The following is a 51,824-nucleotide window of genomic DNA, read 5'->3' on the forward strand; positions in this document are numbered from 1 at the left end:
GATATCAGAGAAAAGATTCACAACTACTGTAGTCATTTAAATACTCTGCGCAGTATGCTACATAGTCACGTTGGGCCCACTTGTCGGGGCCTCAACGACCAATGTATCCGCACCCCTTGATCTATAAAATGGAGGGCGCCCGCTAGAAGGGGCTCAGGCTGAGCAAAGGCCAAGCCCCGGTAGAGGATAGGTTGATACACAACCAAGAACAATACTTCTCCCAGTGAATGTAGGGTATTACGCTCCAGCGGCCTGAACCACTCTAGATCGTGAGTTCATGTGTGCTTGCCTCTGTCCTAGATTAGCCTAACCGCTTGGCACTTCCCTGAGTCCTCCCTCACCGGGAATAGGTGGGTGCGCTCCGCCACCCGGCCGTGGGTACCCTAAAAATCCCACGACAAATATGAAAACAAAACAAATTAATAGTATTAGATGCCGACAACATAGATTACTGCATCGACGACCTCCTAATAAATCCATAGGACTCGGTCACAACAGAGATCAGAAGCCAACAACTTGCGTGCGGCTGCAAAGCAAGCTAGCTAGCACCAACAAGCCACATGCACACTTACCTACCTACCACCTCACGAACAATGACTGATTGATTTGTCAAAGGTACGGTAACGATAATACTCCACATCATCAATAGTAATCACAAGATGGTAACTGCGGGGCAATTGATAACAACAACCAAGCTCCTTCATTAGCTAATTTGAGTAGGCGGTAATTAATCTACACAAGCACATTCATCATCATACGCACACACACACTCGCAAGTCAACACTCTCTTTTGTATACTGTACCCAGTTACTATCGTTTTTTTCTTCTAATCTTACGCCAAACGTAAATCTATAATCCAAACTCCAAATAGGTCATGTTAATAGTCAAAAGAAATGCATTAACCGAGCTCTACGTATCTGTGGGTACCAATAATCTATTTAACCAATGGATAAAAAAGTAAACTTTGTCTCTCTTATAAAGTGCACACTCAACCTTCTAACAAATTTTAGCATTTAATACCATGATGTTAAAACAAGCAGCCACGTTAGTCAAGAGCGACAAGAGATTAAAACATTAATCTCGAAAAGAAAATAATACACATTGGTGGATTTTACTATAATAATAGTCTATAGTAACTAAAAGAGTTCATGAATAAATTTAGAAATTAAATTAATAAACTTAGTAGTTGACTAAAGAGCTCATAAAAAAATATTAATAAACAAAAAATTAAAGGTTCTTTAGAAGAATAAGGAAATATGGAGTTGTGCTAAGAGCTCATGACGAATAAGGATAATAAATAGATAAATTAAGAAAATAAAAATAGTAGTTTATTGGAAGAGATTTTGTTAATGTTTCTTAAGAATTAATATGGAGTTGTGCTAAGTGCTTAAGAATTAAGAATTAAGAAAATAAATTAAGAATTAAGAGCTCATTCAACTTACTGCATAAATTTTAACATAAAAACATCGTGCCACCATGTTAATGTTGAGGGACAAGAAAATATTGTTTAATGGTAAACCTAAGCATTTTAGGCTCTGCTAAGTTTATTGGGTCTTGCTCCACCCATATCTTTGTATGGTCAGGATTAGTCGGAGAAAACCAGGCTTGAGAAGTTCAGCATCATGAGAGCATGGCCGACATCATAAGTAAATTATTATTCAACCAAGAAATAGTGGAAAGCTCAAGCTCAGTCCGAAAGATACACATAGGACAGGACTAGGTGCGAAGTTTAGACCCCAAATTAGTACGGTATTTTATTGGCTTGACTTAAAAAATTACTCAAGTCTAATCACTGAAAACAAAGGGAAAAATATATATTGTTTTTTAAACATAGATGCAAGTTATAACTGATAAATATATTATAAGAATATATAAAAATAGAAAATGTGAAAAAGATCAAGTTTGTTGCAGTCGTATATGGATTACTGTGACTCAGTTTCTGTATAGAAATTAAAATTCATGATGAATAGAATAGAAGGAACTCTTCATTAGTATGAAAACAAAAGGAAAAATTGATAGGAAATGAGGATCACATGGTATGAGAAGGAGCTAGCATTGAGGAAGGCTTCAACTTCTATGATGTCGTCGCCCACGTGGTTGGCCATCGCTAGAAGAGGCACCACGGATGCCACCTCTAGCTATGGCCAACGCATCCCTCAGCAAGGTTTATCTCTTGATGCCATATCACCTACGCAAAAAGTTGAAGATGCAACGCTGCTATGGCTTACAAGACATGGCTACAAGGCATATGAATAATGCATCTGCCAAACTAAGATTGAACAGAGAAGTCAAATAGAACTAGCCTAGCTAGACATAATAATTTGGTTGAGTGAGTCCGGACTACAGTCACTTGCTGACTACACAGAACCACTAACGTACCCATAGGCCATATCTTCTAACCTTAAAAATAGTTTATGTCATATCTAAAACTCTCTAACATGAATTCACATCACAAGACCAAAAATACAATACATTCAATAAGATAAAGTTCTATATAAATTTTTTACTAAGAGTTCATCATCCACCACAAATATCATGAAAAATGTGATACCTTGGTTTGTGCTATTTGAATAAAAGAATGACAACAAAATAAAAAATCTTTGGACAAATTTATTTTAAAGTAAAAAAGAGTCTAAATGTTAAAACAAAAAAAATAGCTAGCTACCTGCGCTATTTGCGCGGGTCACCTTGCTAGTTCCCTCTATTCTATTGAAAAAAACATAGCCCGCTCACTATGTGTCAGTTCCCTCTAGTGGATTTTGACGGCAATAGCACATAGAAAATTAAAAATTATAAACGATGGTATAGAAAGAATATTTTAATTTGTAATGACATGTAGGGAATGAGCTATATGTTTTTAAATGAGAATATATCAGGTGCAAACTAACTTATTCGTGCAAACTATGTAAACTTCAATCTGGACCAACAGATCAACATCCAAGGGGTATGAGTGTATTACGTAATTTTATAATTAACACATACCCTTGAATTGGATAATCACACTTTCGCAAATCCCCCTTCCACTTCTCTGCGTCCTTTTCTTTTGGATGTTGATCCGATGATCCAAATTGAAGTTTGCATAGTTTGCACAGAGAGATTAGTTTATATCTAATATGTTTTTTTTAATTGGACAGAAAGAGTGGGCTCATACCGTTTACTCCTCGATCAAGGCGACAAAGCTGCCTGCCGCTCGCCAGTAAAGGCGTAGGCGCCCCGGGCCGTCTCTCGCGACTGGTGACTTGGTGAGCTCTCCGGGGACCTCGTCCCGTCTCGCCCAAAAGGGCTGGGGCCTGGGGCGAACCGGCTGCGCTTGGCGCGGCGACCACTGCGTCTCCCCGACCGACCGGGATTGGTAAGCTGTCTGCCTGCCCGCCCCGTCGTCTCGCTGTCGACCCGGTGCGCCGGGAGCGCCTGCCAGTCCGCAGCTTGCACGAGCACGCGTCAAGCACGGGCAGCTGGCAGGAGGACTCTAGCACTGTTCCGATACGCTACGCTTATCTCCAATGGGACCACGCCGGGAGCTAGACAGCTAGTCATGTCATGGTCGCTAGCTAGCCGGAGGGCATCAAATCAGACTTAGGCCTTGTTTAGTTGCGTAAAAATTTGGATGTAAAACACTATAGCACTTTCGTTTGTATTTGATAATTATTGTCCCGTCATGGGTTAACTAGGCTCAAAAGATTCGTCTCGCAAATTACAATCTAACTATGTAATTAGTTATTTTATTTAGCTACATTTAATACTTCATGCATGCGTTGAAACATTCGATGTGATGAGGAATCTTGTAAAGTTTTGGAATTTTGAACGGAACTAAACAGGACCTTAGCTGGCTGGCATGGCATCCAGCACGTTCCTATCCTAGCTCAGGCCTCAGATTCTCGAGCGTGGTGGAACTCTGCTAGCTCTAGCTGGAGTGGCGTAGAACACCAGCGGACAGCGGTAGGCGGCGGTTCGACGATGGATCGAGAACGCTGTTTCCCGTCCGTTTTGCAGTTGGATAAGGCTCGCTTCAGAATGGATAGAGTCAGGAGCCGGGCCTGATTGAAGATGAGCACTCTGGATCTGATCTGCACGCTAAGTTCTCGAACAGTTACTCCACAAACGATCGAGTAAAATTTGTAATGGCATCACTCAATTTTCAAACCAAGAGGATCAAGCCACCTAGCATTTCCAGCTAACAAAAGTTGAGTGACAAGAATAAAAAAATCAATCGATTTTCTTATCCAACATGTGAGGAAAAAATTGACTGAAAATCCAAAACTGCACCAACCGAATAAATATGCCCGTACATCAAAGTTGCATGGCAGGGTGCATGATCAGTTTCGCTCGTTTCAATTCGTCCTTTTAAATTGGGATCGGGCCGTCTTCTTCTGGCCGGGCTTTGCGTCGTGGTATGATGGGTGATTAATCTTATTGGGCCAGTTTGTACCGAAGTTGCTGGGTTCATTCGGCCCGTGGTACAAGTTCAGAGTTCCGGTCGTGCCCGCAAGCGCAAATAGCCTTGAATAAAGCTTCTCAAAAAGATAATAGTGTCGGGTACTACAATTAGGGACACCCTAATTGAGGTACTCGGACCGCTTCAAAACGCAAACACATGTTAAGGCAACTGGGCCCACGAAGACCCACGGCCTCCTTCCAAATCTGGAAGAAAGGAAATGACTCAAAGAAGTCCAGCATGTGGACCATTCGCACCCCTCTCAGGCCCGCCGGACAATCTCCGCCTCGCTCGAGGGTAGCGGATCTACCCTCGAGCGGGTCACTCATCTCCGCCTCGCTCGAGGGCTCCCCTCGGGACCCTCGACCGCGCAACGCATCTCCGCCTCGCTCGAGGCCACCCCTCGGCACAAGGGACGAACGGCCCCGCCGCCCAACCGCTCGCCATACGGAGGCATTGAATTGCCATCACTCTTCCACAGTGCTCAGGACAGGCGGCGTCAGGCCGCCATTCCCACAGTAGCTGTGACAGGAGTCCCATCCATCACCTCCGGTCACTGCTCCGCCATCCCGGACGCTGTGGCGGCACTGTGGAACCTGCGACGCGGGACAAGATAGGCTCGGCACTATTCCCGTCACTATTCTGCCAACTCCGGCCGTTCGGACTCTATCTCACCATACGTATGGCCCAGGCCCCTCGAAGAGGGATGCCCATCACCCGCGGCCGGAGCCCCGGACCCCCCTCGAGGGATCCGGAACCTCCACGTGCCTCCCGGACCTCCTAATGTGCACGCCAGTACTCCGACTAGGGGGTCCGAGACCGCCGCGTGCCCCACCACCGCTGGTGCAAGCAAGACTTTGACCTGCGGGGCCCGCAGAATGCCACCGCTGGAGTACGTCGGACCCTGACCTACAGGGCCCACGAAATGCCGTCACGCCACTTGCAGGGGCTGGCAGAACGCCGGCGCGATCTCCGCAAGACCAAGGACGATATCCAGGACGACTGCCGCGCCCGACACCATGCCCCACAGTGTACTTCCTACAGTATTCGTCCACTGTACCCCGCGATTCGGGGGAAAACAACGACTTACACGCCCCCACTCATGTGCGCCGCCCCTCCTTGTGACTATAAAAGGAGGAGGCGGGCTTCCTCTCGCTCTCTCGCTCGGAGGACGCTCATACACTTCTGGGCCTCAGCTACTGCGGTCACCTACATTCATGATCATCGCCATACCCGACTCCTCTTCTAGCAGAGACCTGGGAGCTTCCCTCCCTCTCTCGCCTCGTTTGTACCCCTACTACAAGCACTCCGGGTGCAAGATAATACAGTGCCCTCGCACACCCCCTTTGCTGGACGTACGGCCCCGCGGCCGGAACCAGGATAAACCGCGTGTTACTGTGTTGTCTCTTGCATCATCATCTGGGATGAGGAAACACGCGGCATTTACTAGTTGGGATCCAGGCCCCCGGGTCGGGACACCAACAAATAGCCTTCGAGTTTTTTTAAAAAAAGAAAATACCCTTGCATAGAAGAAACTAGCAAGGTGGCCCGCGCAAATAGCGCGGGTATCTAACTTTTCTACTAACATTTGGTATCTTTCTAAAGTTGAAAAAATAAATTTTGTTTTGTTGTTTCGAGACCAAGTAAATTCTTAGACCATCAAAGTTATATCAAGGTAAATCAAGGCTAGGGTAACCTCGCAGGATAATCAAGGTCATTAAATCATCATAAAATTCAGTGATATTTATTCCTTTATTTTTTAAAACTAAAGTGATATTTTTTTATAAATTCTCTTATTATTTAAAACTTATTTGTATTTGTTTGTTGTACTCAACGAAGGTCTCATCGGCACGTCTATTTTTATCAACTATTTATAGTCTTTCTAATTTCAATATCTAATCAACCTAAACATTTTTCCATAGATCAATTGATTAGTTCACATAGATCAAAATATTTATAAGCATTTTCAAAAAAGAATATATTAGGATTATAATTTTTCTCATTACTAAACCATCATTCATTTAATGTAATGCCTTACGTAATGCCTATCTAAATAGCATAATACAGACTCGCAACCCTCGTGCGCAAAGCTTCTCCCGTCCATATTGTCTTCCTACCCTTTCTACTATAGCTCACCCAGATCCCATCGCTTCAGGCCCCTTCCTCTCCTCTTCCTTCGTCTCGCCGGTGGAGAAGAGGGAGGTGAGCCGATCCCTTTCTCCTAGTGTATATGTTGGTATATTATCTATAGTCTGTTGTATTCAGACATGCGTTCTGTTGCCGTGCGCTACCACTCCCCTATAGCTGTGACCATTTCCGGTGCCAATGGTGTCCCCATCATCTTCTCCATTGTGGTGGCTGTAGGACGAAACCAAATAAAATTTCCTTCCCTCCTCATCCTCGTCCTCCTCCTTCCTTTTGCTCTGCCCAGCCGCATCTCCTCACCGTTCTCTGTTTTCTCGGTCCCGCATAGTTCTGCTCCGCCAATTCCTCCTCCTTCCTCTTCTCTCTCCAATATTTAGAATTTTTTACTCCAGAGTAATAGATGCAAATAGTTTTGTTTAGACATGTAATTATAATTGAGACATGTGCTATCTATGTTTTTTCTACTATCATATTCTATGGTGTTTTTTACATGACTTAATAGAGAAATGAGTGCCTTTGAGAGAATCATATCTTTTGGGTATTTACTGAAACTATTTAAATATTTACTTTTGACATAAGTATTTCCTTTTTAATTTTTATTGGCGTTACACGATTTTTGTAAGTGTTTTAGTTACAATGCGTGATAAATTATCCCTAGATTTTTACAAAAAGATTTAGGTGTGTTGTTCAATATATACCGCTAAAAGTAATAATATACTTTATTTTCTTTGTCCTTCAATCACCCATTGATATAACCCCATATATGCATGCCCCCATATTAGCTTTGGTATAGCTATAACATGGTCATGGAGATGACCCACACATGATGGTACACGTCTTTTTCTCTAGTTGAACCCTGCCTGTGGCTGCTATAGACTGTATGCATGTGAAACATCAAATGTTTTAGATGCTTTGTTCTAGCTCGCATCGGCACTCTATCGTGATTGCATCATCTTTTCTCTCTCCTAAATGTTTTAATCTCAGTTATCAATTAATCACAATGCTTCTCGTTGTTGCTAGTGGTGGTAGTGATACTATATATACTTTTGTAATAGCAACAGTGTAGTCTGCGTAAGGTAATGCTCAACCTGGTGAATGGGTTGAGATTATGTTGTGGCTGCACCACTATGCTATCATTACCATGCTCTATTTTTTTCATACCCTTGTTATTACTATTGCGCTTTTCAATTCTAGAGAGTCTTATTAGCTCACTGCTTTCTAGATTGAAATTGATTCTTAATAGTGTAATTCTTTTTTATATTCCGATTGTACAATTATTCTCTATGTATATGCTGCGACTAAATTTTTTTCTAACAAAATACTATTTTTTCTCCATGTTGGTAATTACCCAGCCATCTTGTGATCTAACCATGCTGAATTTTTTTTGTATTTCCTTTTGATCATAGTTCCACATAAGCTGCTGCTATTAGGTTGTGCTTCTCTATGGCTGCCTTACTAATGTAGTCATGCCTACAAATTTTTTCACAGTGCACATTGTCCAACTTGGCAATTATTTTCCTCCATTATGTATCCATAATGCAGTAAGCATGCTAATGTCCAGGGTAAATGACCTTTAAATCAAGCTAAGGCAATCAATAGATTTTAACCATGTTTAAGCTTTAATTCCAAAAACTATATACCCTTAGATGTGTCTCCAGGACAACGAAGGTTGTAGTTAAATCCTTTTTATTGTAGGAAGCACGTACGTGCTCTGAGCATTGGTTAAAATCTCAACTCGACTTGACTCTCCTCTTTTCTTACAACTTTCCATCCATACAGTGGGTGCTGATAGTGCATGTGCTTACTTTTTGTTGTTTTGATTCAGCAGCAAGATGAGGCGACTGAATTAAACTATTCAATCATGATAATTGAATCTTGATCACATGATTAAAAAGATTATATGGATAGGTCATATTTTTAGTTAACGTGGGAACCTGGAAATCCAGGTTGATCAAGACACCTATTAAGTTAGGAAAAGAAAGAATATTATTTAAATTTCAATTTTATATGTGTATTTATTAGTTGTATTTGATATAGTCTATTTGAGTAAGTATAGACCCGTTGGATTTTCAAAAAATCCAATAGTGTAACTCTTTTCTTTTTTTGGTAATTTCTAGATCCACTCAGTGAATGTGGTGGCTTCTTATTTTTTTTAATTTTGAATGGGTTAACTTCTAATTTTTTTTATTTTTCTGAATCTAAATTTAGTTATCTACTTATCGTATCCGGTATGGACTCTTTGATCATGTCCTAAATTTTCTTACTTTTTTAAATTTAGAATTATCTATTTACTAATTGTTGGATCAAGTCCTAATTTTTTATTTTTCAAAATCTAAATTTAGCTATCTACTAATTGTATTCGGTAAGTACACTTTGGTATTGTCCTATTCTTTTTAATTTTGAAATTAGTATTCACTGGGTTAAATCATAATTCTCATATTTTTCTAATTTTAAATTTAGCTATATACTAATTGTATACAATGGACAATCTTTATTTTTTTCTTTACTTTTTATTTTTCAAATTATCTATTTACTAATTATGTTTGATATAGACTCTTGAGTTAGTTTAGATCGTTACATCTTAGTAAATCCAACAGTATAAATTCCTCACTTTTTTAGATTAACATTAAAATTTTTAGACCCTCTTGACGAACGCGGTGCATTATTTTTAACACTTTTTTATTAATATAATAGATAGATTATACTATTTTTGAGCTATTTCCTTCCTAATTTGTTTCTTAATCGCTATACAAATTAACTACTAATTTTTTTATTTTATCTAATTGTTAGTCATATTTGATATGTACTCTTTGGTCAAATATTAAAATCTTTATATTATTATAGTTTTACATCATGTAAATAAAAAACTAATAGAGTTCATATTTCTCTTTTTTTAATACAATTGGCAGTTCTTTGTTTCAGAAGAAAAAATAATAAAGTAATTGTTTGGTGTTCCAAGTTGTTCACTTCTACATTGCACAGAAAATCACATACCACAAGCAAACCTAACCTGCACTGATCGAGCTTGAGGTAATAGCTAGTACTCCCACAGATCCGACCCGATCCAACGATCCTACTTTTGGAAGATGTTAATCGGATGGAGGATGAATCTAGCATGAGGCGGGTGCTGCTGCTGCATTGGTCATGACTGATGATACGTGAGGCTGATGGAGCCTGCTGCTGCAGGTCCGGCCGCGGCCACTGCATACGGCTGGCGGCCTGATGTGTTTGTCGAGCGACGAGAGATGCATGCGCGTCAAAGCAGGAGAGAAGTGGACGTCACGCTTGCTTCTGCGCGGCTTTTTATCTTTCGGTGCTAAGCCAAGCTGCGTCTACATAGCATCGTATTGCATATGCGTTATATTTGGTGCGGACTCTTCGGTCACATACTAATTTTTCTTATTTTTTAATTCCAAAAGCTATTTATTAATCGTATTTGATACAGACTCTTGAGTTCTTTTACAATGTTAGATCTTCATAAAATCTGATGGTGCAAATTCTTCTCTTTTTTAGATTAACGTGGGAATTTCTAGACCCTTCCGGCGAACGTGGTGGCTTCTTTTAACACTATTGTATTAAGATAATAGATTGGGACCAATGAAGCGCCTTATTTCAGACAACGTGCAACTTGTGTGTATATGACTATGCTGCTTGAGCATTGTCCAAAATGCGCTTATGACGCCCTAGCATGTAGCTAGGAGTCTTGTTTACTTGTTTAGGTGTTGTTCATGGTAACAAAAACAAGCTACAATTATACAAGCAAGTTTTTGGTTCCTTTGTCTGACAAGTATACTTGAGTGGACAGCGTACTATCCGGTTCCGGACGGAGATGGAGGGGGAGAAGTGTGTGTCTTCCGAGTTATTTTTTTTCTCTACCCAGAATACAAGGAACTGCAAACTGAAACGAAAGGCACGAGCAAACCTATATTAGATAGTTAGAAAGTTGTGCATGGAACTTCACTTTTGTATAAAAACACTCGAAAAACGTAGATTTGCGCCAAACGTGTACGTACAAATGGAGCTAGGTGTTGGCGTGCTGTTTTTTGGGGCAAGTAACCAGGTGCTGGCGTGCTGCTTTGTAGACTATAGAAATTCATTCTCTCTCACTGAGCCAAAGATCTTAACCCCCCCCCCCCCCCTCTCAGATCGTATCAGACACGCAATACACAGGCACTCTGCGTGGGTCATGTAACTTGGAGCCATTCTAGGGGCTGATTGGATACCTGCAGCTCCTGGCCAGGCCCGTTCCTAGCAACCAGGCTCTCGGTAGCCAGGCTAAGGGCATGCAAGAGCTCTGTATTTGGTTTATTGAATCCACGCGTACAGGCTACACATAGCAAGTGATTGGATGCCTGGATGCTTGCATCTCCCATCTCTATCGTGTGCAGCCAAAGTGAGCCCGAGTGCACTGTGCAAGCCAGGCTTTGGAGAAACGCTCAGGGCGTGTTTGATTTCACGCTCCTAGCGAGCCTGGCCGATGAGCCTGGCTGTGGCCAGCCAGAGCCAGGCTCCACCCATTCACGTCTTATGTTTGATTTGTTTTCTCCTGTGAGACATGCTGAGTTGGTATTTGTGTTTGATATGGTACAAAGATGGGTAAAGTAACCTTGCATCTGGCACATGGTGGCCTTACCACCCCTCCCCCTCTTTGGCATTTTATCAAACACTCGGTGGGCGGTGGTGAGGATGGCGAGCACGGTGCCACGGAGCTGCGGCGGCGGGAACGCGCGCTCATGGCGGGCCTCCGCTCGCCGAACGTCGTCCCTGCACGACGGCTCCTACAGCCCGTGCACGTGTAGTCGGCGGAGAGCGGGGAGGCGTCCTCGACCGCCGTGGGGAAAGAAGACGAGAGGGTGTCGGCGTCCTCGACCGCTGCGCGGAGGCGGTGCTCCGGGAACGGGCCCCCACCACAACTCCCTGCGCGGCCAGCACGCCGTGGCCACGTGGGCCGTTCTACACCGGCGACGCCCTGCGGGTGCCCTTCCCGGCCTTGCCGCCGCAGGCCGTCGGCGCTCCTGGCTTCATCGTTTCTGCCGGCCGCGAGCCGATCCAAGAGCACCCACGAGTGCGCAAGGGCTCCTGGCTGTCGCGCTGCCACTCCCTTGCCGCCGGCGAGCCACCCATGGCCGGCGTCTCCGCTCGCCCGCGGGCGGCGGCATGAGGGACGAGGCAACGGGCTCCGACTCCGCGGTTGAGCGTGGGGGAAGAGGGAGGTGAGCGTGGGGAGGTAACCGAAGACGAGCACAAGCGCCGGAACGAGCATGGCTCCAGAAAAACGCTCATCAGGAGCGTGCGGCCAGAGCCAAGAGAGAGAACGTTTTTTTGCATCCACAGGGACAGGCCGGGGAACAGGTAAACGAAATCAAACACGGCGCCCTGCAGCTGACGGGCTCGGGCACACAGTTTTGCCCATATCAAACACACCCTCAATTTCTCCGCACGACGGGAGCCTGGCTGGGAGGCCACTTTTGCACCCGGAGGGCCTGGCCCTGACCCTGATGCAGCCATCCAAACACGCGTGCCTTGCATTCCTGGAGCCTAGACGAAGGGCATGCGGGTAACCAATTAGCCCCCTAATGATCTCTTCCTCTCACCTCCTTTTCTCTTCCATATAACATTTAAGTTCAACATACATGTGCTGACATTGAAAACACCAATTTATTGCCTTAATAGTATTTTAATCACATTACGGTTGTTTCGTGTGGAGCTTCTATGAAATTTCCACGGAAGCTCCAATTCAGCACTCCACCAAACGAGAACGACGATCTCGTAAATCCTAATATCATTACACTCTATTCGGATGACTTATCAGCCAACCAAGCAGCAGTGTTTTTTTCTCACACTAAATCAGTATCAGCCACCAAAACCAACCAACAAACAATATTTTTCTCTTACAACAAATTATCACCGGCCACCGTACAGTACTACTGCAGTTCGTTTCGCACGGGTGAAATCTGCATCCTGTCCCTGGCTCCCTGCCGCCAATGACAGACAAACTGGTCAGTGCACCTGAACCATGGGCCCGTGAGGCGGAGTGCCGCCACGTCACCCCCAAAAATTTGACCTCGCTCCCGCCGCGTCTCGATCGCGGGACCGACGTAACGGCCCCCTTCCTGTCCTTCTCACCTGCCGCCAGCCCTCCCGGAAAACCTTTTCCACACCTGCCTGGGCTTCACGCCACTGTTTTGCTGCCGTTGACCTCCGGGGTGCATGGCACAGGCGCTCGTCCCAGCCGGTGCGGGCCCGGGATGTCATGAAGGCATAGCCTCGGGGGGTCGCGATGGGTAGCAGCGGCCTGCTCCGCGACGTCACGGGCGTACGCGTGGAAAGCGACCGGCGTGGGGCCCGCCCGCCAGCGGCCTGCGCGTTCGGGTCGCGGAGCTCGGCGTGCGCCCCGCTCGCACCGTCACTCGCACGCCACAAATTACGGAAAGGCCCCTGCCGTTGCGGATTAAAACCCCAGAGGCCCCCCGACCGCCGCTGGCCAATGCCGTCCTCGCGCGCACTCCGGCGGCTCGACCTGCGGCGGTCGCCGCCGGTCCGGCAGAGCCCGCAGCCAGCGGCGGCGAAGAAGGGGGAGGCGAGCCCGTGGCCGCCGTCCTCGTCCTCCGCCTCGTCGTCTTCTTCCTCGGCCTCGGCGCCCCCCAGGCACCCCGCCGCCTTGTCGGCGGCTGCGCCGAGGGGCGGATCGGCGGTGCGCGTGTACCCGCTGCGGGACTTCCCGGGCACGGACGCGGCCGCGCTCTGCGGCGCGTTCCGGGACAACGTGCGGTGGCTGCTGAAGCAGTGGGGCTCCGCGCCGGGTTCCGGGTCGGCGTGGCGCGCGCTGCTCTCGGACGAGCGCACGGGCGCCGTAGTCCCCATTATAGCCGTGGAGGAGCTCGCCGCGGCGTCGCCCGCGCCGCTCTGCGACCTCTGCCGCTGCGCCGGTGAGCTGGCTTCGCTTCTCTATGCCTTCATCGCGGATTTGGGGGCAACGAGCGTTTCTTTCGTTGGTGCGAGCTTGAATGCTCGATGGATGCGATGATTAGATTTTAGTTGCGATTTCTTCTCGATTTTGGTTGATTTGATTGATTGGTAGAACTGTTGTTACAAATGCTTGATTTCTGTGCGGTTCGAGGGCTTCGTGATCGCAGGGAAATTCTCGAGGATTTAATCGGTAATATTTTCTTTCAATTCTTTCTGCTAACAGTTCAGAAATGCTCTCCTCAATTCAGCATTCAACTCCTCCCAGTTCTGATTATAACGTTGGGTGGGTAGTAGGAATTTCATTTCTGTTCACATTCTCGCATTAATTGATCCATTCCATGTTGCTTGTTTGAAATTGTTTTGAAATCACTTCCTAAAAAGCAGTGTGCCTGTAATGATGGCGCCCTAGCCTCTTAAAGTTTTTTTCTTCTTCTGGAAAAGATGTTGTTTCGTGCATTGATTTAGTTCCTACTTCTGGAAATGCCAACTCACCATTGGACTAAATCAATGCATGATCTGGACCGCAATTTCAGGCTGGAGCCACCACTGGGTGTCAAAGCGGAAGTACCATTTCATCATTCCTGCAGCAGTCGACTGGGACCAGCCATTCAGAGCTGATGCGTTGCTTGGGCGCAGCGATCACCTCCTACATGGTCTGATCCATAGTAATGGCTTTGGTCACCTTGTCACTCTCCGTTGTTGTGATGGTGGTTCCACTTTTCTTTCTGGCTCCCAGATCATGGATATATGGGATCAACTTTGTGCTGCTCTCCGTGTTAGGTAACAATATACTCTTCCTTCCCTGTTCTGAAATACTCTTCACAGACATTTGTTCCCCAGTAGCATCAATGAAGTACAGGTTAGCTATGTGTGGTCTAAATACACTTTATCAAATCTTGAACTTTGGTAACTTTATGCGTAGTGGGGTTCTTGAGCGGGTCGATAATGTAAAGAGAGGTAGAGGTAGACCTAAACTAACTTGGGATGAGTCGGTTAAGAGAGACCTTTGGATTGGAATATCTCTAAAGAGATAGCTTTGGATAGGAGCACTTGGAGACTAGCTATCAATGTGCCTGAACCATGACCTTTATTTCTTTTGGGTTTCATCTCTAGCCTACCCCAACTTGCTTGGGAAAAAAGGCTATGTTGTTGTTGTTGTTGTTGTAAACACAAAAAAGATAACCCCCCATATCTATCCTCTGAGCTTAGTGAGCTTTCTGTGCAGGGCTGTGTCTGTGGTGGACTTAACCCAGAAGCACTCTGTGGACCTCCGCCTTCTTCTTGGAGTGACAAACGGTGAGACATGGTTCAGTCGCTGGGGATACTGCCTTGCCAAGGGTTGCTTCAATGTGTCTGCATCCACTTATTCTGCTGCACTTGAAGCCCTGGCTGCCCTGCCTGTTGATTATCTCCGCAGCCGTCATGTCCGCCGTGTGGTCAGCATCTACCGCCGCCTCTCCGACAAGCCTCTGGCCACTGTCCGTGAGTTCCTCCGCTGCCTCCTTGATTGGAAACACTGCGAGGCCCCACTTTCGCCACCTTCTGTGAAGACATCCCCACGGCTGACGTTCTTGCTGCCAAAGTCATGTGTCATGAAGAGGCTGAGGCAGCCATGCCAGCGCTTTGAGGATGTTGTTGACCTGCTCCAGTGTCGGTGGTCAAAGAAACGGCTGCTCAATGCTGCAGAGGTCGTTGTTGATAAGCTGCGGGAGCATGCCAATGGCACAAGGATTTCACGACAGGCTGTACGAGATGCTGCCAGGGGCGCCATCGGTGACACTGGTCTGCTTGACTTCGTCATCAAGTCCCTTAATGACACTGTTGTTGGTAACCATATTGTGCGTCGTGTGCCTGACCCTAAGAATCGTGTGCTTCACTTCAGCCTTGAGGAATTTGCTGAGCCTGAGCCTGAGCCACAGCTAGAGCCTGACCTAGAGCCAGAGCCATTGGAGCTTGATTCAGAGCGCACCCCTCATGCGGTCCGATGGCCAAGCACATCAGATGTAGAGCGGGATCTGCGTGCTGTGTGCCGGGCAATGGTGGAGGCACGCAGTGAGGCAGCACAGGCTGTGCTGGACTGCAAGCACTGGGTGAAATGGTGGGGACTCAGGGATGAGTCTGATGACCAGCTAAGGTTCCTTGTTGAGTGGCGACCGCAGCTGCGGGAGGCTACTGAACTTACAAGGCCAATGCCGCCAGGGGATATTGTGGTGGTACCACTGCATGCGTCCATAGGTGAGCTGCTTATTGAGGCAGAGCATGCACTGCAGGAGACATACTGCTTCTTTGTGGGATTCCAGGCTGAGTCACTGGATGGCATTGCTGGGGAGAATTGGGATCCGGTGATGCTTGGTGGAGCAGAGTCCGGTGACACGATCGGCGTGCATGGCCATGGAGCGGACATGGAGACTGGGCTGCGTTGCCAGGGAGGTACGGATGCATGGGATGTCCAGTGTGTTTGTGGTGCACAGGATGATGATGGGGAACGCATGGTGGCATGCGATGCATGCAATGTCTGGCACCACACACGCTGCGTCAGCATTGCGGATGGTGCGCCTGTGCCGCCATTATTTCTCTGCATGTCCTGCGGTGGCGCGCTCATGGCTGCTGGGCCGATCCTGGATGAGGCACTGACGGTACCTAAAGTAAAGTGACAATTCTTTTGCCCCTTTCGTAGTTCTTACATCCTTTGGTTCATATGTTTGACAGTGGTGATCTGACGAGGTAAACCAATTCAGAAACTGTGAGATCCTTTTTGTAAAGTGTGTTGGTATGTAGTTAGTTTAGTACTGATGCAGTAATAGCAGATGCAATCTGTAGAGAATTTGTAGGGGTGAAGATGGGCAGTGGAAAAGGAAGCCCTATCCATGTCGTTAGCAATCCGACTGGAAATTTTGTACCGCATACATTAGAGGCGGTGGTGTTGTAAATAGCTGTTCTGTGATTGCACCTTTCTACTGTCTCTGAATGTTGTCTATGAAGTTAAACGTCTTGATCACTGTGTTTTGATGGTGGCCCTAGTTGGTGGCTAGCATGGTCCTCGGGAAGACGAAAGAAAAGTTCAGTTTCTTCAAGAATTGGTGGCCGTCGTTCACTGTGTTTATAGGCATTCGTTGTTGTGTTTCTGTTTGATTTGTCCTTCGGCTGTGCAATGGTGTTCACAACAGTGCCATTGAGGAGTTCTGAGATGGCGGCGGCACAACCTGTCCGCTTCATTCGTTGTTAGTCCTTGCAACGGTATTAACGACTCTAATTGCTTCAGGCTTGCTTTGAGAAGAGACCTAATTGAATGGTCCGTGCCTTGTCGAGACAAGCATGTGTTGCATTAGAACTTTTGGATGTTGGGGATTTGTGGTGTGGATTCTCCAACGATTTCAAAACCTACAGGTTGTGGTTTGGTTGAGCAGAGCAGTCGAATTGGCACGATCAGCACTCTGTCCGCGGCAACCAGCCAATAATATTTTCCTCTCACATCAAACTAGCATCAGCCAGCCAGCAGTATTTTTCTTTCATAATAAATCAGCACCAGCAACAGTACAGCGAACAGGCAACTGCTTATTTTTACCGTCATATCTTCCGACTGACTGACTGTGTGCTGCCTAACGATGCTTGGCTAACGGCGGTGATGACAACCTCGTCCTAAGTAGAGTAAGGTTTTTAAGGTAAGGTGTGTGTTGGGTGGGTGGGGGGCGGGGGTGAGGGCAGCCATGGCTGAGCACGCGCAAGACGAGGAGGTGGTACCGTCTCGAGAGAACAAGATGTTAGAAATTTAGACAATTTCGGGCACAATTTAATTCCAAAATTAAATGTATAAATTAGCAATATTTCTATGACTTTAAGGAGTAAAATAAAACATGTGAACATGTTTATACTTATCACACAGATAAGCATAAACAATATAAATAACCAAAGTTTCAGGGAATACCCTGAAGCGGGGCCGTTGCCGGAGGCATTGGCTGCGCTGTTACCAACTGGAGTAGACATCTACTCGGTTGGCCTCAGTCGAAGTAGTCGTACTAAATCGGTGCAGGAAGAAGTTCGCAGTGCAGTCCCACGAACGGTCACCAAGATGTAGTCGACGTAGTCGTTCGGCCATCAGAATGTAGTCGACGTAGTCGTTCGGCTCGTCCACCAGGAAGTAGTCGTTCAATCGGGCAAAGCCTTTGTATTTTTGAGCAGTCACGCTAAAGCGTTACCCAAAAACCTGATTGCCCGCCTATCCCGTGCAGGATCTCAAGGCGAGTAAGGTTTCGGAGGCCTGCTCACGCTAATTCTGTGCGCGCAGAAATTAGCGTTGGGGAACTCAGTTGTTGCAACTGGAGAGGGAGAAGAGAGGAGCCGAGTTGCGGAATGGATGAGGGGAATGACACTTCTTATATAATGACTCAGCACCGCACCGCACCGCCCGTCCGGCCGGCCTCGTCTCGGCGAGGCGAGCGAGCGCGCGCGTGTGGTTCACCATCCTCCTCTTACCGGCTTCACAAGTGGTGTACACGAAGTCCACCTTTTAAGTCGGTTGAGATCCTCTTCAATTCCCGGTACGGAATTAAGCATTGATTCCCTAGCATTAATAATGAGCTTTAAATTCTTTTAATGCTTTAGAAGTAATGGGCCAAGCCCATTACTCCAACACAAGAGACAGGAAGAAGACATGGATATAAATTTTTTCTCGAAATGCATGGAAGAATGTAAATAATAATATATTTTGATGACATGTGAAATTATAATTGTACGATTCAAATATCTTAAATAACAACGGCATATTTGAAATCCGGCAAAATTACATCCAAAAATCAACCTCAGTTTTTTTTTGAAAGGTCTTATCAATTCAGATTTGGACTTCTGTGAAAGGAGCACCAGTTACGGCATCACGTTCCCAAATCCCAAGGACCAAAAGGTATATGGAGCCGTAGAGGACCGTATGTGCACGTATTCCGTACGTACCGGTACCGATGCGCCGGACCGTATACGCCCGTCCTCTGGCCACAGCGCATAACACGATCTGGACCTCCACCCTCCGACTCGACGCGCCCCTCTTCCCTCGCCGGACGGACGCCAGCGGCGGCCATCTAGCAGACTAGCATCACAGTTGGGGGCACGCCCCCCCCCCCCCCCCCCCCCCCGATCGCGCCCGCCGGCCATGGTGCACAGCGCGTACGATGCGGTCGAGCTGGTGGCCGGCGTGCCGGGCCGCATCGAGGCCGTCGCCTCTCACGCCGGGAAGCTCCTCGTCGCGGTCTCCGACTCCGAAGGCTTTCTCCGGGGCTCCGATTGCTCCCTGCGCATCTACTCCTCGCCGGCCTCCTCCCCCGAAGGCGGCGGCGAGATCCGGCGGGACGGGCCCTACGCGCTCGAGCGCCACGAGCAGCGGTTCTGGCGGCGCCCGCCCTTGGCCATGGAGGTCAGCGCCAGCCGCGACCTCCTGCTCTCGCTCTCCGAGTGGGTCGCGCTTCACCGCCTCCCTGGGCTCGAGACCGTCGCCGTCGTCTCTAACAAGACAAAGGGTGCCAACGTCTTCGCTTGGGACGACCGGCGGGGCCTCCTTGCCGTCGGTCGACAGAAGCGCCTCACCGTCTTCCGCCTCGACAGTGAGAATTCATTTGCATCGGTTATTTGCTTGTTATGAATCCAGCGATTCTCCATTTTTGCCATGGGGTTCACCATCCGATTGATTTAGGTTTGGTAACACTCGAATTGAGGATTGGGAATGGGAATATTTTGGGATTGTGAAGTGCGAATTCAAATCAACCGTGTTTGGGTTAAGAGGTAAAATTGGCATATAACTGAGTAGCTGCAGTTTTAGTGATGCAACATTGGAGGAATTCAATTGGTGAATCGGTTTAAGTTGGAAGCCCGTAGTGAATAGTGAACTTCACACTGATCGGTCAAATTTTCTCTTTCAAACTGTGTTCCGTCTGTTTTTAAATACATGGCGTTTAGGACAACCTAGTTAGTTCAGCTATATATTTAAAATGGAGGGATTGCATTGTACGGAGTAGTTAGTAACTCCTTTACATTACAACCCATGCCAATTACATTATGTCGGTACCCCAGGACTGGGGTACCCCCTCTTGCTGTGTCTAGGCAAGGATCTTGTAGTTATCCTTAACTACATCCAAACAGCCGGACCCCTGCGGTCCGGAATCCTGTTCTCCCAGCAAGCGGCCTGGGCCGATCCTCAGTTGGGAAAGGTCCGGAGACACCACGTGTCCCGGAAAAGGCAGGAACTCGTGCGCAAGCAGTCGGGGCTCCGGACCTCCCCGAGGAGACCGGACCCCCGCAGGGTCCCGGACCCCTCATGGGGTCCCGGACCCCCTGTATAACAACCGGGCCCCTCGCTAAGGGAAGAGATCGACGCCCCGCGTCGGGGTGGTCCGGGGCCGCCACGTGTCTGCCAGACATGGCCGTTTGGGTTTCCATACCAACGTTCACCCACCATTGCATTTATTGCAGTAGGTGAACGTCTGCATTGATATGACAGAAGCTGAGGCGTTTCATTGACCAGGGGATACTATTGATCGCATATTACCAAGGCAGTGGAGCCGCCGGCGCCGCCCATACTGCGTCTACCAGATGGATACGACGGCTCAGCTTCGCCCATTATGACGCTACATAATAGCCTCAGCAGGCCACGCCGCAAGCTACGCTACTCCAACGGGCGCCTAGTTGACGGGACAAGAAAAGACCCCCCTGAGTCAGGAGAGCAGCAGTAAAGATTCGCTACCACTGTAGCCACAGTCACGTTGGGCCCACCTGTCGGGGCATCAACGCCCTATGTATCCGCTCCCCCTTGATCTATAAAAGGGGGGGACGCCGCTAGAAAACCTCAGGCTGAGCAAGAGCCAAGGCCAGCAGAGGATAGGTTCATACACACAACCAAGAACAATACATCTCACAGTGGACGTAGGGTATTACGCTCCGGCGGCCCGAACCACTCTAAATCGTGTGTTCTTGAGTCCTTATCCCAGCGTAGATTCAGCCTCATCGCCTAGTTCTTCCCCGAGTACTCCCTCACTGGGAATAGGCGGGTGCGTTCCGCCACCCGGCTGTGGGTACCCCTAGAATCCCCACGACACATTACAACCCTGGCATGCTGCTGTTGTGATTCTATATTTTTTTCTTGATATAGCCATACAATAACCAATAGGTATAATATTCTTGTTCCTCCTTATTGATGTGCACATAGTAATCTTGAGCCAACAGAATATATGTTTCATGGAAATCCATCTACTTTTACAACTCTTGTGTGGCAGGCAGTGTTTCTCATTGTATCTGCATTTGAATTTTGAGAAAGCTTCTGACGTACACATTATTTTCTTGAAACTAGTAGTAGGGAAATGGTTTATACAAAAAGTTTTGCTTGGCCTTGTCCCAAGTGCAGGTAGAGAATAATACACATGTCTGCTTACCAGAATTTTGTGAATCAAAATAAAATAAAGGCTGCTTTATTACTGTAACTGTTGGTTTCATAGGTACCTGTTGATGGATTTATGTAAGCTTGTATAACAATTATAAGTTGACAAAGATAATAATTTTTCTAGACCATGAGAATTGTTTATTGCAATAATATCACTCTGAATGGTTCTCTATTAATGTTGTGTCAGGTGGTCGAGAATTTGTTGAAGTGAAGGAATTTGGAGTACCAGATATTTTAAAATCAATGGCCTGGTGTGGTGATAACATATGCCTAGGAATTAGGAGGGAGTATATGATAATAAACAGTATGACCGGGGCACTAACAGATGTGTTTTCTTCTGGGAGGATTGCTCCTCCTTTAGTTGTACCTCTTCCTACTGGGGAGCTGCTACTTGGCAAGGTATAATACTTCATTTTTTCTGATGCTGTGTCTAATATCTATATCATTTCATGAAACTGTCAGATGGCAGATCTTTTTATTATATTTTTTCTTTAAAAAGTTACAGCGTTATATGCTTTGAGTGAAGAATCAAGTAGCTCTTCTAAAAGTGGACTTATTTATCTGGTCGTGTAAATTTTAGTGTGAATGTGAGTGTATTTTGGGAGGGTTTATGATCCTTCCATCACATTTCTCTCTCTCTTCTTAATGAAACAAAATGTAGCTCTCTGTGTTTTTGAGGGAAAAAACAGAATTATTTCCACTTTCTAAGTCAAGGACAGGTGAATCTTATTGTGTGATGTACTGAAATGTTTCTGTCAAAATTGATGGGAAGACCCTTAGCTTGTATACACTTATAAGATTGCCGCTAGTTAGAATCTTTTCCCATGCGATCAGTGCAACCGTGATACTGAATGAAATATTTTTTGTATGAATATCTCTTGAACTCATCAAGATTCTAACACTTTAGCAGCTTCTCAAAAAATTCCTTTGTTCTTTCTTATTTAGTTTTAGCTAATGTGATGTGGTACTTTTTATGTTTATATAGGATAACATTGGGGTATTCGTTGATCAAAATGGCAAACTTATTCAAGACGGCAGAATAATTTGGTCAGACACACCAGCTTCTGTCGTTATACATAGACCATATGCTGTGGCACGCCTGCCAAGGCATGTTGAGGTAAGTGATTTCTATCTATTTATCTAGTATATTTAGTGTTAATAATAATATCATACTAATAAGTTTCATGACGTGATACTATTTCAGATACGGTCTCTTAGGGCACCCAATGCATTGGTTCAGACAGTTGTGCTCCGTGATGTTCAAAAGCTTGTCCAAACTGGCAACTGTATACTTGCTGCGCTATCTAACAATGTTTGTGGTTTGTTGCCTGTTCCTATTGGTGCTCAGGTATTCTACTTCAGCTTATTAATTATGATGAGTGTGGTCGTGCGCATTATTTGGGCCCGTGCCATATTTATAATTTTGTCCATCTCAAGCTAAATACAGTAATGCTTTTATAAGTTATTAAGATCAGGTGCAATATGAGAGACCTTGGTATGTATGACAGATGTAGTATCATGCTTTGTGGTTTTGGTTTTACCTTTCCTCCCATTCCTTTTGAGAATGTTCATGTTGTAATTGCAATTCTATCTATAGAACAAGTTTGTCATGCCACTTATAATAAGTATTTGAGAACCATTGTTTAGATCAATTAATGGCTAATAATGTGTTATATAGTCAAACCTGAGTACTTGACATAGAGATCTTTAGTTGAATATGAGATGAAAGATTGAACAACCACAAGTTAAGTGGGTGATATTTGAGAGAAGCTCAATAGTTGCATATTCCAGTTTTAATCAGCATGATGTTAGAAACTATGGATAATGTGCCCCTTAGACTTTTGATACCCTAGACCTTACATGTAAAGCTTGGCAGCCATGCTCATCATCGATACTGAAAGTGCACTGTTGCACTCATGAAGTTCTAAAGATCCAAAATCTGTTGAAACCTGTTTCTCTTTTGTTACTCAACAAATCATATTTGCTTATATACAAGAGGAATAGTTTACAGCAAAAATTGTCAGAAAAATTACTTTAATTAATCTAACTTCGATATTATTCAAAATAATTGAACTGTTTGTGTGATTAAAAATAAAGACCAACTGCATCATCTATAAAACCATAGCAAGTAGCCAAGTACCAATGTTTATACCCCTTTCCTGGTCATAGGCCATCTCAAATTTTATCTAGTAGACTATTGTGTGTTGAGGCCTTTTACATTTGTAAGGACTGCCTGAAAATTTCATGTAACTGTTAAATTATCTGTCTCAATTGTTTCTGTGGTTATCCGCAGCAATAGTTCTTAAATGTACGCTCTTACATATTTGATCTACAGATAGTGCAATTGACTGCTTCTGGAGAATTTGAGGAGGCACTAGCGTTGTGTAAGCTACTTCCACCAGAGGATTCAAATTTACGAGCTGCAAAGGAAAGCTCAATACACATAAGGTATGCTCAGATTTTCCAGTTGAAAAGAAATGTGACAATAATACTGGTATGGAATCTAGTGGCAGAAGGTATGTTTGAATTGTCCAGTACTCCCTCTGTTCCAAATTATAGGTCGTTTTGGCTTTTCTAAACACATAGATTTTACTATGCATCTGGATATACACTATGTCTAGATACATATAAAAAATGATGTATCAAGAAAAGCCAAAACAACCTATAGTTTGAATGGATGGAGAGAAAGAAAGGCTACAGCAATTCTATGTTTTTGTCACTACAGAATAGGAGTTGTTATGCATGTCTTTTCTCTTTATTCAAGCTGTTCCAAGCACTTCAGAGGATAATACTCTGCATTTTTAATGAATATGCGATCAGCCGACATGTGGAACTCAGCAAATGAATCCATATCTTTGCCTACACACTCCTTATAACATTATTATCTCCCTGGACTGTGTCCCACTCTCCCACAACATGATTTTTCTTTGGGGATGCACATGTTTGTGTAACAAAAACTGTTCTGATAGAGTTGATGCAATCATTTACACCTAGGTAATTATTTTGTTTTAGTATGACTGATATGCAGCATCAGCATGTATATCATGCTAGATAAACGGAAATTCACTGTAGTTTATACAATTATAGAAATTTGACTAATATATTAAGCTTGATGTCCTTAGATTGGAAGTTCTCGTCCTCAGAAGAAAAATATGGCTGAAGCTTCGGTTAACATAAATTCTTTAATTTGTCACTCATGGCAAATATGTATTCGGTTAACATTTGACAATGTTTTCGCTCATGGCGATACATGTTCTGTAGACTATACAACATCAAAGTGAAGAAATTATGAATGATGTTGGAAAATGAAAATGAGGTCTATTTCAAAGGGTTATCTCGTTAATCTCAGTGACCCTTCCACCAATTTTTTATTGGTTCAGTATTGAACCTAGAATTTAAGTATGTGCATGGAGCCTTCTGCATTGATGCTTGAAGCAAATTTAGCATTCTCTTTTTGTTATTCTTTGGTTCTATTGACATAACTAAATGACATCTTATCCTTGTGATTTTGTGAACTAGATATGGACACTTTTTGTTCGATAGTGGGAAGTATGAGGACGCAATGGAACAGTTTTCAAATTCACATGTGGACATTACTTATGTGTTATCTCTGTACCCATCTATTGTTCTGCCACAAACACATATTATAGGTGAACATGACAAGCTTCTGGACATGCCCGAATTAGCAACGGAATCCTCTGACGTGACAGATGAGATGGAATCATACTCGTTACAGCTCCATGAATCAGATGATAAATCTCCATTGGAGGTAAAGAAAATGAGTCACAATGCTCTAGTTGCCCTTGTGAAGTATTTGCAGAAGAAAAGAAGTGGAATAATTGAGAGAGCAACAGCTGAAGTAACAGAGGAGGTGGTCTCTGGAGCTGTGCACCACAGCTTGATATTGTCTGAGCCGTATAAACCAAAGAAGCCAAACAAGGTAGCCACTTTTCAAGTTCTTTTTTGGTCTTGCTGCAAAAATTAGCAGCAAATAGTGACATGTGGAAAATTGCATGGATTAGAAACTAATATATACAAAACAGATTAAACTAGGAGCTGATTTTTCATTTTGTCTTTCTAAAGAAGTTATAAAGTTTATATTCTATTGCATGTTATTTGGGACTATGAATGATTCTTGACATTAGAATTAGTGACATGGGGAAGCGACACAAGCGTTTAAGGAAAGGATGCTAGGTGAGGGGCCTTGGGAAGAAGGAGAAGACGCAGATGACATGTGGCTAAAGATGGCAACATGTGTTCGGAAGGTGGCCTCAGAGGTGTTTGGCGTGAGTAGGGGAGGCAAACAGGAGGGGAAAGACACCTGGTGGTGGAATGACGAGGTGCAAAGGGCTATTAAGGAGAAGAAGGAGTGTTACAAGCGTCTCCACCTTGACAAGAGTGCAGCCAACATCGAGGGCTATAAATTAGCGAAGAGGGTTGCAAAGTGAGCTGTGAATGTAGTAAAAGGTAAGGCGTATGATGACTTGTATCAGCGGCTAGGCACGAAAAAAGGGGAGAAGGACATTTATAGGATGGCTAGGATCCGCGAGCGAAAGACAAGGGACATCAACCAAATCAAATGCATTAAGGATGAGACAAATCGACTGCTAGTGAAGGATGAGGAGATCATGGATAGATGGAGAGAGTACTTCGACAAGTTGTTTAATGGGGAGAGTGAGGGCCCTACCCTTGAGTTAGATGACTCTTTTGACGATACCAACAGACGTTTTGTGAGGAGAATTCAGGAGGTAGAGATCGGGGAGGCTTTGAAGAGGATGAAGGGAGGTAAATCGATGGGCCCTGATGGTATCCCCATTGAGGTGTGGAGATGCCTAGGAGATAGAGCAATAGTATGGTTAACTAAGCTTTTTAATCTCATTTTTCGGTCAAACAAGATGCCGGATGAATGGAGGAGAAGTATATTAGTACCTATCTTCAAAAACAAGGGTGATGTTCAAAGTTGTACTAACTACCGTGGGGTTAAGCTGATGAGCCATACGATGAAGCTTTGGGAGAGGGTTATCGAGCATCGCCTAAGACGAGTGACAAGTGTGACCCAAAACCAATTTGGGTTCATGCCTGGAAGGTCAACCATGGAGGCGATTTTCTTAATACGACAATTGATGGAGAGATATAGGGAACAGAAGAAGGACTTGCACATGGTCTTCATTGACCTTGAGAAGGCATATGACAAAGTACCGAGAAATGTCATGTGGTGGGCCTTGGAGAAGCACAAAGTCCCAACTAAGTACATTACCCTCATTAAGGATATGTATAAGGATGCGACGACGTTTGTCCGGACATGTGATGGCAACACCACTGACTTTCCTATTAACATAGGCCTACACCAGGGGTCAGCATTGAGCCCTTATTTATTTGCTTTAGTGATGGATGAGGTCACAAGGGATATACAAGGTGAGATCCCTTGGTGTATGCTCTTTGCTGATGACGTGGTGCTAGTTGACGAGAGTAGGGCAGGGGTTAATAGGAAGTTAGAGCTGTGGAGACGCACGTTAGAGTCGAAAGGGTTCAGACTTAGTAGGACCAAGACCGAGTACATGATGTGCGATTTCAGCGCGACTAGGCATGAGGGGGGAGACGTTAGTCTAGATGGACAAGTGGTGGTTCAGAAGGATACTTTTCGGTATTTAGGATCGATGCTACAAAAGGATGGCGACATTGATGAAGATGTTAGGCATAGAATTTCAGCTGGCTGGTTGAAATGGCGGCAAGCTTCTGGCATCCTTTGTGACAAGAGGGTGCCACAAAAGCTAAAATGCAAATTCTATAGGACAACAATTCGTCCGGCGATGCTATACGGTGCTGAATGTTGGCCTACAAAAAGGCGACATGTCCAGCAACTGAGTGTAGCAGAGATGCGGATGTTGCGGTGGTTTTGCGGGCACACAAGGAGGGATAGAGTCCGGAACGAAGTTATTCGGGATAGTGTCGGAGTAGCACCAATTGAGGAGAAACTTACCCAGCATCGGCTGAGATGGTTTGGACATGTCCAACGAAGGTCTCCTGAAGCGCCGGTGCGTAATGTGGTTCTTGAGCGGGTCGATAATGTAAAGAGGGGTAGAGGTAGACCTAAACTGACGTGGGATGAGTCGGTTAAGAGAGACCTTAAGGACTGGAATATCTCTAAAGAGATAGCTTTGGATAGGAGCGCTTGGAGACTAGCTATCAATGTGCCTGAACCTTGAACTAATTTCTTTCGGGTTTCATCTCTAGTCTACCCCAACTTGCTTGGGAAAAAAGGCTATGTTGATGTTGATGTTGATGTTTATTGCTCTTGGTACTATAGCTTTTCTTTTTCTATAACAGGATTCATTTTAGGACCCTGGACAGAGTAAAGTATTTGTTTTTTTTTAAAGGAAAGGGTCTGGGAGTTTCATACCTTGGACATTTGGCAGGTCTCTAGATTGATTTATCAAACTCTATGGGTGATTGGGTGTCTTAGGTCAGTGTAAATTAAGAATGGAACAAATTAAGCATATTTCTGTTTGTCCATTGGCTAAATTGGGATGATACTTACAAGTATCATTAAAACATGATAAACTGAGGTAAACTGGGTCACTTCTGATTGTGAATATCATGGACACTTGCTTGGTCTGTAATGAATTGCATTCTGGTACCAAGGAAAATATTGCTGTAGGTTTCTTGTCAGGTAGCAAGATACTGCACATCCAAAATCTTCTGAGTTGTATGCTTGTCAGTGTGCATGGTGCCTTTTCAATTGTACAGAAGATTGGAAATTTAAGACGGTATATTTTAATTACCAATCAACGTGGTCTGAAATTGTTGTACTTTATTTTTTGTTTTCAGAAACGAGCTCAGACACATACTAGCTCTATTGCTAGAGAAATGGCAACTGTACTGGATACTTCTCTGCTTCAAGCTCTTATTCTTACTGGGCAGTCATCAGGAGCAATGGAATTGCTGAAAGGACTTAATTACTGTGACCTGAAGATATGCGAAGAATTTTTGAAGGAGTGGAGTGACTATATGGTGTTACTTGAGCTCTATAAAAGCAATGAAATGCACCGGGAAGCTCTCCAACTGCTCAATCAGTTAGTTGAAAAATCAAAATCTGAGATGGAGAATACAGATTTTAATAAAAAATTTAACCCTCAAATGATCATTGAATATCTCAGGGTACAATTTATTTTTCCTTTGCTAGTGTTTAATTGATATTCCTTGTCACATAAACAAAGCTATGAGAAATATCTAGTTTCAGCCGAAATCTTGTATGCCTTATTTCATGGTGTTCTATTTATTCTGATAACTGCATCTGCGAGCTAGATGGATTCATGCATAAATATGTTGCTATTTTGACATGTTATTTCCCCCATCTGTTTCGCTATGTTTGTCCATGCACACAATACACACTAACCATGGAAATCAGTTCCAAGAAAAAAATCAATGTGAAATGACCGTCCATGACCCTATGAAATAACATGATACAGATACTCTTCTTTCAAAGCACTTGATTAAGGGCACGGAGTGTAAAAATTGTAATGAGGCCTTGATATCCTCAATGGAGAAACATATCCTTCCAAGGCTGTGGGCATACACAGCGAAGCAGAGGGTGTAGCATATTAGACACGAAGGCACTGTTAAAACATTAATTCAAAGTGCATTCCATATTCACTGGTTGAACTCTACATACTTTTGTTTGGTTATATTCTACTGCATGATGACTCTTCTTAGATTAGTAGGCTGTAATGTTTATGTGATCGAAATTTTATTTGATATGTGGTAAGATCAGATATAATCACTTATTTCTTATTGCTATTTTATATTTTATCATTTCCTGTTTCATGCTTTTGCTCTCCTCCAAGAATTGCTCATTGTGGCAAATCTTGTTGCACACCTATGCTTTTCTATTTGTATTGCTTGATATGTTTTTCAATGTCGTCATCATTTGGATTTTTGCCTTGATATGTTGAAATCATTATGTTTCATGCCATGTAATGTTCTTATTTGGCTGATTTGATATTGCCTTTTTCATTTGCAGCCCCTTTGTAGGTCTGATCCAATGCTGGTTTTAGAATCTTCCTTGTACGTCCTTGAACGCAATCCATCAGAAACTATTGAACTCTTTTTGTCTGAAAATGTTCCAGCAGATTTGGTAAATTCATATCTAAAGCAACATGCTCCAAATTTGCAATCAACATATTTAGAATTAATGCTCTCAATGAGTGAAACGGGGATCAATCCTAACCTGCAAAATGAGCTGGTATGTACACTTTCAATTGTTACTGCATTAGTATATGGAAAATTTCATGTATAATTAATTCATTTCACGCTGCTTAGATGATTTTGTTTCCTTAATCTGACCATATGAAGTCCACAATAAAGTTCTAGTGCATGGTATTCTGACATTGAATCTTCTGATCTGAAGGTGCAACTGTACCTTTCTGAAGTTCTTGATTGGTACAATATTCTGAAGGAAGAGGGAAACTGGACAGAGAAAACATATTCCGCAACACGGAAGAAGTTAATATCTACATTAGAGAATAATTCAGGTTACAATACAGACTTACTCCTTAAGCGTCTTCCCCAGGATGCTCTTTTCGAGGAGCGTGCCATTTTGTATGGGAAGATAAATCAACACCTCCGTGCACTCTCTCTGTATGTTCACAAGGTACCATTTCTTTTTATGTGCCCTGATCCATTGACATTATTGAGTTCTGGTTAAATGATAGTTTTTAGGTTACCCAGAATATCTTGTTTACCACTGCAGCTCCAAATGCCAGAGCGGGCAGTTGCATATTGTGACCGTGTTTACGAGGAGGGAGCACAACAACCATCCAAGTCAAATATCTATTTTAATCTTCTACAAATTTATCTGAATCCAAGGAAAGCTGAAAAGGAATTTGAACAGAAAATTATTCCAGTGGCATCACAGTACCCTGGAATCCACAAGTCTAGCTCTGCTAAGTTCAAAGGGGGCCGCACAGGTAAAAAGGTTGTGGAGATTGAAGGGGCTGATGAGATACGCTTTAGCCCCAGTGGGACAGATAGTGGCAGAAGCGACGGTGATGGAGATGATGCAAATGATGGAGGCCCTATAATGTTGAATGAAGCACTGGAACTGTTAAGCCAACGGTGGGACAGAATAAATGGTGCTCAGGCTCTTAGGCTGTTACCAAGAGACACTAAACTCCAGGTTTTTTTTTTGTATACTATGAAAGGTGTCTTTTGATCACGCTCACTTTTAGAATAAATGGAAGTTCATAATTAACTATTTGCCATTAAATAAGTCCACTTTTACAACATGCCGTCCAAATTTAAAATTGCTTCACTCCAAGCCATCGAGATTTAAGTTTCTTCCCCGCATGCCGTTGCGGGATGCCATAGAGTGAAAAACATTGAAAATCCTGGTGTTATGATTGACTGTACTGTGTTAATGTCACTTACTATGTATCATGAGGTAATGCACTTATGTGAATTGAGAGATAGTAGCAAGGAAATTGCAACTACCCAGAATATATGTCAATTATTGTGCAGGTAGGGCTAAACTAGGATATCTTTGTACTTTCTGTGTGTAGGAATGGACAAGCTATTATATGCATTATTTCTGTTTTGAAGTTTTTAATAAGGAAGAGGTTTTGATATGATGTTGTTCCAGTATTGATTGCTTCAGCTGTTTAATTTCCCATCAAGGTTCTAATTATCTAAAATGAACATTTGCAGGATCTTGTATCATTTCTTGAGCCACTATTGCGGAACTCTAGTGAACATCTACGCAATTACTTGGTTATCAAAAACTTGATTTTCCGCGCAAACCTGCAGGTAGCTTGACATTTTGTTGTAGCCTTTTCACTTTTGTTGTAAGGTTTCTAACTATATACTATGAAAGATGCTTGTATGAGAGAATAATGGATGTATTCCTCCAAACCCTAGAAAGGTTCACATACATGGGCCTCTATACACGGGCTCACATATACACTAGCACCCCCCCCCCGCAGTCTGAACTACCGGCGCAGCGGTGTTCGAGACTGGACAACAAGAAAGCCAACACCCCCCCCCCCCCCCCCGCGCAGTCTGAACAACCGGCGCAGCGGTGTTCAAGACTGGACAAGAAGAGAGTACAAAGGGCAAATACCCCCCCGCAGCCACAACTAGCCACCTGCTACGTTGAGGCTGGAGCGAAACTCGGAGAAGGTCTAGGAGGGTAGTCCCTTGGTAAAGATGTCGGTAAACTGGGAGGTAGTCGGGACATGGAGTACCCGAACATCGCCGATGGCGACCCTGTCGCGCACGAAGTGTAGGTCGATCTCCGCATGCTTCGTCCGCTGATGCTGGACGGGGTTGGTGGAGAGATACACGGCGCTGACGTTGTCGCAGTAGATGAGCGTGCTCTTGGCGAGCGGGCTGTGGAGCTCCGCCAAGAGCTGTTGTAGCCAGGACGCCTCCGCCACGCCGTTAGCGACAGCCCGGTACTCCGCCTTGGCACTGGAGCGGGAGACAACCGACTGCCGCTTGGACGACCAAGAGACCAGGTTGCCGCCCAGGAAGACGGCGTAGCCGGAAGTGGAGCGACGAGTGTCCGGGCAGCCAGCCCAGTCAGCGTCGGTGTAGACCACCAGCTCAGCAGAGGACGAGCGGTGAAGCACCAGGCCGAGGTCCACAGTGGCACGGACGTAGCGGAGGAGACGCTTCAGCGCAGCAAGGTGACTCCCGGGGATCATGTATATGGAGACAGACCTGCTGAACAGCGTAGGTGAGGTCCGGCCTGGTGAAGGTGAGGTACTGCAAAGCGCCGGCCAGACTCCGGTAGTCAGTAGGATCAGCCACCGGATTACCCAGATCAACAGATAGCTTCGCCTGAGTGTCGACAGGAGGGGAGCAGGGCTTGCAATCAGTCATCCCAGCCCGCTCCAGAATATCAAGGGCGTACTGCCGCTGGTGAAGGAGAGGACTAGACGGGCGAGGCTCAACAGTGACGCTCAAGAAGTGGTGGAGAATATCAAAGGCGTACTGCCTTGCTGTTCTGAGGAGAGGTATACGGATAAGACATACGCAGCTGAACACCCCGAGGAAGAAGGAACGGGAGGTGGAGTTATCGAACTCGCGCCCATTGTCGCACTGGACGGCCTTAACGGTGAGGCCGAACTGAGTGGACACCCAGGCAAAGAAGTGGAGGAGGGTGGGAAAAGTCTCAGACTTGGCACGCAAAGGGAAAGTCCAAGAGTAATGAGAGAAGTCATCCACCACGACCAGATAATATTTATAGCCAGACATGCTGAGTACAGGAGATGTCCACAGGTCACAGCTAAGTATCACCGATACGCGGTACGCCGATACGGGTACGGGTACGGCGATACGGCGATTTTCAAAAAACAAGGATACGCCGATACGACAAGTATTTATTTTTCTAAAAACGTAAATTGCCAAATAATTCTAGAGAACGAAATAGATAATAAATATTATGTTTCCAAAAGGCCAACATAGCGTAGCAAATGTTCAAGTTCAACTAGGAATAGCTAAACGATTTGTCGATTACGGGTTTCTTGCCAAGTTGAAAGGAACACCTGCAAATCCAAACAGAATAATCAAGTTAGCAACTAAAAATCAAGCTTTATAGAGTAGAACCACAAAAATGTCTGAAAGAGAAAAAAGAGGACTACCTCCAGTGTAGAACAATCTTGCAATAATGGCATCGGCCATTCGCCGAAGTTTAAGATGGAAACCATCAGCAATAGTTGACTGCTTTTTTCTTTTTGCTGACCTAGCTCCCTGAGGGGGTAATGCAGATGATGAGTCTGCAAAAGGTATCTGAATTGGCATGGGAACACTCCTATTCTGTGAGCTTGCTTCAGCTGCTTTAGCTGCAGCATCTTCCTTCCGAAGTTCCTCAAGCAACTCATCATTCACAGCACTACAGATTGATGTGCCTTTGTTTGATTCCTTCAACAAATGTGCCCTCACTCTGAAATAACTTCCAGGAATAACGTGACCACAAAATAGACATTCAGATCTTGCATTTCCTCCTGTGGTGCTATTTTTCTGAATCACTTTAACATACTTCCATAGAGGAGTTCTAGGCAGCCTTTCATCAGCAGCAGTAGGATTAGGAGCAGCACGACTATCAGTATTAGCAGATTGCACAGTAGGGGACCGTGAGCTTCCGCTAGCCATCTCTATTATCTAATCTATAAAGCAATAAACAACAAAAAGAAAGGAGTAAACAAATCGCATCTAAAGTTCTAAACCCTAGCAGCAAAATAAAATAAGAATGAAACTGAGAATGCACGTGGTCAGTCAGTACCTTCTCCTTGTCTCCTAGCAGCAGCTGGCGGCTTCAGATCCAGGTCACAGCACACATGCACCCGGCTGCACGGAAATTTGTTTGAGATGACTTAATATGACTGGCAGCTACTCTGTGCAAAGGAGTATGGTTAGACCTACACGCGGCGGTGTGAGCCTGAGAGAGTGAGGGGCGGAGGACCAAGTGCGCCTGGCGGCGGTGTGAGCCTGAGAGAGTGAGGGGCGGAGGACCAAGTGCGCCTGGCGGCGGTCAGATGAGGACGGAAGAGAAAGGGACGTGCTGGTGTTTTATGCCCGGGAGAAATAGGGTTTGGATGGGCCTGCGTTGCTGGGCTTTTTGTGCTCTTTCAAATGAGGTGTTATTAGTCTAAAAGTATCGGGAATTAAATCTTTTATTTTTAAATCATAATTTTCCAATACTTCCCGATACGCGTATCGGGCCGTATCGCCGTATCGAGCCGTATCGGATATGGGTACGACAACCATGTTGAAGTATCGGTGATTCCTAGGGTCATAGTGAATAAGATCAAAAGCATGCGCAGCATGCGAAGAAGAAAAAGGAAGTCGAACATGACGATCTAACTGGCACGCATGACAGAGGTGCTCAGCAGGAGCCCTAGTACATGGAACATCGGTACTACGACTGAGCTGAGCCAAAACGTCGCGGCCGGGGTGTCCAAGCCGGCGGTGCTAGGTGGTGGAAGAAGGCGTCACGGCAAAAGCAGCAGACGAAGAAGAAGCCGAAGGCGGAGCAGCGGAAGCAGGAAGCCGAAGAGTGTAAAGGGGCCCCGGGCTGTCACATCGGAGGAGCGGACGCCGGGAAGCCGAATCCTTCACAGTAAGACCAGAAGAGTCAAATTCGATAGAACAGAAGTTGTCAGCAGTAAACTGGCGAATGGAAAGAAGGTTGTGAACCATCTGAGGAGCAACAAGAACATTAGGAAGACGAGGAGCAGAATGGCGGTGACAGGAAGACAAGACCCATCACCAACCATGATGGAAGAAGGACAAGAGGGGTGTAGGGGTCGGACGGAAGAGAGGATACCGGCATTAGGAGTAGTGTAGAACGATGCACCCGAGTCGGCGATCCGCTCGGTGCTAACCGGCGGCGTCAGTCCCATGGTGCTGAAGGACTGCGCCAGAGCAGCCTGGTCCCACCCCTCTGGCCAAGTCGGCTGCTGGTTGGGCGGAGCGGGCGGGGTCCAGGACGGCGCGAAGAGTGGAGCAGCGCCGGTGAACATGGCCGCCGGCTGGAGCTGAGGACGAGGCCCCCCTCCCGGATCATGGAACGGCCACATCGAGATGTGCCCTGACCATGGGTTGCTGAAGGATGGCTAGGGCGTACCTCCAGGGGCAGGGGCAGGAGCCGAAGGCGGCGCGCCCCAACGGCCCCCACCGGTACCGGTACCCCCAGAAGCAGGGCCACCAGTGCCACCACCACCCCGTCCCCCCCCCACCTCTGGTCTGCCCGGCGGGAGCAGCACCAAGGAGGGAGGTGGCAGGAGCGGCGGAGGAGGCCGGTGGAGCACCAACGAGCGCGGCGGGGGTGGGCGAGGACGATCCGGGCGCGAGACCCCTGGTGATCTCCTCGAGGGCGAGGTCGTCCCAGACCTGCAGGAAGGAGGGGAAGGGCCTCTCTGGCGGGCGATCCAGCTCTTTAGGTGGTCGTAGGTGCTGCTCAGGCCTCATAGGACATTAAGCACCAAGACCCGATCGGACATTGAGCACCAAGACCCGATCGGACACCCGAGGTCGTGAAGAGCATCGGCCATGCCCTTCATCCTCCGGCAGAACTCACCGACGGAGAGGTCCTCCTGCTCGAAGATGCGGAAGGTAGCGTCGAGCTGAAGAGCGCGGAACTTGCTGAGGAACTGCCCCTCGAGCGCCACCCAGGCCTGGCGCGCAGTGCCGCCGTGGGTCCTGACGAGGTCCTGAAGATCTAGGGAGATGGTCCCAAAGATCCAGGACAGGGCGACGCTGTCGAGGCGCAGCCACACCACGTCCCGCGTCTCGATCGATGAGTCAATGAGGACGTGATCGTCGAGGGCGTAGCGGTGGAGGGTGAGGAGGACCTGATCCCGCCAGCATCCGTAGGAGGAGGACGTGGGGTCGAGGAGGACGATGACCAGGGCCCTCATGTTCTGGACGCCGGCGGCCTGGAGGTGGAGCTGGGCGACCATGGGGTCGGTTGGGTCGTACCGGGGTCCAGATCCAGCGGGCGGGGCCTGGTGGGAGGAAGAAGAGCCATGCTCGGGGACGACGGGCTGGCCGGAGGAGACGCGGAGGAAGTGCTCTGCCTCGGCAACCCGGAGAGCGAGGGCGTCGGCCGCGGCGCGCTCGCGCTCCCAGGCGAGGGCAGCCACGCGGACCCGCTCCTGGGCCGCCGAAGCCTCCGACTTGGCGGCGAGGAGGGCCGCGGCGAGAGCGGCGTCGGCCTGCGGAGGGCGGCGGCGGTGAGCGGCGCATCCTCGGGCACCATCCCGAGCCCAGATCACGCGTGCGCGGGGGCTACGGGAAGCTTTCCCGTGGCGACGGTGGCGCGATGGGCGGCTGCAGCGGCGGCGGCGGCATCGGGCACTGGCAGGGGTCCTTGCGGGCCCTGCACAGGCTGGGGCGGCGGCTGCAGGGGAGCGGTAGGCATGGGGGAAGTGGTGATGGAATTCCTCTATTCCTTGCTTGATCCAAATTGATCACATCCCTCTGGTTTTATATCGACTCTTGATTTAACCCTTAATATGAATCAGAGATGGAATCCTTTTATAGATTGGATTGGTCGATGCAGGCAGGGCAGCTGCAGTCCTGGTGCGCCCTGCTGCTGCTGGACCGGCTGGTCCAAGCTGGCCAATGTCTGTCTGGCCCGAGCCAGCCAGATTCATGACAATTTCCCTATCTAGTACGCATCTCCAAAATTTAGTAACATAATGATAACATTAGTCATTTTTTTGCACATGTAAACAGAAAATGCCAATTAAGTTAGAAGAGCAATATTTACATATGTACCTCATCACATGTTCTCTCTCTCTCTCTCTCTCTCTCTCTCTCTCTCATCATGTATATCATCTGTCTCATGTATCTCGTCAAAGATGCCATAGCAGAGTATTACATCTACATACTTATTTAGGACTATAGTTCTTTGGGAACTGTTATCATCTACCTATTAGATTTGTTGTGTGCACAATTAATGTTCTTTCCTCACTATATTCTTGATGTGTCAGGTAAAGGAGGATCTGTACAAACGGCGTCAAGCTGTTGTCAAGATTGATGGAAATAGCATGTGTTCTCTTTGCCATAAGCGCATTGCAAATAGTGCTTTCGCAATTTATCCAAATGGACAGACATTGGTGCATTTTGTCTGCTTTAGAGAATCACAGCAAATTAAGGCTGTTAGAGGAGCAAACTCAATGAGACGTCGATAATATGGCCATGATCCAGGTATACAATTGAAATGCGCACTGAGAGATCAATACTTAATTGTGCATTAATATGATATATTGATGGATGGCTGACCGCCTGACTGTTGCTGGTTATTTTGCCATGAGTTGAACACAATAGCTGTTTTGCCTTTAGTTTGTAAGGTTTGGATCATCAATTCATCATACGTTTCCTCATGTGCCAGTATCCTGTTATACTGCCATAAAGTTGCACATTGTCACTATGATGGGCTCGATTATGGTATTATCTCATAGCCTGACTATTCATTGTCTCATCACTGAGAGCAGTATAAATCCATAATCCTACTCTGGGCGGGTTGCCCTATGGTCTTGTCTATAATCTCGTGCTGTGAGCTTTCCAGTTGACAATGATGTCATTGCTATTAGTGTTTGCAGTTTAACACTCCAATCTGACACAAATGAGCTTTTCTGGTTGTCAACATATATACAAGTGCTCTTTTTTCTTGTGTGCAAATTGTACTGTGGCATTAAGTTGCTACTGTAATAACTATTCCTAAACTAGCTAGGATAATTGTAATCTGTGTCAATCCATTCATCAGTCTATCTACTGTAAACCTTCACAGTTCAAATATTTCCACTAAATTGATACAGGTCAGAGCAATCATCAGGAATTCCAACAGTTACCCACCTGGGCAAGAGCAACCCAACAAGCTTTCCAGAATTTGATTTTGCTTGGACAAAGCTTGTTCTGAAAGCTGTGCCAATAGCTTCGCTTAAGATGCAGAGCATGGTGTCTTTGGTCAAATCTGTTGTCCTCTCTTTGCCACGTCAGATTTCGTTGATGCCAGCTTGTGGAATTCCTTTTGTTGGTCCCGACTGGATTTTAGTGGGACTGCTTCAGAAGTTTTTACCGGAGTGCTCTTCACTCTCTTCAGAGCCTGACTGCCTGGAGTGTATGTATTGTGCATGTGCCCCCTCGCTCTCCCATGTTTTCAGTAGAGAGAGCATATTGGAAAACTGGTTTTTTTATTTTTTGCGTGTAAATGACACTGCAAAGTTTCAGTAAGCAGATAGCCGTGATTATAGTGTGTCTCAGCGGGTGTTCCGAATGTTATGTAAATAGTATCCAGCATTATCTTTTTGTTTGTATACTATTCTTTTCCTTTTTGTGTGCTATAGAACATTTCATATTCGATTAGAAACTAATGTGTTGTCAATATATGTAATTGCTGTACACTTTTGCTTATTCATTCCTGCATTTTCATATGAGCTTGCTTCAAGGTTCTTCCAAGAAGACATCAACAAAACAGTAATAATTAGAACACTTGGAAACAAAAAACACAAACAAAAATCAAGTGAAACCTCAGCTTATAGCTCATCACAGGTTCGCATCTCGTCCTTGGGTCAAGAGTTGCTCGCCTCGATGGATTTCACCACGAGTCCTTGAGTGGCTTCTCTAGCAACGCCGATAGGTATATCTCCTTCCTGTCCGGCCCCTTGCCGAGCTTCGTCTTCGTCACCCACCTCAGCTTGCCGAACCCGACGCTCTCCAGCACCTCCACGTATGCCGCCATCTCCTCGGCCCGGCAGAAGAAGTGGTCGAGCCAGAAGAGCCCGCCGGGCCGGAGCACCCGGTACACGTCGAACAGCGCGAACTGCATCGCCGTGGGCGGGATCCAGCCGCCCAGCACGTGCATCGAGTGCACGACGTCCAGCGTGTTGTCGAAGAAGGGCAGCCGCGCCGCGACGCTCACGTAGAGCGGCACGACCCCGCGCGCGGCCACCATGGCGCTGAAGGGCCCGTTGAGGTTGACGGTGGTGGCCACCACGGTGACGCCGCGCTCGCGCATGCGCACGGCAAAGGTGCCGGACCCGCCGCCGATGTCGAGCCCGATCCGGACGGAGCCCGGCGGGGACGCCGACGCGAGCACCTCGTCGATGGTGAAGTCGAGCGGGTTGCCGGTGGCGTTGAGCCAGCGGCGGTGCTCCCGGCCGGCGAGGTCGAAGCAGTCCTTGCAGTCGTCGAAGCGCGGGGAGCGCGCGCGCTCGTCGAGGCAGCGGAAGGACTTGCACGTGTAGGCGGACCAGTGGACGGAGCGGTCGGGCGGCGTGGACCAGAGCGCGTCCGGGAGGGGCAGCGGCGGCGCCGGGTCGGCCGGCGCGGCAGGGGCTCGCAGCCGCGGAGGAGGAGCCGCTGCGCGGGGAGCTCGTCGTCGGGGCAGGAGCCGTTGACGGGGTACGACATGAAGGCGGCGATCAGGTTCGGGAAGGCCAGGCATGGGTGGCCCGCCGGCGGCCGCAGCTCGGCGGTGCCCCAGTGTAGGTTGCGCCCGTACGGCAGCGCGTGCGGCCCCGCGAACGCGTGGAACTCCGACGGGAGCTCCGGCTACTGCTCCGGGACGGGGACGGTCCTTGGACTTGAAGCCGTCGTTACGGGCGCCGCGCAGAAGGAGTTGGAAGAGGAAGAGAAGAAGAACGTGGCGAGGTTGGAGCCGAGGAGGACGACGACGTAGAGGAGCGCGCGGCGGAGGGGGACGCCGTGGGCCGGGTACGCGGCGGCCATTGAAGAAGCCGATCGAGCGAGCGTCTTATCGTTGAGCGCGCTGGGTCGAAGGAGCAGCCGGAGGAGCAAGAGCAAGAGGCGCGCACGAGGTGATGTGCGAGCATGGATGGGGCCACCGCGCGAACGCCGACCCGAACCACCCTGGGTAAAAATGGTGTGTTTGCTCGCGATCCACGTTCTGTTTGCTGGAGAAGGAAGTAACCGGAGGAGGAGAGGGGCGGCGGGTCGTCGCCGGCGACTTGGCATCCCCCGTTTGCGGTTGCGGCGGGGTACGCCGAGGATGGGCGTTTCTTCCGAGGAGAATGGGTGGCGTTCAAGAAGGGGAAAGTCACCTGTGACATTGCTTCAGGAAGTTAGAATCTCTTAAGAATGAAGGGAACATACTAGTTGCAAATCAACCTCTTTGTATAAACTATGTAAATTTCAATCTGGACCATCAGATCAACATCCAAGGGGAGGGGTGCAAAGAGGTAGGAGGGTGGATTTGCAAAAGTGTGATTACCCAATCCAAGGGCGGGTCCAAATTGTAAAATTACCTAATTCCCAATACGCTTTGGATGTTGATCCAATAACTTAGATTGAAGTTTCTTTACACGAAGAAATTGGTTTGCACCTGATACGTTCTCAAGTTTCAAACATTGAAGACCAGAAACTGTTCCCGCCTTCTAACTCATCGTCAAGCTCCACGTTCATGTACGAGACGTGGGAATAAGCCACGAACTTAAGTTCGCGCGTCGTGGTGGAATTGAGCGGGAAAAGAGAGGAGTTTAAACTCCATTTGTAACCTATAAATAGGCCCACATGATCAATAAAAATTGCTGCTGGTTCACCTCTTACATTTGTGTTCATTTACATTCACACACACTCACAACAGAATCCACGTTGGGCTCAATTCTACTAGTACAGATTTTTTTTCTACATAATACTACTATATACAACTTCGAGGTCAAAACAACATAGAAGTAGAACAACACAACAGTTGGCCTCATCCTCAGCCATGCGGATCTCATTGACCTTGCAGTAGTACAAGAGGACGCGCATATCCCTCCTGTAACAGCCCTATGTTGTTAGCGAGTTAAACATGGCATCATGTGCATCATTAAGCTTTAAACATAATTAGCTCACACTTAAGGAGAGAATTAAACCTTGGGCTAGTCCACTATTTTTGGTAGTGGCGGACAGTCCGCCCCTATACGGCGGACGGTCCGCAGTTATGCCACGTGGCCGACCACAGTTAACTTCGGACACATCGACATCACTGCCACGTCACCCATCCGCGGACGGTCCGCTCCTCACTTGAGGACGATCCGTCAGTGCATCTCTGGTGCGTGTCATGCGCGCAGAGTCTGGGCGCCACGTCCCACCCTCGGGTCCCACTCGTCAGCCCGACCCCTCTTCACCTGGGAACCATCTCCCAGCCCTCTCTCTCCCACTCTCCCCAAACACTTCTCTCTCTAGCTAAGCCATGGAGGAGCTCCCCTTTCTCCTCTCTTGCCATTGAAGCCCTACCTCGCCGGAGCATCGCCGGAGAACGCCAAGGAACGATGCCGACGAGCTACACCGCCCCGATCTCCTCTTCTTCCTTGGGGAGGAGCTTCCCCAACAAGTTCTTCTTCTACTCCATCTCCTCCTTCAAGCCCCAAGCAAGGAAGACAACCCCGAGCTACTCCAAGCCTTCCCCGTCACCTTGAAGCCCTTGCCGGTATCCTACTCGACGCCGGTGAGTGTTTCCCCTCCCCGATCCATCCCCCATTGTCCTAGGATTTGAGGCCAAGAACTCACCTAGAGCCCAATCACCATTGTTGACCTAGAGCTTCGAAACCCTAATGCATGTGAAGTTTAGTTGCCAAAGTGAACTCCCTAAACTCCCAGGAACCTTTAGGAACAAACCCCACGTCGAACCGTGGCTGGAATCACCGGCGGCGAACTCGGCGGTGAGCCTCGGCCGTGTCGCGGACGGTCCGCCCGACAAGGCCGGACGGTCCGCCAGCTCCTAACAAAAACCAACAGAGACTCTGCACGATTCTTAGCCTTTCACAAATTGAGAGGCGGACGGTCCGCTCAACCCACGCGGACGATCCGCGATTTAGTCAGAGAGCATGTTTTCACCCCAACACGGTCCGCGATTGACCTGCGGACAGTCCGCTACTCGGTCCGCCGTTCATACCGGACGGTCCGCTTCTCCCATGCCAGACGGTCTGTATTTAGTGGTTCTTTACCCTTACACTTAACTATGATTAATCTACATATGTACTACATATCTAGTCTATTTTGTCATAGTTTTGCAATGTTAAATCATATCTTCTCATACCATTTGCATACCATGTCAATCATTCATGGCATATTTATTTATCATGCATCATTGCACTCGTGTAGAGACCGTGACGCCGGAGTGTAAGGATCACCGGGGTGTCCGACCCTAGAGGGGGAGGGGGTGAATAGGGTCGCTAATCGCTTTTCTATCCTAGGGCTCAATCTAATTGCATAAGATAAACCTAACACGTCCTACACATGCTAGTTATGACTAAGGTTTATCTATGCTACCCTCTACTTACCCCAAAAGACTTGCAACCTATAGCCAATCCTAATCAAACTAACTAGGAAAGTAAAGGTAAGCAAGAAAGAGTAAATGCGGAAACGTAATGCGGTAAGTAAAGCGGTAAGGGAGAGGATATGCAAACTCCCGTGAAGACACCAAGACACACGATTTAACGTGGTTCGGTTAGGACACCAAAGTCCCTCCCTACGTCCACGGCCACTTGCTCACAAAGAACAAGTGTGATGCCTCTCTAGGAATGCATGATCTTATCTTTACAATTGGTATTTACATTTGGTATCTTTTATGCCTTCCTAGAAATATCATATGGTAGGTTGTTTTGGTACTAACTTCTTATCTAGTGCAACCTACATGGGCAAAAACCGTTGCTTCACCATGACACATATTTTCGAAAGAAAATACCAAAGTCTACAATTGGTATCAATCCTATCCTTGGTATTCATTTGGTGTCATGTTTTTCAAGTTATAGAGTTTGATCCCCATTATGTGAATTACAAGTGCATACATTTGATTAAGTGATTCAAACACTAATGCACACATTTAGGGGGAGCTAACTCTATAGCTTGTGTTTTTGTGACTAACATGCTTTACAAGTGCTATTTGTTGTAGTCACACTCCTTTTTGTCCATATGGTAATACACTCAATCCCTCGATATCAAGATAATACACATTGCAATTAACCTTACATTTGGTATCAATGGATCAAGAAAGATTGGACAAGGGAAGAAGACCAAGCCATAACTCCCAAAAGGTTAAAGAGATAAATGATATAGGGAGGCATGGCTAGTCACCTAAAGCTATCTCCATGAATTCAATTTCTTTTGAACACTACCCCTACAAGTCACAATTGGTATTACAATGGATGTCAAGATAGGAGGTGCCACAAGTTTTGAAAAAGGGGGAGCTTGTTCAAACAATGGGAGATATGCCTAATCTAGTTGGTATAACACTCTATCACTAGTGAATTTCTTTTGCTACTAATGATCCTTGTTGCTAGTGGTTATGAAGCTTTTAGGTGTTTGATGACAAAGGGGGAGAAAATGTACCCTAAAAACAAGCAAGTGATGCCATTAGCAAGGGGGAGGAATGCAAAATGCAATGCAAAGGATGCATGGTGATAGGGGGAGGTACTTAGTCAATGTGGGGGAGGAATGCAAAATGCAATGCAAAGGATGCATGGTGATAGGGGGAGGTACTTAGTCAATGTGGGGGAGAAGTGCAATTTGATGATCCCATGGACTAAGGTACAAATTTTTTCATTGCTCATATAGTTCAAACCACACACAAGCCTTTGTTCTACAATTCTTTCTACAATTGATATCAAGGGCTCTTTAAAATGAGCATTGAAATGTCATCCAAGCAAGCTAAGTAGTTTCTAACTTTTCAAATTGGTATCAACTTCATATTCTTGAAATTCATCTTGCTTGTTTTGGTTGTGTTGTCATCAATCACCAAAAAGGGGGAGATTGTAGCGAAAATGGCCTCTCATGCCATATTTCAATATAATATTTTGGCGATTGATGACACACGCAACACTTGAACTAATGTGTTTGCTTAGATGATATACTCAGGCTTTTAGGTTCAAGTAATGACAAAGAGAAGAGAGGCGAAGCTAGGCCCGAAGGGCCGCCCCTACGGGGGTTCCGCCCCTCGCGGGTCTCAGGGCAGCGCCCTGAAACCTAAAAGAAATCAAGTCACCGGTTGAACCGACGCCAAGCAAATTACACACGTTGGTGCATTGACTTGAGCACGTCTGGGAGTTTTAGTATCACCGGTTAAACCGACGTAAGGCAAAATGTACTCATCGGTGCAATGACAGAGATGGCCTGCGGGCTAGGGTTTGGCACCGGATGAACCGACGATAGGAAGTTTGAATACGTCGGTGCAATGGCAGAAGCAGACCAAGAAAAATGCATACATCGGATGAACCGATGATGCACCGGTTAATGGCGTCGGTGCAGTTGTCCAGAGAGTTTGTTTTTCAAGGATCAGAGGACAGTTGCACTCACCGGTTAAACCGACGCTAACATTACATACACTGGTCGATTGCGTCGGTTGATTGCCCGTACACGTAACGGCTAGTTTTCAGTGGGCAGTTTAGTATCACCGGTTAAACCGACGATGGCAATTTTGGGAGCATCGGATTAACCGGTGTTAAGCACATTTCTGGCAGGTTTTCCCCAACGGCTATATTTGCTTGTGCTGCCTATATATACCCCCAAGGCCGCACCATTTGAGTGTGCTGGAGTTCAAAGAAGTATACTAGAGCTAAAGATCATCTCCAACCACCATAGAGCTTCATTGTACATCATATAGGCTTAAGCACACTTGTGAGAGTGCTTAGTGCTTGTTTAGGCTTAGTTCTTGAGAGAACTAGCTTGTACATCATATAGACTTTCTCTCAAGCTTGTACATCATATAGACTTTCTCTCAAGCTAGTTCTCTCAAGAACTAAGCCTAAAAGCCCCCGTAGGGGCGGCCCTTCGGGCCTAGCTTCGCCTCTCTTCTCTTTGTCATTACTTGAACCTAAAAGCCTGAGTATATCATCTAAGCAAACACATTAGTTCAAGTGTTGCGTGTGTCATCAATCGCCAAAGTATATGCGTCTTGTTTGCGCATGAGTTACTATATATATATATATAATGTCATTGATTGCTTAGAACCTAATTGATGCATTATCAACTTTGATTAGGATACCATCCTTAGATGAGTATGCTTGAATAGGTGTCACGAACTATATGCTTAGCCATGCTTAGCTACGGTACAAGATGAGAGGTGGCAAGGTCACCACCACTCGCGAGCTATAGGATGTTTGATTAATTTACATGATTAGTCAAGAATGGATAAAAGTTGAGCAAATATGAAAGATGATTCGGACTTGGGCAAGTATGATAGGGTCATGTTGGGATGGAGCTCACATGGTTAGTCTTGCTTGAGTTGATTAAGGATCGATGCGTAATCACTTTGAAACTTGAGCACCTTTCCGTACAAATCACATACTTTATAATGGGACAGAAAGGCAATTAGCATGAGTCACACCTTGCCTTGATCGGATTTGGTGCGAGTTGTGATGGAGTGTGATCGGCGGGTCCGGTGCACTTGTCCTTCTCGACCGTTCGCTCATAGCCGGTTGTGTTTGTGTGAAAGGTTGAGGCATGAATCAACACTTATCCTTGGCCGTGGGTATGGTCGTTGGTCTTGTTCTCGTGTGGGAAAAGTTGTACACCCCTGCAGGGTTTTTGATCTATTGCAATAGCCGCGCTCTCAGACATTGAGCACGCTCTTGTACTTTGACTTTAATGTATAGTTACCGAGGAAGTTCATGGAAGATTAAGCTTATGATTTATGAACACTTTACTTATGTAATTGTTTGATGCATGCTTTAGAGATCATAGATGCTCTGTCTTTTGCTTATTACAACTTTATCAAAGTTAGATGCTTTTATGCAAAAGTTAAATACCATACCCTATCCTTGCTACTAACCAAATGTATTCTCGTTGAGGTCGGGATAGTATATACCCATATTGGATAAGCCCTGCGAGTACCTTTTGTACTCATGGTGCTATCGTTAAAGTTGTTGCAGGTGATCTACAGTCGGATGCCGTCTTTGGGTACTTCTACCCCGCGGACAGAGGTGCGGGTGAGGAGTAGATGGCCGGTGGCTATGAGAAGGGCACTATCGGCATATAGTGTTAACCTTCTATTTTGTACTATGTATAGAATGAGCGCGACGTAAAACTTTCCGCTGCAAAAATTCTGAAACTTGATGTCCTTGTACTTGAACCTCTTTTATGTAATCTAAACTCTATGTACAGTTGTGCTTGTGTGACGATGTCTACATGTTGTGCAAGTGGAGTGTGTTTAAATCCTGAGCGGTGCTCATGACACATTCCAAGAACTACCGGAGTTGGCCCTTTTTAATCTAGTTGATCAATGGACGATAACTTGATTAAATGGGATCAACTTGGACTGGTTCCTCACAGCGTGGCATCAGAGCTATGGTTGCATTCCATGCATGGTTATCACTAAAATTTTGTTGTGAGGCACGTTTAGGAACAAAATGGTGATCACTAATAATCAATTGTTTGTAGAATTTTGCTTTTCTTAAGGCTATATGCTTCTATTGTATATATATATCTTATCTTCCATGGAGCTACTTTTCTTACCTTGAGGGCTGCACATTAGTTATTATAAATATGTTCACTAACTCATCTTGTCTTACTCATGATAGATGAACGGAAACTTGGGCCAATTGGTCTTGGTGACTCGGGCCGAGGAGGCGGAAGGCTTTCCTCCACTCCTTGCCGAGATGCTTTGGAGAGGCAATTTCTCGCAGAGGCCGGAGTATTCGGTCTTTGCGAGGGGACTTAGGCCGGGCATGGTGGACTACGTTGCCACCGTGTTCATCCCAAGACGCTTTGTTGAAGGGGTCACGGAAGCTCACAGTATTTCAGCTCATGGAACTTCAGTTGAGATGGCAATCCAAGAAGTGGCGTAAGGCTATGGCAATTCTCCGCCAAGAAGTGATCGAGTTGGAGCGTCACCCATTCACTCACTTCCCAATTCAAGGACCATTGCAAGGTGTGAATGTGTTTGAGATGGGAATGGGAGGTGCTAGCTTGTATGGAAGGCGTATGTCTGAGTTGGTGGCGGCACAAGACCGAAGCCTCCGTTGCATCCGAGCGGAGTTAAGGGAGACAAGACGTCGGTTCAATGAGTTGCAACGCACCATGGATATGTATGTTCGCATGGGCTGCGTGCCTCAAGATGTGTTGTATGGACCCAATGATTACACCCCACATGAGGCTGCACCATTGGAGCTTCGCTTTCCTTTAGTTCAAGGCATATATCTTCCTCAACATGTGGTGGGGCAAGCATGTTGTTGACGCTCCTTAGCGCCCCAATTTATATACTACAAGCGCGCAGGATCGTGTAGCTTTTCCCTTAGAGTATTCCCCCAAGGTTTATTAATCCGTGGATCGACAAAGAACTACCCAAGGTTTTCCATCTAATCTAACGGATCTATCCTAACATGAAGCATGAATTGCACATATAGAGTAACCTTTAATAGATATGAGTGTTGTGTAAAGGTTGATCTTATCCATGAACATAGGCGTAACCATAGCAAAAACCAAAGACATGACTAGGCCTATTGTCATCTAGTTGTAGTTTAAGCTAACGAGCAAATAAATCATGCATCTCAATCAATGGCATCTTTAAACCCAAAATCTCCAATCCGATCCTTCGATACCCCATCTACTTAAAGCAACGCCCTGTCACGACGCCCCCTTTGGACGAAAGCATTCTGAAGCAAGTCGAACGCCCTTTGGTAGTTCCGCCATGAACCTCTAGCCACCATGACTACAAGATCATGCTAAGCGATCTATCTCGATAATAGATCTAGGATGAAGCAAACCCAAAGAAAAGAACGAAATCGAAAGAGAGAACATGGTCGCTAAAAGATTCGGAAGACATGATTATCATTACTCACATAATAGATTCGTTTGGATCGCCACCACCGAGTACATACCATTGACGACTCCAACTAGCTCATGAACTCCACCATGGCACAACCACGCAGGGAGGCCATGGCGGCTAGGGACAGCCTAAGCCATCTCCTAGACAACTTCGAAGACTTGCGGCGGCCGTCGTCTCCCTCCGATCTTGGCCCTAGGTTTTCGTCAAGTTCTGTGTGGATGGATGCCCCGAGTTGAATAAGGTGCGAGCTATTTATAAGCCGAGGAAGCCACCGGTCGAAGGGGAGGCCGAACCGCCTCGGAAACGGGCTAGGCCGGCCGGCTCATGGGCCTAGGCCGGCCGGCCTATGCTCTTTCGGGCCCGCCTCGGTCTCATCTTTCGCATGTAGACTCCTCGCATCTTCTAGAGTTTATGTCCTTCACGATTGCACCCCTTTGGACGTCGTTATCTTGGAGATATCTTCGAGGAAAGGATAGGATAGGGAATCCTTCCTTAAATCTTCATTTGCTTTGCTTAATTCCGAAATATCTTGATCTCATCTTCGTGGGCTTGGTCCTTTGGGCTCTCTTGGAGGAAGGATGTGCATGAATGGGCTTTGAATCAACATGGGATTTGGTCCTTCCTTTGGGCTTTGGCCTTCGTCTTTCTCCGTGTTAGCGCTCGATCACGGGCCTCGTCATTTCATGCTCCAAAATAGGCCAAAAACCTGCAAAAATGAAGTTCCTCCAAAATATATGTGTAAGTGTGAAAATGACCAATAATTAAATCGGGGTTAGGACGGTTAGTGATTTTGATATCAAATTCATGCCATTATCAAGGATAAACAAGGGATAAAATGGGTACTTAAGGAGCGCCAACACACGTATGTCTAATGGGCTGCATGTGCGCCGCTTTGCCCCCACAACTTTGACTAGAGAAATCATCTTTGGTGGTGAACATGCACCCCTCACTCACCCGGAGAACCCCGAAGACACCGGATCCCCTCAATATCGTCTTCTTGATGACTTCCCACCATACTTCGCGAGAGGTCCCTATAGTCCCTTCTAAATATTTATGTAAACCTATGGCGGTTATGAGACTCTTCGAGCTATGTGACTCGTTATAATGTACCACCTATTTTATGTAATCGAATAGTTAATTGGTGAGACCGTGTGAGACACTAGTTAGCTATATGCCTATGTAATGTACTATTATATATTGTCTATGTGGACCTCCGTTATGTTAGTTGTGTGCCGTGTTATTTGTGCGTATGGCTGCGACATGTCATCATTTATCATCATTCATGCATGTTTCTTTTAAGAATATGGGGGGTACTAGATATATGATTAAGGTTACTTCCTATAGGTGATTCTTAGTGTTGTCCAAAATTCTTTAGTCTCATTGTTCCTTGATCCATCCTATCTATGATGTTAAATTTTATTCTCACACATTTGTGGTTGATATCTTACATAGTTGTGCAATTTTCTTTGTGTAATATCAATTTTCCTTTCTCCCGGTCACTAACTTCCTTTGTGGTTGGCGGCAGGATGGTCGAAAACTCTGGTGCCGGTGGTGATAATGGCGAACCGCCTCTCCCTCCTCCTTCTCCTCCTCCTTTGCACCAAACCATTGTGGAGATCCTTAGAAGGTCGGAGGAGAGCCGACAAACGCAAAATCAGATTATGCAAGCCATTGTGCAGCACTTGGGTGGGCAGAGACATGGTGGTCAACGCCATGGTCATTCCGCTTTCATGGCCACCGACCCTCCTATCTTTTGTGGATCAAAGGAGCCTTTGGATGCTAATTTTTGGCTGCGTACCATAGAGGAGAAATTTGGTCTTATTCAGTGCAATGATCAAGAGAAGGATAATTATGCGGCTCATCAACTTCGAGATGCCGCGAGAGCTTGGTGGCATGGATACAAGGCACAAGTTGGAGAAGGTCACCAAGTGACTTGGGATGAATTTCGTGAGGCTTTTCGAGCATATCACATTCCCAAGAGTGTGCTCAACATCAAGAGGGATGAGTTCCGCAGATTGCGCCAAGGCAACAAGCTCGTGATGGAGTATGTCAACACCTTCAATTATCTTGCCCAATATGCCTTGGAAGATGTCAACACGGATGAGAAGAAGCAAGATCATTTCATGAATGGGCTGTCTTTGAAGCTACAATCTCATCTTTCCACCACGGATTTTCGGGATTTCAATGACATGGTTAGCAAGGCGATCAAGGCCGAGTACAAGATGAATACATTTGAGAATGAGAACCGTAAGATTGATATGGAGAAACACAAGCGGGTTGCCTCTTCTTCAACCGGTGGTAACTCGCAACGCCCCCGCACGGGACTTCCTCCTCCACCCCGTGCGCCAGGTTTTGGTGCTCCTCAACCCATGTGGATGGCACGCCGTCCTCCGACTCCCCAAGGTCTACCTCCTCGTGCTCCGGGGCAGCCGGGAGGCGGTGGTGGAAATACCTCTCGTGGGCCATGCTTCAATTGTGGCGGGCAAGGCCACATCTCTCATGAGTGTCCCTCTCCAAGAAAGGGTGGAGCCGGCAATACTCCAAACCCACCAACTCCTCCTCCTCGCCAAGATGGGAGGAATGGTCAAAATTCCAAACGTGGCAAGTTGAATCATATCACGGCGGAAGAAGCTAGTGAGGACATGCAAGTTCTTGTTGGTATGGTTTCTATCAATTCTAAACCCACTCGAGCATTATTTGATTCCGGTGCATCTCATTCCTTCATGAGTAGAAAGTTTGCCATAGAACATAATTTTCCTATCCGAGTAGTGCCTACTCCTTTTATCATTGATGTTCCCGGAGCAACATTAGTTTCTAAGGAAGTGGTCAATTTAGCTCAACTTGAAATTTCGGGACTAAAATTCATAGTAGGCCTTGTGGTCATTGATCTAGAAGAATTGGATATCATTATTGGGATGAATAGGATGACTAAACATGATGGTGTTATTCGGTGCAATCCTCGCTCTATTGAACTTAGGCACCCTTCCGGAGTGTGAGTTAATCTTTATCTCCATGAGAAACTTGGTTCTCAACTTCATACTCTTAATGCCACTATTTTGCCGGAGTTAGAGGCAATTTCGGTAGTGTGCGAATTTCCGGATGTATTTCCCGAGGAATTACCGGGGATGCCTCCCGACCGGGAAGTCGAGTTTGTTATTGAGCTACTCCCTGGAACGGCCCCGGTATCTAAAAGGCCCTATCGTATGCCTCCCAATGAGCTAGCTGAATTGAAGAAACAATTGCAAATTCTTCTTGACAAGGGATTTATTCGTCCGAGCTCCTCATCTTAGGGATGCCCGGTTCTATTTGTCAACAAGAAAGATGGTAGCCTAAGGATGTGTGTGGACTATCGGCCGTTGAATGAAGTGACCGTGAAGAACAAATATCCTCTTCCTAGGATCGATATCTTATTTGATCAACTAGTGGGTGTTAAATTCTTCTCCAAGGTTGATCTTCGTTTGGGATATCATCAAATCAAAATTTGAGTGGAGGATATCCCCAAAACGGATTTCTCTACTAGATATGGGCTTTATGAGTACACGGTTATGTCCTTCGGGTTAACCAATGCCCCGACATATTTCATGTATCTCATGAATTCTATCTTTTTCGAAGAGCTTGATGTCTTTGTGGTGATTTTTGTCGATGACATTCTTATCTTCTCCAAGACCGAGGAAGAGCATGCCGAGCATATTCGCATTGTTCTTCAAAAGCTTCGTGATCATCGTCTCTATGCCAAGTTTAGCAAGTGTGAATTTTGGCTCAAGCAAGTAGCTTTTTTTGGACATATTCTTTTAGAAAATGGTGTAGCTATGGATCCAAGCAAGGTGAAGGATGTGCTCGATTGGAAGCAACCTCAAAATGTTAGTGAGATAAGGAGTTTTCTTGGACTTGCGGGTTATTACCGTAGGTTCATTGAAAATTTCTCCAAAATTTCTAAGCCTATGACCGAATTGACAAAGAAAGGTGTAGAGTTCAAGTGGACTGATGCTTGTGAGAATGCTTTTCAAACCCTCAAGATCAAACTCTGTAAGGATCAATGGACCAAGAGGGGGGGTGAATTGGGCATTTTTCAAATTTCTAAAACAATTAAAGCAACCTTAACCTATGCAATGCTAGTAAGGCTCAATTCACCAACCGGCTAACTAAGCAAACTACACAAGCTATCAAAGATACAACAAGATATGAAACTAAGCAAGGTAGAGCTAAGTTATGATCTCTAAGGTCAAGCACATGAATAATTGCATGAAAGTAAGTGCTTGAAATGAAAGAGTGGGCAAGAGACAACCAGATTTTTTCCCGTGGTGTCGATGTGTTGGCACACACCCCCTAATCCACGTTGTGACACTCACTAAGAGTCTTGTCACCTCCCATGTCACCGAGACTTGGGCGCTCACTAAGAGTCTCCGTTCACCATCCCGGCGTGGTGGAGCTCAAGCCACAACAAACTTCTTCGGGCTCCCACAATCCTTGGCAAGCTCCGGAAGAAACACCTTCAATCACCAAGATCGCCTAGGTGCTACCAATCACCAAGAGTAACAAGCTAGGGCCTTCACTTGAGCAAGAACCGATCACCAAGAACGGATTCACAC

At 46.2% G+C, this 51,824-nt stretch overlaps 2 protein-coding genes and 1 pseudogene across 5 annotated transcripts; 2 read left to right on the forward strand and 1 right to left on the reverse strand.

The window, feature by feature from the left end:
- Positions 1 to 13,029: 13,029 nt before the first annotated feature.
- On the forward strand, positions 13,030 to 16,623 carry LOC120649970 (PHD finger protein MALE MEIOCYTE DEATH 1-like). Its single transcript, XM_039926919.1, has 3 exons — positions 13,030 to 13,509; positions 14,083 to 14,329; positions 14,775 to 16,623. Exons 1-3 carry the CDS (start codon positions 13,068 to 13,070, stop codon positions 16,201 to 16,203), a joined length of 2,118 nt encoding a protein of 705 aa, XP_039782853.1. The 5' UTR covers positions 13,030 to 13,067; the 3' UTR covers positions 16,204 to 16,623.
- Positions 16,624 to 18,534: 1,911 nt separating this feature from the next.
- LOC120649971 (vacuolar sorting protein 39-like) lies at positions 18,535 to 37,887 on the forward strand. Of its 4 annotated transcripts, none has more exons than XM_039926921.1 (13): positions 18,535 to 19,137; positions 21,154 to 21,365; positions 21,952 to 22,083; positions 22,171 to 22,314; positions 23,302 to 23,414; positions 24,486 to 24,906; positions 27,795 to 28,124; positions 28,987 to 29,208; positions 29,374 to 29,616; positions 29,716 to 30,141; positions 30,669 to 30,767; positions 36,461 to 36,677; positions 37,289 to 37,887. In XM_039926921.1, exons 1-12 carry the CDS (start codon positions 18,690 to 18,692, stop codon positions 36,659 to 36,661), a joined length of 2,991 nt encoding a protein of 996 aa, XP_039782855.1. In that variant the 5' UTR covers positions 18,535 to 18,689; the 3' UTR covers positions 36,662 to 36,677; positions 37,289 to 37,887. The 4 variants fall into 4 exon arrangements, 2 of the variants coding, with proteins under 2 accessions (XP_039782855.1, XP_039782856.1); XR_005665429.1 differs by having other exon boundaries at positions 18,549 to 19,137; positions 29,716 to 30,166; positions 37,289 to 37,843; XM_039926922.1 differs by lacking the exon at positions 37,289 to 37,887 and adding an exon at positions 36,028 to 36,138 and having other exon boundaries at positions 18,549 to 19,137; positions 36,461 to 36,600.
- Positions 37,775 to 39,200, reverse strand: LOC120647689 (annotated as a pseudogene).
- Positions 39,201 to 51,824: the final 12,624 nt, after the last annotated feature.

The sequence above is a fragment of the Panicum virgatum genome, chromosome 9K, assembly GCF_016808335.1.
Source record: "Panicum virgatum strain AP13 chromosome 9K, P.virgatum_v5, whole genome shotgun sequence".
Classification (NCBI taxonomy): domain Eukaryota; kingdom Viridiplantae; phylum Streptophyta; class Magnoliopsida; order Poales; family Poaceae; genus Panicum; species Panicum virgatum.

Excerpts from the sequence above, each read along its gene's own strand:
- LOC120649970 (XM_039926919.1), top strand. The coding sequence starts at position 13,068 with ATGCCGTCCTCGCGCGCACTCCGGCGGCTCGACCTGCGGCGGTCGCCG. Across the intron at positions 13,510-14,082 it reads CGACCTCTGCCGCTGCGCCG|GCTGGAGCCACCACTGGGTG; the intron begins GTGAGCTGGCTT and ends CCGCAATTTCAG. Across the intron at positions 14,330-14,774 it reads TGTGCTGCTCTCCGTGTTAG|GGCTGTGTCTGTGGTGGACT; the intron begins GTAACAATATAC and ends CTTTCTGTGCAG.
- LOC120649971 (XM_039926921.1), top strand. The coding sequence starts at position 18,690 with ATGGTGCACAGCGCGTACGATGCGGTCGAGCTGGTGGCCGGCGTGCCG. Across the intron at positions 23,415-24,485 it reads GAAAGCTCAATACACATAAG|ATATGGACACTTTTTGTTCG; the intron begins GTATGCTCAGAT and ends TTTGTGAACTAG. Across the intron at positions 30,768-36,460 it reads TTTTCCGCGCAAACCTGCAG|GTAAAGGAGGATCTGTACAA; the intron begins GTAGCTTGACAT and ends TTGATGTGTCAG.